Raw genomic sequence first — 60948 nt, 5'->3', positions numbered from 1 at the left:
CCAGAAAAAAAGGCCAACTTAGGGATTGCAAACATGTTTGATCTAATAAGCCCATAATTTAAGTTCTATTTAGAAACCGTAGATGCTATATCAGGTGAAATACGTTGAATAATTAAATTGAATGATGAAAAAAATTCCCTTTTAATATTCTTCACTTAACGGAATCAGTAACAACATAAATCATTTAATTTCTAGGAATATTCTTTCAAACAATTTGCGAGATTTTATTTATTTATTAATTTAATATGAGGTTACATGTAAAATTCTGATATAAAAAAAAGAATAAAATGAACAAATTTAAGAGTTATGGGACAAGACCAACATGCTAGGTGAAAGAGTTATGGGTGGGATTTAATTAATAATTAATAATAATAATAAAAAGACAACAATGTTTCCTATGTATACAGCAACTTTGTCTCTTTATACTGTCCCACACATTGCCCATTTGTTCCCATCCAATCATCATTTTTTTTTTAATTTATTTACTGACAGATTTTTTTAAAAAAATTACCCACCATAATTCCTTAATATTACATGCCCATACAGTCACACAGTTTGGTAAATTACGTTTTAATCCCTGCCCATGTTACACTGTCCATTTTATAAATTACTAATTGTCTTTTTTTATTTTCTTACCAGGGTGGTGAAAAGGTGCTAATCTTTTGAAGTTGCAGGTCATAAAGTGCAAATATGAACAAATTTTGTGATAATCCCAATGCTTTGTTTATTTATTCTATTAAAATTAATTCATTTTTGGTAATTTTATTTGGTTAATTTATCATTAAATATGTTTTTTTAGTTGGATGTTGCTGACATTATTGTAATTGCACTGGGAAAATTTTCTGACATGTGTTCTTTTTTCTTTTTTTTTTTTTTCTTTTTTTTTTTACCATTTTAGGCTTTTCTGGCAGTACCATATTGTCATGAAAAATTGTTTTGATTTGGTATAGCACGTGAATATATTTATATGTATTGAATTTTATAGAAAATTGTAATATGCAAGTAAAAATAAAAAATAGATCAAAAAAAAATTGTATAAAAGTAGGGAGAAGAAAAAAATATTGAGAGGCCAAAACCTGTATTTATTTATATAATACAATTAAAATTGTAGCTAAGAAATTACGAAAAAGACTCGTGGACGAGCAACCCCGGCCGCAAGTGGGATTAAATTTTAGTTCTTTTTTTTTTTTTAACATTTATTACAACATAAATATTTTACGACGCTTTTTGTATTAGAAACTCTAATGGGTCCGTAAGATTAAATGAATGTGATTAATCCGTTAACTTAATTATTTGATGGATTATATATCTTATCTTTTATCTTGACCTTAATAAAAGGCTTTTAGTTATTATTATTTATACAATATGTAAGTCTTGGAGGAATCGGAATTATTTTTTTCCTTTCGAAAGTAAAATTATATATTCTTAAAAAATAATCGGAATTTCGGAAATTGGAAATGGTCGTAAAATATAAAGGAAAACAAAAAAAAGAGATAAAATAAAAAATAAAATGAAGTGGTCCACACGTGACAGTCACGCACGTCAGTGTGGCAGCTGTACTTTTACCACGTGCGAAAGGCATTATAAATGGAAGCCCCCCCTAGCACTGTTTATTGGTGAAGAACCAAGATTGGCCAGGCAAGTTTCTCCAGTTTAATGGGGGTTAATTAACCCTTTTCTCTACTCTCTCTCTCTCTCTCTCTCTACTTTCTCTCTCTAACATTCAAATTTATACACATTTTTATGATATGTAGGCGCACTGTGTCCGCATAATATACAGACAGGGGCAGATATACATACACACACACACACACAAATACATACATACAGGGCAAGGCAGGGGGAGACTGTAATAAGAATCAAGATTCTTCTTTTATTACAAGTTGTCACCTACAATTGGAGATAAAAGACAAATATATATATATATATATATATATAAACACCAAAGCTCTGGGCAGAGAAGAGGGCCGGAAAATAAAAAAAAGAAAAAAGAAAAAATGGAGAGAGAAAGTAGTGAAGGAAAGGCATCATCAAAATTCAAGAGGATTTGTGTTTTTTGCGGCAGCAGCCATGGCAAGAAGGCCAGCTATCAAGATGCCGCCATTGAACTCGGCAAAGTCTTGGTACTACTTTCTCCTCTCTTTTCAACTTATTCTTTGCATGTGGTCAAAATCAAATACCCTTCTCTCTCTCTAGCTTTCTCTCTCTAGAAGTTTCAGGCAAAACCCATGGAGATGAGATGATAAAGTTTTGATTTTTATTACATCTCTTATCCCACAAGTCATGTTACTTTCATCTACAGTTCTCTCTCTCTCTCTCTCTAAGTTTTTTTGTGATGAATTATTTCTCTTCTTTAAATGGATAAGAAGATAATAATATGTGAATGTACTGTCACAATTCCTCTTTCCACTGATTTATTTATCTGCATTTCATTTGACTACTGTCCCAATTAAAAAAAAAAAGGTAAAAAACCAATCTTTTTATTTTAATATTTATATATGTATATTAAAAATTGTGTGTAATAATCTGAAGAACATAGTTTTGTTTGATTGTGTGAATTGAATCAAAGGTTTCAAGGAACATTGATTTGGTCTATGGAGGAGGTAGCATAGGCTTGATGGGTTTGGTTTCTCAAGCTGTTCATGATGGCGGTCGGCATGTTATGGGGTAATTAATAACACCTTTTTTTTATTATTATTATTATTATCTCTTCTTTAAAAAAAAAATTAAAAAATGATTACTTGAGGGTTAGGTTAATTAATCTATTGTTTAATTTTTCAAGATTTAATTTTAATTATTTGACTAAACACTAATTATTGTTATTTTGTCATGTTACTGTCTCCCCTCTATGCAGAGTGATTCCCAAGACACTCATGCCTCAAGAGGTAATTTTTATTTATTTATTTATTATTAATATATTCCTTAAAAAAACTATTGCAATTTCTCTAATAATTATGTTTGTGTTTTTTTTTTCCTTGCACTTTAATGATATTTTCTTGAACAAAATGATGGTTCTTTGTTCTTTGTACCATGTTTGGTTCATTGCAAAACCTTATCCACACAGGGGGCTAAATTATTGAATTCAGTACACAAATTATAATTCTGAATTTTGGTGTAAAAATGTTTGTTCTGATGTATTTCCTTTTCTGTATCACACACACACACATTACTTTGCTCTGTGGTGCCTCTGTTATGGGCATTCATTAATTTTCTTGTATTTTTGTCTACTGCCCTTTTTCTGTGATTGACATAATTTTTATTTATTTAAATGCTAATCTGATTGTAGAATCCACCACTTGCTCTGAATCTTGACTTTCAAGATATTTTTTTTGCATCAAAAAAATTCAATCTTTATTTATTTATTTTTAAATACAAAATATACCATCATTACTTGACTGCTGCTGATGCTGCATAACTGCACAGTGGGACTATACAATTAAACTATACTTTTAATTATCCCTTTCCTATTTCAGCTTTATTATTTATTTTAATTAATTAATTTATATTTATTTATTGGGTTGTTTTGGTGGTGCAGTTAACTGGACAAACAGTAGGGGAAGTGAAAGCAGTAGCAGGTATGCACCAAAGGAAAGCAGAGATGGCTAAGCATTCTGATGCATTTATTGCCTTACCAGGTTTGTGTAATAATAATAAACTGATTTTTATTTTATTTTTATTTTTTATTTTTTATTTGTAGCTAAAAATTAATGATGATGATGATTAGGTAGTGTGTGTTAAGCAACATCCATGATTCTCTTTTTAATTTTTTTATTTTTAATTTACCGATTATCTTGCGGTAAAAAATGGTGGTCGTTCGCGAGCTGCTCGGTGCTCCCTCCGTTTCTTTATAAGCTTCGTTTTAGCAAGAAAAAAGAATTATGCTTCGTATTAAGTGCCGTTTTACGGTTTCGACGAAAGCAAGCTTTTTCTTAACCCCGGCGTTAATAACGGATTAAATGAGTAATTTTTTGAAGAAAGTAAATAATAGCTTTCTTGAGATGGTATGCTTCTAGCTTAATTATAGCCATGCTAATGTTTTTATTGCTTCAAAATGAGTCAACCATTAGGAGTGTGAAATAAGTATTGCATCCTATTTGCCATTGCTATCTATTCTCTAGTGTAAGAATAATCAATGCTTGTAGAGGCTTTTGTAGATGAGCAATAGATACATACTTTCACCGTATAACAATGTGGTTTAAATGTCGAAAAAAAAACCCGAAGGTGTGGTTAATATGTTGGGTTTTTTTTTTTAAATGTGTATAGGTGGTTATGGAACTTTGGAGGAGTTGCTTGAAGTGATAACTTGGGCTCAACTCGGCATCCATGATAAGCCGGTATTTTTCCTCACTTGCAACTTGAATAGATCTTATGTTTCGCTTTCCGAATATTTTAAAAGAAAATTGGAAAAAAAAAATCGAAGACGAGAAATTTTAATCAGTTCGAATCTTGAAAAAGGTTTTTTTTTTTTTTTTAATATTGGCAACTTTGCAGGTTGGATTGTTGAATGTGGATGACTACTACAACTCGTTATTGTCCTTCATCGACAAAGCTGTGGAGGAAGGATTCATTAGTCCGAACGCTCGCCACATCATCGTATCTGCACCAACTGCAAAGGAGCTCGTCAAGAAACTCGAGGTAATTTTCTGAAAATAAATAAATAAATTGGCATTTCGAATTTCGATTTCCTTTTAGAGCATAGCGTGACGGTTAATTTCCATTTGTAGGAATACACACCACGTCACGAAAGAGTTGCTTCGAAACTGAGCTGGGAGACTGAGCAGTTGGATTACTCTCAAGAATACGATATATCCAGGTGAAAGATCCGATTTCACTCCATAGAAGAAGAGGAAGAAAACGAAGAAGGGTTCATTAGGGTTTATGGAAATTATTGAGCAATGAAGAAAGCTAACTTGGAATATTTTTAGATTATTATTATTGTTGCAGAGGGAAAATCTTTTTGTAAATCTTTTATCTGGGATTCACTCTTAATACCTACCTTCTTATTTTTTTCCCCTGCACATTTAAAAATCTAATCTTTTCTTCAAAAAAGGTTGTACCAACAATTATATTCAGTCATAGAATTTCGAAAAAATCTTATCTTTTCTTGAAAAATCTAAAATCCACTATGCTATTCAGTCATAAATTAAAAAAAGAAAAAGAAAAAAAGTATATCCAACAATTGTACCTAGTTGTGAAACTTATCATGTAAGAAACCAAGAAGTGAGTGCAATGTGACCATCTTGTTTTTTAAGACAAAATGATAGCTATTACCTAAGTTATGGTCCCAACATCATTTTCACTCTGCACATATATGTGGGTGTTTTGTGCTTTCTTGGCATCCAATCACAAACCAGAGTTGTGACATCATCTATTTTACACAAGCAATTAAAAAAAAAAAAAACCCAACTTGCAATAACATCCTGTATTTTATTATTATAATGACCAAAAGAATTCTAAAAAAAAAAAAAAAAAAAAAAAAAAAAAAACAGAGTAAATTGAACTAGTGATTCTTAACATTGGAATTTTTGGGTGACTTAGGATTAGAGACATGTGATTTCCTCCTGCAGAAAATATTCCAACTCCTTTTAGCCTTAACAATTTTCTGAAACTCTTCTCTCATACTCTGACACTCCTTTTCGAGCTCGAAAACGCGTTCCCTCATGTCGTCCACACCGGGGCCCGTTTCGAGGGAGGCTTCCCTTTGGTGGTGGTGGTGTTGGTTTTTGGTGAGCGAAAGAACCGAGTTGGGGTTCTGTGAGCTGTCGAGGTTGTCCGAAACAAAGAACCAACCGGAAATCGAGGTTCTTAATCGGAGCTGCTCGAAGAACAAGACTTGGACGACTACTCGGAGTGGGAGCCTCTCGTTTTGTGCTGCGTGAGTGCTTGCTTCTAACGACAGCTTCTGGAAATTCATCAGTCTGCATATTTGCTCCCTCTCTGAGTCTGTCAGCCACGGATGCGCCTGTTTCGTAGTGAAATCGATCGCTATTAGTATTAGGTGGTGTTCGAGATATAAATATTAAACGATTCAACTCGTTAAAACCTTAAGCTTTCCCTCCAAAAAAAACAAACGAAAAACGTAAGCTTTTAGATGAGGTGATCATTCAACGTTATTTCCAATTTCCTCATATTACGCTCCGTAATTTTCCGATTTTTGAACAATATTTTTCGTTCCGAATTTCAAAATCCCGGTTTCCGATTTTTGTTCAATTTCTAAAAAAAAAAATTCAGATTTTTTTTTTCCAAAAATAATACACCTCTATATCGATATTTTTTGTTTTAGGTGACTAAAAAATATGAATTTTCCAAATTCGACGATTTCGGAAAGAAGTCGTTTCATTCCAATTGAAGAATTTTCAAATTTCTGATTTTTTTCCGAATCTTTTTTTGGAACGGAGTTGGAATTAGTTTTTCACTTCCAAAAAAATCAGAACTTTTATCGAAAGTTCTAGTTTGGATCCAATATGTTCGATTTTTACCCCTATTCAGCATTGTATTAGAGCGACTCCAAATGACAGGTATTACGTTCGAATCTTCCAATTTCAAAAATTCGACATGCAAACGAAAAGATTAATGAAAAAAGGTTGATTATATTACCTTGAGATAAATATCGATTGCGCGATAAATCCCATCGGAGAGAGGCCGAGCATAATCGGGAACCGTGGCAGCAAGAGACTGAAACTTAGGGAACTTGAGATTAACATCCGGCGCCACCTCAGCAAGGTACACATCGACAAGATTAGCCACCATTGTCAACGACGTAAGCGAATGCGTCCCTTCAACGAGCTGGCTCTCCTCGACAATCACGCACGGCGAAGCCGCGGTGGAGGCCTGATCCATCGCCATGAAATGTTCTAGAATCCTCTGGAAACAGTCGATATCGTACAACGTCTCGACGGAATATCCCATATTCGGCACCAACAGATCCTCCAGCGCCGCTTGATCCAACTGCATCCCAACCCGCCGCTCGAGATTCTCCCTGCACGAAGGGCTCGTCTGGAGAACCATCGCCGTACGGAGCAGCCGGAGGAGAAACCTAGTGTGTATCACCCCCTTTTGTATGGGGAGCAACTCGACGATTTCTTCTAGAAGCCCGCCTTGATCGGCTTCGGAAGGGATCGAAATCGTCGAGCCGGAGCTTAAGTTCTTGAAACTCGACTGCCGGTTCATCTGGGGTATGTACTTCTTGGCGTAGAAGACCAACGCGCCGGCGACGTTCTCCGCCCTCATTCCGCCGGCCTCGACGGCGCGTATCAGGCGCTTGTACAGCGGCAGGCTGAGGAAAGAAACATCCTCGTACCACCAATCGTCGCCGGCGTGGTGGGCCTGCTTCGATTTTGAATTACTAGAGGTACTGGTGCAGATCCCGTTCCAGAAAGCCGGGTTGGTGGTGTTCGGGCCCCGGCCCGAATCGGAAACGGGCCAATTGAAGAGGGTCGGGTCGGCGGAGGCCTTGATTGCGAGGGAGTTGATGCAGCGGGAGACGATGTGGAGCTCCTCGGCGTGGGGGAGGACTTCCTCGCAGGTTTCTAGGGCTTTGATTGTGTCGGTCCAGTTCCCGAAAACCTCGTTCAGGAAAGATTCCGTCTGTGTGACGAGATTGCCCTCGCCGTACTCCTCCGTCATCTGGAGGTACTCGGCGGCGCACCGGAGGCTCACCACGTTCATTGATGTCAGCTCGATTTTCACGCCGTAGCAGAATTTCGCGACGAGCTCGAACGCCTTGGCGCCGCCGGGTAACTGGCTGAGCTGGAGGGTGCATTGGGATCCGTCGGTGGTGGTTAGTTCTCCGATCAGTTTCTCCAGTAGCCCGCTCCTCGACAGCAGTGGAAACTGGCGAATTCAATTTCAGCATTATTTATTATTATATTAATTAATTTATTAATTAATTGCAATTTCAAGAATTAATTAAAAGAAAAAAGAAAAAAAAGATTTACCTTGTGAAGATGGAAGGACATTTCTCCAATCTCGATTGCAACATCACTTTGAAGGCCAGATGTGCATTGCCTACAATAAATCAAACTAATTAAGAATTCTAGTGTACATGCATGCATTATTATTATTATTATTATTATTTTTTATTATTATTATTAAACGAAACTAATCGATACTATTTGATTCGGTATCGTTCGTTCGTTAGAAGATTATTTTAGCAAAACTTTCACGTGTTTTCATTCGATAAGCTATCAAAATCAGCTCGAGCTCGATCAGAAACCCGATTCATGATCATTTGACGTCGACTGAATTAATGTAAAAATTGAAACAAGATTGAATAAAAAATAACAAAATCAAATCTACGTTTTCGTTCGTACCAAGTTTGTCCGTCGCGGTGAAATGCTTCAGATTTAGAGCCAAGCTTCATGTAAGCCATGTATGAACCTTTTTTTTTTTCTTCCCCTTGTATTTTTTTCAAGAAACAGAAAAAAAGGAGAGAGTTAAAACAAAGATAGAAAAAAATAAAAATTAATTTTTTTTTGTGAAGAAAAAGGGGTTTATTTAGTAATGAGTATAGTCTGTTTGTGTTGAATAATTCCAAAGGGAGTGAGTGAGTGTGGGGGGGCGAGTCAAATGGAGGAGGGAAGAGATAAAATATGGCGCGGTTATCCCAACTGTCTTCCCTCTCCTTCTCTTTCTCCCCGCCTTATTTTTAGATTCATTCTTCTTAACTTAAGGCCACGTTTGGATCTTCTTAATGGGCTTTTTCACTTGGGTTGGATCTGCCCGTGTATAATCGGGCTTTATTTGGGCCTTTATATGAAACCATTGCATTTAATTATATTTTTTTTTGTTGGAAAATTAGCCTCCAACCATTATTATTATTTTTTTATTTTTTTTAAATTTGTATTCGGATTATAGTCGCAATCAGATGTGTAACTATCTGATTAAGAAACTTCGAGCTGATTTATTATTTTATTTAAAAAATCATGGGTCCATACTATTTTGTCGAATTTTTTTCTATTCATTGTCTTGTAATTATTTAATCTCCTCTGGGCTTGATGAGTTACATCACTCTTATTAATTTAGATTAGATTGGAATTTAATATAATTCTAAGATTAGATTGTTTAATTTCTAATCTTATTGCCTATCTTAATTTGTTCAATATGATAAACATCTAAATAGTAATTAAAACTCTAAATAATTTGTAAAATGACGGAATTACCCCTGGATTGATCTAATCTCTTCCAAAAACTAAAAGATGACCCCAAGGACTAACTAAACGACATGCATTCAGTGGTTGAGCGCGCACGGGGAACAAACGTCCACGTCATCACCACCCGTGGCCGGACACGTGTTATGTATTTTAGTCAACTACCCAGACCAACTGGGCCCAAGCCCATTTCTTGTCTTGTAGCTGTCAATATTTTCCCATTTTACCCTGTTGGGCTTTTTATCCATAGCCCACTATATTTCTTTAGTTTTTTATTAAACATTTATTAAATGTTGTTTATTTAAATTTAATAAAGGTTATATTGAATATGCAAATTGTAATTATGAGGTTATAATTTATGGAAGAAAAAAAAAACAACAATAATCTGGTAATAGTGACGGGGGGTGGTGACCCCCTCCACGTGGGCAGCTCGCGAGCTGTGTAACAGTAGTTGAGATACAAAAATGGTCGTATTATACATCAAGCACTTCTACGACAAAACCCACCAACATTTGACCTGGCCCAATTTTATTTTCTTGCATTTCTCCATTTATATATATATATATATAAATAAATAATGGATAAATAAATATGGTTCAAGAGTCATTTTCATAGTGTGCAGCAGACATGCATATATCACTAGTATAGTACTCTGTGTCAGTGTTGTGTTGGTATATTGTTATTTTAGTTTAATTTTATGACAACATAATATTAATATTTAATAATTAATATTAATGTCAAGACTCAGCAGCCTCTTTATATATGCCCTTTGCTCACGTCCCTTTCTTCTCCTTATATAAGAATATTTTTTTATTTTTATTTTTAATTTCATTATTTTGTCTCATTTAATTCTTGTATCAAATTACATTAATTAAATTAAGTAAATAATTAGAGTAGCATGCTCGATGCTGCTAAACACCCTCTCTAAAGACTTTTTTTTCTTTAATTAATTAATTCCGAATTCTCAAACCAACAATATAATGTTTTATTTGGCTATTAAATATTTTAGTTGCAACAACCGGAATTATTTTAGGGTAGGGTGATGTTCCTAACCTAATTTTGTCACTATATATGTATAATATCTATTTTCTTTAATTATTATTTCTACGCCAAACAATTCCGAAAGTGTTTTCGATTTTTTACGAGGCATTTATAACCAAAAAATATATATATATTTATTTAAAGTGTCTCAGTAAATGAACTAGTTATTTATACGATTTATTTATTTATTTTCGTTATGAATAGAATAAAATAAAATCACGTGAATTAACTACGAAGATGAAAAAAGAAGAAATAACTAAAAGAAATAAATTATAGTTAATTAAAGTTACAACTTTATAAATTAATACGATTGAGACTAGAAAAATTCAATTAATTTAGCGAAGTATTAAATTATCGAGTTATTAAATTAGCATATTTTCACTGAGTCGAAATCGAGAAAAGATATTATCAAACGAGGTTATTAATTTATCCAGGTTCTACTGTATATATAGATGCATTTATTATCATTCGATGTGCACAGTATTTTTGTTTTTTCAGCCTACATCATCAAAGTAAAAAATATTTGTTTTTATTTATATTTTATTTTTTTATTTTTTTGAATTTGAATCAGAATTGATTGGTGATTTATTTAGTTGGAAGTGGAAGAATTCTTATTGGGTCCAAAAATATTGAAAAACATACAGAAGAATGCTTGTTGGTAGTTTTGTTAGTTAATTGTCAAATTACTAGAAAAAATAAAATAAAGTAAATATCGAATTGACTAATACTATGATTACTCTTGCCTCTTGCACTTTTAATTGAAATGAAATCATGTAAGTTTATACTATTCTAACTACTAGGGATTATTTTTTTTTATAGAGTTTATAGAGAGTTGTTTTTTTTTTTTTTTTAAATCTATTTCTTAACAAAATTGAATTGAATTAATAAACTATTAATTCTGATAATATCAACATAAACAATATCTAAATGTGTAATTTTTTTTAGGGTCTATTAGATATAACCCCCTTAAACATTCAAATAATAGGGGTAGACCCAAATTTATATTTGCCATTTTGATAACAACCCAAACTTTTCATAATTACATAATTACCCTCAATCAAATCCCATAAAACCCGTTACTTTACCTTTTGAAATAAAATCAAATCCCTTCCTATTTTCCCGTTAAATCACTATCATCCCAAACCCACTATCGAATAAACTGCAAAACCTCCCAGAACAACTTCCCGGTACGGCCGATTGAAAGGGGAAGACGTCTGCACTGCCGTGAAACGACGATTTTCGTGCACTTCGAGCAAGCTGTCGTAGGTACATCGTCGCCACTCGCTGAATCGCTATCATCCATCGATTTGTTGATATATTTTGGCTAAATCGACTATCACGTTTGTGTAATTGCAGATCTGTTATAATCGCATACCGAATTCGAGCACTAAATCAGTGATATTGCAACAATCGATGGGCAGGACATCCACCAGAAGTGATATCGTCGTTGGCCGCCGCCGTTGCCGTCGCCGTCGCCGTCACTGCTCCAATCTAGGGTTACTCAAATCTAGGATTACTCAAATCTAGGGTTTTGATAATTCTTCGGCCCATAGTTGATTAACGAGATGCATAGTCGAATTACATCTGTATTAATATACTATCCCATATCATTTAATAGACTATCCCACTGGTATAATTTTACTATGGATCTCGTTAATCGACTATGGGCCGAAGAATCATCAAAACCCTAGATTTGAGAAGTGACGGCGGCGGATTTGTGTTTTAAAATTAATAGACTATCTCATATCTTTTAATAGACTATCCCATGTATCTAATTCGACTATGGGTTTAGTTAATTGACTATTGGAAAAATAATAATATATATGGAAACTGAATAATATGTTTGTTTGAAATACTAATCAATTAGGGTAATTTTCCTTATTATATGAAAACGATTAAGGTAAATAATAATATATATGAAAAATAATAATATATATGGAAACTGAATAATATGTTTGTTTGAAATACTAATCAATTAGGGTAATTTTCCTTATATCATGTAATAGACTATCTTATTGATCTAATTCGACTATGGATCTCGTTAATCGACTATGGATCCCGTATTATTCAACCACATAGTATATTAATAATTTCAATATAGTACATTAATCTGCTATGATAGTATATTACGGTTATAGTAGTGATATGAAATTGTGTTACAAACAATATACCACTGAAATTACAAGAACATTGAGAACAACACCAACGTAAAGTATTCCAACATAACCAATAGGGTAAATTACACCCACACCCCTAGGTATGCTTAAATAACTGTAAGGTCCCTGTGGTATCCATAATTACACTCACCCCCCTCAAAGGTACTTAGAAACTCTAACGGGATAATGTATTGGATACATTATTCCGATAGGGTTCTAATGGACTATTGGTTTCAGGAAGTGGTGAAGACAACAAAAATTTATGGGTGATTTAAGAAATATTGGGGGAGCCATGTCACCCCATAACTCCCTATAACTCTATGTTATCTCCACAACTAGCTAAAAGTAATAGTTCATTAGAACCCTATCGGAATAATGTATCCAATACATTATCCCTTTAGAGTTTTTAAGTACCTTTCAGGGGGGGTGAGTGTAATTATCGATACCACAGGGACCTTACAGTTATTTAAGCATACCTCAGGGGTGTGGGTGTAATTTACCCTAACCAATAAAATAGTACATTAATAATCTCATAATTTCAATCTAGGGTTTTGATAAAATACATAAAACACATCATAACACAATCAAACCAATATGTCGAGTTAAAACTCTAGTACATTAATAATCTCATAATAGTATAATAAAATGACACTGGTAGTATCATACGGTATTCATAATAGTATACTACTGTATTACAACGGTTTAAAACTTAACCGAAGTTACCGAGCCATTACATCGTAAACACCTCTTTATAGCAACCAACCCACCAAACCTCAACAAAATCCGTACGAAATTCGCCATCGAAAAAACCTAAAATCATGAAACAAAATTAAAAATGCATAATACTAAAAAATGATTAAATAGAATGCAAATACATTTGAATGATTAATGTACTACCCAGCGTCCTAAAATCCGCTGTTATAAACAAATAAACTAACTATCGACCGGGATCAGACTCATGAACTCCACGACAGCGGACAGTTATTTCAATTAATGCGTAAACCAACTACGATGTTCATATAAAACAACTCTGGTCCGATATGCGTGAACCATCCTCATCTAACTCTGTCAATCATCTTCCAAACAAACATCATCCGCAAAAAATAACGATGTATATATGACGGAATAATTTTGTTAAAAAACGTTCTACTTAATAGAATCAAGTATCAACACAACTCTTAAAAATTTCTAACCACCGTAATCGACAATCCTAGACATTGAGCGAAAAATAAAAATGAATAACGCATTCATACCCGGTTAACAACGTCCAACAACGAACGCTCAAATTCGATCCTATTTCAACGACGGTGCAGAAATCTTCAAAGACGATAAAAAACCGCTGGAACGCTGAAGAGAACCTTCGAAAAATATTGTACACGATTTGATATAACGGCCAATGATCTCACGTAATTTTATTCCGTGATTTTAGGCAACGTATCAGCAAATCTCAAATCACGTAGTAAAGGAAATAAATGCCGTTTAAAAATAAAAAGGGGTATTAAAGGAAAATTATATAATATATTTTGCTAAGTTGGCAAAATTGGGTCTATCTCAAAAAGGAGAAAAAAAATGGATCTACCTCATTAGAAAATATGAACAAGGGGGTTATCCCTAATAAACCATTTTTTTTAATTAATTGTGATAGAGACAGTTATCAGTGGACTATGTAATAAATTGACAGGAAATATGAAAGCTTGACAGCAGTATACATTAATTATTCGTCTATTTTTAACTCTTTGATAAATAAAGGAAGAATCTACAGTTTCCAAATTTATGTTTCTTTTTATGCCAATAACCAAAACGGCGTCGTATTATGAATGTGTATGGTTGTTCCAAAACAAAAGTTTTCAATTAATTAACCACCAAACAGTGAGAGTAGAGTGAAGTTGAGCAGTAAATTTCTCAAATATATCAAAAGTGCACAAAATTGTGTTTCAGCACGAATCGAATTGAATCGGAATTATCACTTTCGGATATATCCAATTTTGTTAGAAGTGAAAAACTCGTTCCAGATAATTTTTGAAAAAAAATTGAAAAATCGGAATTCAAAATTTGGAATAAAAAATCTTGTTTCGAAATCGATATTTTTTTAAGATTGGAATATGGAATTGGAAATTCCATACTTGTTAACCTATAGTACAACTACATTAATAAAATTGTTTTATAAGTACATTTTTTAAGAAAAAAGAGGAATCTTTGGAATTATGTTTATAAATTAAAATCGGATTAAAAATTAAAACCTCATATGTATTTCAATTTCGATAAAAATACCGGACATCGAAATTTTCGAGGTGAAAACCATTGTTTCAAAATTAGAAAATTTCGTAACGGAACCTCGAATTGGCAAAATTTGGAATTTTCAATCCAATTTATGTCCTAATTATGCGGAAAAAACTTAGCGAACTATTAAATTATCGAGTTCAAAATCTAACACGCTGTCACCGAGTCAGGACCGAAAAAAATGCATCGCGTATTAATTTATCGAATTTCTAATATATATACATAATTAATAGAATTAGGAGTAGATGGTAGTGTATCCAAACTCTAGTGAAATTAATCAATGATGTCTTAACCATAGTTAAATTAATAAATAGGCACACCTCTTTGTCTACTTAAGACTGCATTGCTTTTAGAGCAACAACTATTGACTTGCCTCAATTAAAGTAAAATAATATTAGACTGATCAAACTTTCAAGACTTTTTCACTCACTACAATACCTTGGTCCTTTCAGATAACCTCACAATTAAAAATAAAATTAATTAAATCAACTACCGTAATCAAGAAACAATATCGAATTCAATCCGACACCATAAGCAATAGAATAAATATATTAATATTATAGTAATCAAATCAAATTAAACAAATAAAAAAAACATCGTAACCACCATGAATAATTTATTGCAAGAGGGTTGTTATTAAATAAAAAAAAAATAATGATGAGAAATTGTAAAAGTAATGTAATGGGTTATTAGGCTTTGGTTTCAAGATCGTTGTTTTTATGCTTGGCGCCTCAGAAAGTACATCAGAAGTTTCTTCAGATCCGAAGAAAATGGTAATAATAATAATTATTTTATTTAGTTATTTATTTATCTCTCTATTTTAACAGTAATAAAATAGAAATTCATCAGGTGAAAAAGAATAGAAGAAAGAAAGACGCTTTCTGTATACGTGTGAAGACTTTGGATAAATATATATTTAGAGAGAGAAACTAGAGAGAGAAAGTAAAGAGAGAGAGAGAGAGAGTGCTTTATATGTGTGAATGGATTTGAGCCTGAAAATGGAGGAATGAAAGGAGTTCCAAGTATAAAGAAAAGAAACATCAAGGGGTTTTTAATCTGTTTCTGCCTTGTAATAATCACTTCTAGTTTTTAGCTTTTAAGCTTTCTTGATTCTTCTAAAACAATGTGCTTTGGCTTTTGATTGTTTCTTTAAGTTTGTATGTACAATCTTTGTTGATTTGAGTGCCTTTTGGGATGTGGGTTTTCAATTTTGTGGAGAAAAAAGTTGTAAAGATTTGAACTTTTTTGTTTTTAGTTTCGATTAATTTCTTGTGTCCGAAAGTAAGTCAATTTTTTACCTTAAAAAAGATGTCTATCTTGTCTGAGTCATGTGTTTCTTGTGCTGGTATGAGGAGTTTTATGGATGATTAAACGGTCAAACCGAAGAAAGTGTGATATTGGATTAGAAAGAAAGAAACTTTTTTGACTTGAATTTGATTTCTTGAAGTTGATTATATGTATCTTGTGCTGTTTCTTCATATGGGTTTTATCGACCTACTGGCAATTTAGATAGAAGGTAAGAAATTCAAACTCATCAACCTTAATTTTAGGTTATCCTCTTCTGTTTGATTCTTGTTTATTTTGTGACATCAATTGCTGGTTTTTTTTTATGTCTGCAAAAAAACAGGGCTTGTAAAAATCCAATCTTGAAATAAAAATCCAATCTTGAAATGATTACCTTTATGGAATCGAAAGAGAAGATGAAAGAAACAGAGAAGTGTTTGGATTCACAGTTATGGCACGCCTGTGCCGGTAGCATGGTGCAAATGCCCTCCGTAAATTCGAAGGTGTTTTACTTCCCACAAGGTCACTCGGAGCACGCTTCTGGAATCGTCGATTTAAGGACGTGCCCCAAGATTCCTTCGTACATTCCTTCAAGAGTGACCGCGGTTAAGTTCATGGCCGATCCGGAAACAGACGAGGTTTTTGCAAAGATCCATTTAGTCCCGATAACCGGAAACGAGGTTGTCTTCGATGATCATGACGCGGCGGCGGTTGGTGGTGGTGTTGGTGGCGGTTCCGAGAATCAAGAAAAGCCCACATCGTTTGCGAAGACACTAACTCAGTCAGATGCGAACAACGGTGGAGGGTTTTCTGTGCCTAGGTACTGCGCGGAGACTATATTTCCTCGATTGGACTACTCGTCGGACCCACCGGTTCAGACAATTCTAGCGAAGGATGTTCATGGCGAGACGTGGAAGTTCAGACATATTTACAGAGGTACCCCGAGGAGGCATCTTTTAACGACGGGGTGGAGTACTTTCGTCAATCATAAAAAGCTTGTAGCTGGCGATTCGATTGTGTTCATGAGAGCGGAAAACGGCGATCTCTGCGTCGGAATCAGAAGGGCGAAACGGGGGATCGGCGGCAGCGAGGCGGCGACGGGGTGGAATCCGGCGGGGGGCAACCCCGCGGTGCCTTACGGTGGGCTGTCGGCGTTTTTGAGGGAGGACGAGGGGAAGTTGAGTAGGAACTCGAACGGCGATTCGATTAGTAGTGGGAGAGTTAAACCTGAGGCGGTTATTGAAGCTGCTACGCTTGGTGCGAGTGGGCGGCCGTTTGAGGTGGTTTATTATCCGCGCGCTAGCACACCGGAGTTTTGTGTGAGGGCTAGTTTGGTGAAGGCGGCACTGCAAATTAGGTGGTGCTCCGGTATGAGGTTTAAGATGCCGTTCGAGACGGAAGATTCTTCTCGTATAAGTTGGTTTATGGGGACTATATCTGCTGTTCATGTTGCTGATCCGATTCGTTGGCCCGATTCTCCTTGGAGGCTTCTCCAGGTATATTAATCGTATTTTGATTCATCCATGTTAATTATAGTTGCTATTGTAGTATCTCGATTATGGGTGGAAATTGGAACGGAATTTCTAAAATTCCGCTGATTCAAGATCCGAAAATTTTCCGATTTTGGAACAACTTTTTCGTTCCAAGTTCCGATTTTTCCATTTTCTTTGGAACGGCATTGGAATTGTTCCGAAAGTACCAATTCCGATCTGACCGTCCGATAATTCTGATACTTTGATTTAATAAGGTATAAATATGCAATTGAAGTGAAAAATCATTGCCAGGTGGCATGGGACGAGCCGGATTTGCTACAAAACGTGAAACGAGTGAGCCCATGGTTGGTGGAGTTGGTATCGAGCATGCCGCCCATCCACCACCACAACCTCTCCCCGTTTTCGCCCCCACGTAAAAAGATGAGATTACCCTTCGATGGCCAAATTCCCTTGCCGGCATTTTCCGGCAACCCGTTTGGCTGTCTCCCGAACAACAACAACAACAACAACAACACTCCTGCTGGCATGCAGGGAGCCAGGCACGGTCTATCACTGTCGGATCTTTTTCCGGCCGGTTTTATGCCTCTCAATAGAGTCCCTTTACCTAGTACAACCGCAAATAACGAGAATGTTTCATGTCAGCTAACTATGGGTAATTCGAATCGAGGGTCGAAAGTTTCCGATAATTGCAAAACGGCCCCTTTTGTCCTCTTCGGTAGGCCGATACTCACGGAGAAGCAGATTTCACTGAGTGGCTGCTCGAGCGACACGCGGACGGGGAATAGTTCCTCAGATGGGAATGAGGGTAAACTGGGAAATAATTCCGACGAAGGTTTTCAGTCGGAGCTCGATTTGGAGACAGGTCACTGTAAGGTTTTTATGGAGTCTGAGGATGTGGGAAGGACTTTGGATCTATCTCTGCTCGGTTCTTACGAAGAACTGTACGAGAAGTTGGGAAGTATGTTCGGTGTTGAAATTTCGGAAATTATGAATCGTGTAATTTACCGGGATGCCACTGGGGCTGTTAGGCAAATCGGAGACGAATCGTTTAGGTGAGATTTCATGGTTTAATTTTTTGTTGTGATTCTATAAAATCTTCGTCGACATATAATTTTATTTTTATTCGGTTCGTATTGTTTTGCAGTGATTTCTTGAAAACGGCGAGAAGGTTGAGAATTGTAGCTGATACGAACAAATGTAAGAGTGTAGATTTTTGACCAAATAAATTAGGCTTCTAATTTTATTTTTTTTCTGGACTTGTAATAAGGAGATTCTTTAATTGTGAAATGCAATCTGGGATGAAAAAGAATGCAACAGATTCTGTTTCTTTGCAGACGGGGTTTTCGTTTTTTCGTTTTTTCATTTTTTCGTTTTTCGTTTGTTTGTACAGTGAAAAAAGTTTGATGTAAATGAGTTATGTCTTTTGTTTAGCATAAATCATGCCATTTTCTTGATTTGATTCTTGGAATCTTTTCAGACAATTTTTTTGTTTGGTGAATGAAGGTTGTACAAACAAATATATTATTAATAATGGAAAATGGCTTCTTTTTTCAAATGAATAAAAAATAAAAAATTAAAAAGAGAAATTGAAGAGACAACAAGAGTTAAGGCAGGAACACAAGTCACATGGTTGGACCAAACACAGCCTTAAAACCTCAAAAAATTGACCTTCATTTGCAATTCAATTGCCGCAATTGCTGGTAACTCGTGAACAATATTAATAATTCTCTATTAAAAAAAACAATAATATTAATTTTAAGTATTAGTGGGCAATAAAAGTCAATACCCCAATTAATTAGTCCTTATTGGGATTAGCAAAAAGTAATTAAGAATTAGTCCTCAAAATGAGAGAGAGAGAGAGAGAGAAAGCAGCAAACACAAAGTAGTAAACCGCACGTGAGAGTTGGATCCCGATACGTAATAATAATTATATGTTCACGTGTGGGAGAGTCGGCAAAATACGATGTATTTTGCACGCTTTGCGGCGTTTAAAATACCACCCTGTTCCTTCTTTACAATTATTGAGATGTTACGCAGACATCGGTGATTATGTGCAGATCAACGGCTAATAATCACCGATTGTATTTGACCAGTGTAGTTGAATAAACCCTTCTTGACGCAAAAAAAATAAATTCTCTTTCTAATTTGAGTTTTAGTTTTTGGATAAATCATTTTGAAGTCCTAATTTTTAGGGATAAAATTTAGGGGAAATTGGCTAGACACCCCTAATTTTGGACTTATATAGGTGGAAATCCAAATTGTCAGATGAATATAGGTGTAGGTCCTTTGGCAAATATAATTAATATTAATTAAATTAAAATATTATTATATAGACACAAATACCCTTAATTAATATTTATATGCAATACTATTTGAAAATTATGGAGCAAATCCCACATATCACTCTCCTCACTCTCTCCTCTCCCCCCTCTTTCACTCTCCTCTCTCTCATCTCTCATGTCTATTTCTCTCTCTCTCTTTCCCAACTTTTTCATTTTTCTTATTTTTTATTCTACTTTTTAATTTTTTTCTGCATTTTTCTAATTGACTTGGATCAATAAACATTTACATTTATTATTTTTTATTCTACTTTTTAATATTTTTATGCATTTTTCTAATTGACTTGGATCAATAAACATAAATGTAAAATAACAAAAATAATTTCAAACACATATTTAATGACAAACACCCAAAACGACCTGGTACCCAAAACGACCTGGTACCCAAAACGACCTGGTAAAACGACCAAGAACCCAAAAATTGAACAGCAAATCGAAAACTGCAAACGACCAAATCGAAAACTGCAAACGATCAAGAACCCAAAAATCGAAAACTGCAAACTGCAGCAAATCGAAAACTGCAAACGACCAAATCGAAAAATTGAACAGCAAATTGAACAGCAAATCGAAAACTGCAAACGACCAAATCGAAAACTGCAAACGATCAAGAACCCAAAAATCGAAAACTGCAAACTGCAGCAAATCGAAAACTGCAAACGATCAAGAACCCAAAAATCGAAAACTGCAAACTGCAGCAAATCGAAAACTGCAAACAACCAAATTAAAACACCCAAAACTGCAAACGACCAAGAACCAAAAAATTGAACAACAAATCGAAAACGAAGACAAAATGCAAACGACCTGGTAAAACTGCAAACGACCAAACACCCAAAACCTCTTGAAGGAATCAAAATTCGTGGTGAGATTTTCGATTTGAAGAATAAGAGGAGAAATCGAATTCAAGATTTTTGCAATTGGAATTTCGGATTTGCAGTATAATAGGGAGAGAAATGGGGGATTTGATTTTGAAGATATATTTTACCGTATATTACTAGAGATATTGATAGGGGTACTTTTGACAAATTATAAATACAAAAATTTGCTGAAAATTAGAGTTTATTAGATGGATTTTAACACATATAATCTCTTATAGGAGGACATATAGCAAATTGCCCCTAAAATTTATGGGGATAATATCTTCAATTTAACAAACTACTATAGTTTAGGACGGTTAAGATGTGATTAGTGTTGTTGATCTATAAATTGAACACCAGTTAATTACTAGATTCTCATAATATAATATAATTGATGTAGTATGAAATTATGAAAATAAAACGTACAACAAACGTCATCCATCCACCGACACAGAAAACACAGACCCGAAAGCCCAGTAACAGATCACAAGTTGGATCACGTGATGCCCCAAACAGACGACGTTGGATTAACGGACCTCTGTTTTTTTTTTTTTTCTTTCTTTTTTTGTTATTACCATATAGTATATATAAAATCATAAAAAAAAAAACTATATAGTATACATACTTACTAACAAGTAAATCGATATTTAACAAAAGATATACTTTGTACGATGCTTTTTGATGATCCATGTGGATGAACTGGCCGATTACTCCACAAAAATAGAGGATAAACGTCGATTATAGCTCAAAATTCGGAGTGTGCTTTTCGATTTCAAGGGCTAGAGAGAATATTATTGGGCCGAAAATGTAAATATTTTGTTTATTTGGGCAAATAATAAAATATTTCCGCCTGCACTATTAGTAATGAAGACTCCACGTAGGATTATAAAACTTGTGCATGTATAAATATCGTAGTTGTAATCTAACCCCTCTTGTGCTAATCAATCTGCACCATTAATCAACAAATACATATACATACCATTGTTTTTAGCCAACGTCGTCAAATAAATGTACGGATGGCCGGAGAAACATCTAATTAGGATATTTATTAGCTAGTGCAATTGAGAGATCCAAGGTCTATGGTTTATACATCCTTTTAATTTACGAGCTGTTGTACGAGATATAAGTTCATCCGGTATACGTATGTGATTGCGGGTTCCTTCTTAAAAAGAAAAAAGAAAAATTCAATTGTACATATGTTGGAAACTATGTAGTTTTTTATTGAATTTGAAACTAGTGCTTAATTGACAAAATTTCAGGTTAGTGTGAAACGAAATATGCAAAATAAGGGCCGTATCAAAAAGCCCACATAAGAGTGGGCTCATTTGAGCATATCGGCAACTTTGGACCCAAAAGTGAAAAGTGATTTGGTGTCATAGACACGGCCATGGCCCGGTTTTGGGCCCGGAACCAGCCCGTTGACGAACCGGCCCGAACCGTTGACCGGTGAACCGGCCTGGAACCTGTGAACCGGTCCGTCGTCTCCGGGACGGGCCCGGTTCTATGAATTGGTGAACCGCCGGGCCGGCCCGGCGGTTCACCCGGATTTAAAAAAGAAAATCAAAAAAAAAAAAAGCAAATAACTGCCAGTGAACCGGCCATTATTTGCTATTTTTTGAATCCCCCCCCCCCCCCCCCCCCCCCCCCCCCCCAATTTTTCTTTTATATACCCTCACACCCCATTTTTTCCTATAAAATTAAGTTAAATTCCTTTTATTTAATTCCTTTTGTTTTTTCCTATTTAAAAGTAATTATTTTAACTTATTTATTCATTAAGTATTATATATATGGGCAAATGGCAAAAAGGCCCATCACATGGGACTTAAATGCATTATAGTCCACAAAAAAACAGTCTCTCAATTAAGCCCATCCCCATGTCTTTAGTCTAAAATACCCTAAATAATATAATTCTTATCAATTCCACCCAATATGATCTAACTTCCTTAATATTACACATTGACCCCGGATTTAAACAAATATATCACATTAACCCCCAAAACTTTTTTTTTTCAGAAAATAATTTTTTTTCTGAAATGTTTTTTTCCGGCCAGATTCCGGCGTTGACTTTTTTTTTTTTTTTTTTTCTTAGAAAAAAAATATTTTAATTAATATTACTGTTTTGACTACTAAATTACTGTCTCAGACAGTAATATTACTGTTTGGGACAGTAATATTATGAATATTATTTTTTCGAACAGTAATATTATTAATATTATTGTCTAAGACAGTTAAATTACTGTTGGAGACAGTAATTTAACATCCAAGACAGTAATATTAATTAAAATATTTTTTTTAAGGAAAAAAATAAAAAAAAGTCAATTAACAGTTAAATTACTGTCTCCGACAGTTAAATAACTGCTGGAGACAGTAATTTAGCAACGAATACAGTAATATTAATTAAAAATATTTTTTTTAAGAATAAAAAAGTCAATTAACAGTTAAATTACTGTCTCCGACAGTTAAATAACTGCTGGAGACAGTAATTTAGCAACGAATACAGTAATATTAATTAAAAATATTTTATTTAAGAATAAAAAAGTCAATTAACAGTTAAATTACTGTCTCCGACAGTTAAATAACTGCTGGAGACAGTAATTTAGCAACGAATACAGTAATATTAATTAAAATATTTTTGAAGAAAAAAAAAAAACAGTCAATTAACAGTTAAATTACTGTCTCCGACAGTTAAATAGCTGCCGGAGACAGTAATTTAGCAGCCAAGACAGTAAAATTAATTTAAATATTATTTTTAAGAAAAAAAAAAAAAAAGTCAACGCCGGAGACCCGGCGGTCAACCGGAAAATTTTTTCAGGAAAACAAAATTCAATAAAAAAAAATAAAAAAAAAAGTCAATGCCGGAGACCGGCGGTCAACGCCGGAATCTGGCCGGAAAAAAAATATTTCAGAAAAAAAATTATTTTCAGAAAAAAAAAAGTTTTGGGGGTTAATGTGATATATTTGTTAAAATCCGGGGTCGATGTGTAATATTAAGGAAGTTAGAGCATAATCGGTGGAATTGATAAGAATTAGGGTTAAAATTGGGCTCAAAATTGAAATTAGGGTTAAAATTAGTTAATTGATGAAATTGGGCTAAATTGGGGTGTAAATCATGAAATTGGAGTTGAATTGGGTTTCAATGAATTAGGGGGTGGATTTATTTGGAAGACAAAAAAGTTGGATGTCCCTATTTGAATTAAGTGCCCTTGTCATGGGTTTTTTTGTGATTACCCCTATATATATATAAATATTTCCGGGCCGACCCGGAACCGGCCTGGATAGGCCCGGAACCGGAGTGAACTGGCGGGCCGACCCGACCCACCGAACTGTGCGTAGTACGAGCCGATTTCGATTCCGGAAAAAGTGAACCGCGAACCGAAGTGAACCGGCCCGAAACCGGCCCAAACCGGTCCATGGCTGGAGATGCTGGTGAAATCAGATTAAGCTTATTTTTTTGGCTTAATTTTTTCGATATTAATTCTTTATTTAATTAATTTTAATTCATTTATATCTTCACTAATTTTATCTTGTCAATTAAAAAATCGCATTAACTAATTATATTTATTTTTGTATAGGGGACATAAATGTTTAATAAAATATCCAGAAATTCATTTTTTTTTTAATTTCTCGTCAGTAATGATTTAATCTTTTTTTGGGTTAAATAAATAAAATATGGGAAAATTACAATTATTCCTGTAATTTCACATTTGATCTTAATGTTCAAAAAAAATACATTTGGTCCCTTATGTTTCAATAATTTAACGATTTTGGTCATTTTCATCAATTTACCGTTAGTATGTTGGTTAAGGCAGTGATGGACACATTGCTTGATTCCATTAGTTTTAACGGAAAATTGACGGAAATGACTAAAATTATTGAATTTTTAAACATAAGAGACCAAATGTGGAATATATGCAAACATGAGGGACGAAAACTATATTTTTCCTAATAAAATATAGATACTCTTTTGGTGACAAGTTAGTTGTTCCAGAAGAATACTATAGTGGGATTCGTTGTATAAATTGCTAAAGCAGTAGCACGCTTTCAATAAATTGCTAAATTATTTATACTGGATTCGTTGAATAAATTGCTAAAGCAGAAGCACGCTTTCAAGCAAAAACAATCAATACTAATTAATACATATAAGCAAGAACGCTTCTTCTACACCGTACTCTGCACTCACTCAGCTTTCCCTTCCTCCATTCTTTAAACAAAAGCGAAAAAGCATCCAAATTTTGGTTTCTAGTGAAAAAAGGGGTTTGAATCATTTCACAGCTAATTTAATTTCGAGATTTCGTAGTTTTATTTGATGGGTGAGTATTGAACAAATCAGCAATGAGCGGGCCGGCGGTGCATCCGGTGGAGGCCCCTCCCCCGACGACTGAGGCGGCGCCGCCGAGGGTTAGGATGAAAGACATTCAGGGAATGGCCGGAACCACCGGCGCACTCTTCCTCCGCCTCTGCCAGTTCATCTTCGCCGCCGTTTCACTCTGCGTCATGGCCACCACCTCCGATTTCCCCTCCGTCACTGCCTTCCGGTTAGTTTGAACAATCTATTTTTTGCGTCTAATTAGGGTTTTGGTTTGGGTAAAGTTATAAATAATAACTGATACATACATTCCACGATTATGCTAAAAGATGAAGAAAATGGAGAACTGCGATTCGATTTTATAATAATTGGAAGATTTCGAAATCGCCTTAACCAGGAAAATAGGACCTGAAATTATTGCAATGTCGATTGTTCTTACCATTGAAATTTTATTCGTTTTAAGAAAGTCGTAGGAGTTGGTAAGTTCCGATTCCACCTTCGTTATATGATTCACATTTAGTTCTTTAAGGTTTTAATGTGTGCATATGATATCATAAACATATTAAATACGTTTACTCGTGTATATAATTCGTTTTGTTGAAATGACAAAGAAGAAAAACAGTGAATGTTCGTTTCTTTTGTACGCTTTTCATAATTTAACGAGATGTTGTGACAGTTGTCGTCCCATTTAAGAGCACCTGTCTCTTTTAATCACTTAAACCTGTCTTACGACAACTGATTATGACTGAAGAAACAATTTTGTTCGGTTCGTTAGCTACCTAGTTGCTGCAGTGAGTTTGCAAAGTTTGTGGAGCCTGTCTCTTGCTCTTGCCGACGTATACGCTCTTTTGGTCAGACGAAGGTTCAGAAATTCTGGTGCTGTCAGTTTGTTTGCTATCGGCGATGGGGTAAGAAAAAAAAAACTTGTTCCAATTGAATTTTTTTATTGTTCCGAATGTTATAGTCGATGTGATTGTTATACACATTTATCTACATTTTAGCCGTTATTACAAGAATCCATATAAACAGATAATACTGTTGTGGTGCAGATTACTTCGACACTAACTTTTGCTGCTGCCTGTGCATCGGCTGGTATCACAGTTCTCATTGGAAACGATCTTGATAAATGTGATTTGAACCACTGTACTAGGTTTATGTCAGCTACAGCCATGGCTTTCCTTAGCTGGTTTGCTGTGTCCCCGTCATTTCTGCTGAACTTCTGGTCTCTGGCTTCCCGATAACTAAATTTGCGACTCGTACATCTGTTTCTTTTTTTTTTTTTTTGCATCGACAGATAAAAGTGGAAAATCTGGATGCTTCTCGTATGTGTATCATTCAATTCTGTGGTGAATGGAATTTGGTAATGTAAAACTTTTGTTCGCCAAGAGGTGGAAGAAAGAATGTTTTTGTTTTTTATTTGTCGTGTCGAACATTGGCTTCACTGGCAGGTTATTGTTTGTAAATGGGATCATCTCGAATTCCCTTTTTGGTCGAGATTGAAGGATTATTATTAATTTTGTGTTCATACGAATTGAGCTTCATTAAGCTTACTATCTAACAGGCAAAGTATAAACATTAAAGTAACGATTTTTTCGTCAATGTAAAACAGATTGCACATGAATTTGTATTGATCCTCATCAAGTAATAAAGTTCGGCACAGAAACAGCTAGAGAAATTAAATATTTCGTGTACTACATTTTAATTTCTTTGTTTCGAGCTCTTGTTTCAAAGACTCGACTCTTTCAAGCAAATCCATGTTTTCCTGGTAGTGAAAGGCATTTTACAGATTAGAGACATCCAATTTAAAGACACACGTAATATAACATAATAACATACGAAGATTTGTGCATCGAAGTTCAACAAAACGCACCTTTTGCAACATTTCGATTTTCCGATTCTGGCCAGTAGAAATTTCAACCTCTGCTGTTTCTCCATGAGACTTAGACTTCTTAACCTACGTAAAACAAAGAAGATTGGAATTAGTGGCGCTGGAACGAAGAAAAATCCATCATGTGATAGAAAGCCGAAAAAAAGCTAGATTCGATTAGATATTTCAAGTAGCCAGTCTCCTCTAAAGATGTGTCTAGTTTATCTCTTCTCGTATAGAATATGAAAAACGAATGCTCGAAAATGCACCACAATTTTAAGAGCAATACTAATGATCATTTAATGTCATCTATTTCTTGATGTGCACTCGAATGTCTTTCCTTATATATATACACAATACGTATAGTTCACATACCAATAGCAACTTTATAGTGGTTTAAACTACTAAGAATTTCATACATTCTTGTGGCTAATGGAGAAATATCATCTTCCATGGAAACCTACTGTGACTAATATGTATATATTTCCACTAATTTGTTCTTTCCTTTATCATAAACTTCTAATACGTTTCATCTTCGTGCTTTTTTCCATTTCACCGCAATTTTGTTATACCTTGCATCCGACCATCCTAAATCGTAACCAAATGATATAAAAAAGAAATGGCACATGATGCATCTTCGAAAAATAGTGCACAAAACTCGAGAAATTGTGAAAATAGTTGATTGAAATTAGTTAATAAGCAAAGAACATACTTCCTCGAGTTCCGTATAGCACTTGGCAGCCTTGTCCGACTCGAAATCGTATCTCATTCTCCACTCTGCAGATTCATCCATTGCTTCTCTGCTAGCAAGATCAAATTGTTTCCTACAAGGAAGTAAAATGCACAAAAAATCAAAAAAAAAAAAAGACATTCACATTGCAGCTACACGATATAATGTCAGTCGCGCAATTCAACAAACACCTAAGGCGCAAGAGTAATTTCTACTATTTTGCAGAAACAAGCAATTACAGTAAACACAAAAATAAATTCAATTTACAAAGAACAAACCAGCACACGTATTTCAGCAGAAAAACACGCGATCAAGTCTAGATCGAATCATTAAAAAAAAAAGGATGGAGAAGAGAAATTAGGAAGGAAATTAGGGGAAACCTCAATAATTCGGAATCAGAAGAAGAAATGCGATAATCAATAGTCCAAAGACGCAAGTAAACGCCGATTCCCATAAGCATTACGAGCCCTAGTAGAAATAGGAATATTTGTCGCCTCTTCCTTCTCCCCATTTTTTCAGCTTTTTACGAGCTTCATATCAATGTTTTTCTTTTTTCGCCATTTTTCTACCTTATTATTATTATAATTACTTTTCATTAATTTAATATATTCTTTTTCCTGAAAATCTTGCACCAATTGCACTTCTAAATTTTATATTTACCAATATTTTTTATTTAGTTTTTTATATTTTAGTATTTGTGGTATTATAATCTTAATTATCATTAATCTTAATGCTAATATTAAAAAGAGATGTTACAATACAAAAATTTCAATATAAGTATACAATTTGATAAATGTGATAAAAATATTGAGATGATATAATTATTTAAATAAATAGATAAGGGGTTTTATACAAAATTAATGTAATTAAATACAAAATTCGAAACTTCATAAAAATATTTTATTATTGTTTAAGATATGTGGACCAAAATTCTGGTAAGGACTGAAATTAAAATTTTGAAATGGAGGGGGACTAACTATGAAAGATATAGTACCATTAACCTATCATAGCAGGTCACTTGACTAACACTCTGAATTTTATGGACTAAAATACAATTTTTGAAATGGAGTGGACTGTAGACTAATTACTATGAAAGTCTTTTTTGCAGGAAAGGACAGATAATATTTGATCCGTATCACTCTGCAAAAAGACAGAAATGTAACTAAAAATAGCATGGTACTGTACATGCATAAATAAATTAATAATTTATGTACTAAGTTAGTGGCTAAGCTAAATGCTAAAAATAATTTATAGGCAAATATATAAGAATATATTGTAGACATATAATAATTTCAATTTTCACTCTTTTATAAAATATAAATTTAAAGTATATTAGTATTCTATTATAAACACAATAAACACAATATATATATATATATATATATATATATATATATATATATATATATATATATATATATATATATATATATATATATATATATATATATATATATATATATATATATATATATATATATATGTATAGATAGATAGATATATATGCACTGCATGACAATAAACTATTTATCTAATAGTCAAGAATTGGTTTGGAATAAACACCAAACAGACAATTGGAAGTAATAGTAATTCAAGATTAGGAAAATATAGAAATTCAAATAGTAATAGTAATTCAATAACTGCAGAGGTTTTCGAGACACTAATTACTGAAAATATAGGAATTCAAATAGTGATAACATTTTTTGATTCCAAAACACTTGGAAAAATTGAACCATTATTTATGCATAATAAAGGGTCTTGTTTCCTAATCCCATGCATGCACCATAGTCTGCATCAACACCTCAAAAGCTTAATTTGTTCACCTGCACACATTAATTAGTTAAAACCATGTTAGCTAAAATCTTTAAATTAAACATAAAACACATTCTAGATATACCTAATTAATTACCTTCGAATGTAAAGTATATAACACGTACGTTTGGTAATCCCCAGTTAAGAAAATCGAAAGAAAGAAGCCGCCTATGAACTAACGATTTAATTTATACCCGATTATTAATGTTATAAAACCGCTAATGAATGGCAAAATTTTGCATTATGGAACTTCAAATCGACGTCTAAGAAACATAAAAAAAAAAGCACACACGAAACCACCATACGAAAACACAACATACTGCAGGATCGAAAAAAAATCAGAAGAAATAAAAGGCATTTTTATGAAACAATTAAGGGTAAATTACACACACCCCCCTGAGGTATGCTTAAATAACTGTAAGGTCCCTGTGGTATCGATAATTACACTCAGCCCCCTGAAACGTAGTCAGAAACTGTAATGGGATAATGAATTGGATACGTTATTCCGATAGGGTTCTAACGGACTATTGGTTTCAGAAAGTGGTGGAGACAACAAAGAGCTATGGGTGATTTAAGAAATGTTCGGGAATGTTCGGGGAGCCATGTCACCCCATAGCTCTTTGTTGTCTCCACCACTTTCTGAAACCAATAGTCCGTTAGAACCCTATCGGAATAACGTATCCAATTCATTATCCCATTAGAGTTTCTGACTACGTTTCAGGGGGCTGAGTGTAATTATCGATACCACAGGGACCTTACAGTTATTTAAGCATACCTCAGGGGGGTGTGTGTAATTTACCCAACAATTAATTAGGATCAATATCCTAGATTCCCATCTGCATCCTATCACAGAAACTTATACAGCAAACTGTATATAAATATATATAATATATTAACTCAAGATCCAATTAATTAATAGAAGTTAATCATATTAAAAAATAACACAATAATAACCAAACAAATTAAATCCAACATTCGTCAAAAAATAATTTAACCAAAACAAAATATTCATTGCCATTAATACGAACAAGACGCACGTATACGTACAGCAAAAATATATATCACCATCTCTAAACTATGCATGCATGCAGGCCAGCTAAAAAACAGACGCAATTAAAAAATAATTAATTAATCATCCATATAAATATAAATCATCACTTAATAATTACGACTTACAGTAATTACTTGATCCAAGCATCCATAGCAATCGGGTCCTCGGGTTTCTTGGTCTTTGCATATTTCACCACCTCCCTGACTGCCGAGATCGGCGCTGCAAAAGCCACCGGATAAGGAGCACCCTTCTCCCTAAACTCCCACGCCGCAACTCCGATGAGCTCGCCGTCATTGTTGAACAAAGGGCTGCCGGTAATCATCGTCATGGATCCACTAACCTCCAGATCATTCATCATGTTGTAGTAGTTACGCGACGGAGTCGGATGGCCGGCGTTGAATCTCTGCCCGGTCAAGTCGAATTCGATCCACCACAGATCGTTCTTCAATGGCCACGGCGCCCTCACTTTGAACGTCCTCTCTCCGTGCGCCGCCCTAACGTGTCCGGCCAAGTATCCGAAGTGCATGCTGCGCAGATCCATCATAACCATTATGCAATCGCCCCTCTTCGGAGGGAAATTCGCCGTCGTGTAGTGAGGGAATGGCAGCGGCGGAAACGGCTTGAATTTCGGCGTCAGGTGGTGCTGGCATGGGGTGGTTGTCTCAGTCGGCGGCGGCTGCGGCGCCTCCGCCGCCACCGCCACCACCTTCAGTACGGCGACGTTGCTTGAGTAGTTCACCGCCACGGGGGTTGTGCGCAGGGTTCTGAGATCATGAGTGATGGCCACCGTCGTCTCGGCGAAGAGAGATCTGTGAACGACGCAGTCGTGGTTGAACACGAACGGGTCCCGTTCGTTGGGCGATTTGGGCTCGTAGGAGACGGTGACGCGTCCGGCGAGGTGGGCGGAGGTGAGGATTAGGGTTGGTTCAAGGAAGACGCCGGCGCCGGCGTAGTAGGACTCGGCTTTCTCGGCGAAGGTACTCCTGATTCTGACTAGGGATGGGGATAAGTATTCGTACATTTTGTCTGCGTGCCTTTTGAACTCTGAGAATGAGCAGCAGCGCGTGGTCATCGGCTGAGAGAAGCGGCGCGTCTTCGGTTTGACATCACCGCCGCCGCCGGAGAAGTGAGGGAGGAGTGACTTGTTGAAGGTGAAGGTGGGTACTGCTACTAGTGCCATAACTTGTAGAGAGAGAAAGCTGATTTTAGAGAGATGCTAGGGTTTAAGCTGATTGCAGAAGAACGATTGATGATTGATATATATATATATATATATATAGGCAAAAGCAAATGCAGCCAGAGGAGAGAGTGTGGCCAGTCGTACGTAACTGCCGCTGGCTGCAGTTTTGGCATTATTATTATTTTAATTTATTTTTTCAAATTTGTTATTAATCTGTTATGGATATATAAGACAAAACAGACATGTAAATTATTAATTATTAATTAACTTATTAATAATAATTGTTAAAATTAATTTTTAATTATTTATCTGTTTTAGTACTCAAGAAATGTAAATTTCCAATATTTAATTATATGTTCATTTTGGGTATTTCTATAATGGTTAAGGTCACTCGTTCCACAACGATCGACCGATTTCGTTAATTACTAGTTATACGACACCGTTAGTAAAAATTAAACAATTTTTTTTATAGTAAATATATTATTTAACAGTGGGGAGATTAGCCAAATTTATTTATTTTTTTAAATTATTAAAAAAAATTAATCGATGAAGGTTTACGTGGCGCATGAAAGAGGGGATTGAAGAGAAACAAATCGAGCTGTGATTGTCGAACAAAGCTAGTCATTCATGCACTGTGAGCACAAACAGAAATTCTGCAAGTTTTCCGTTGACGACACTCAGTACGTTGTTCTTTACAAGGTTGTCGAACTTGTAATCCATGGCGAGATTATATCCGTGGAGGTTGAATAACTCGAAATTGATTCATCTGAAACGCGCAATGTATCGATCGTAATTTTTTTTATTTAATTTGGTAACTTTTCTGGTTTGACTAGACATAAATCACAAGGCCCAATTTTATTAGTGTTGTTAAGTACATTTTACTAACTATTGTGCTCGAAATTCATTTTGTTTCATACTCATTAATTAATAAAAAATAATCTAAGGGTTACATTTAATTTATTTCCTAAAAAGAAAGAACAACCCAACAGTGAAAAGTGAAAACATAACGAAACGGGCCCCACATTCCCCTCCAAAACAATATAACAAATTAAAACTTGAACAGTAACAACCACGGGGTGACGCCAGCGCGTCACGCGGAGGTGGGGGACCACACAGATTGTCCAACGTGGCATAAACATACGCTGCCAAGAGTTGAGCATAAACTGATGGTACAATTCGCGCGCAGCACTCTCTGCAGGCATTTGCAGCAGAGCAGAGCAAACGATTGGCCACTCCTATAGATACATAATTTTGTGTGTGTATATATTACAGACTGGAAATTACATTTAATGATTCACCACTTCTTTTTGTTTTAGTGTTGAACCGAACCGACTCACCCCCTCTCTCCTTTTCTTCTTCACCTCTGTTTTGCCCATGGAATCTCTCTCTCTCTCTCTCTCTCGATAATGTCGATGAACTTCAAATATATACAATATGATAATTGAGAATCTCATTGTTCGGACTCTAAGAAAAACATTTCAAAAATTAAATTGTGGATAACGTGCGCACAAGGTATATGCCGTTGTTCTTACCATAATATTTATTGTCTATATATATATATGTATGTATGTATACACACACACACACACATGTGTGTGTGTGTGTGTGTGTGTACAGTCATGCGCTTCTATGGTGGGGATTAGTTTTATGGTGTCCTATTTGGTGGAAGTTGATACTTGTTAATGGTGTGGTTAAGCGAGAAAATTTCATTGTGAGAAGAAATATTTAAGAAGAGATATATTCAGGGGTTTATTGATGTTATTTTTGCTACATGGTGGTGCAGTGTTGATTTTCTGCTTTAGTGTCTGAGGCAAATCGAATAGGAAGTCGAATAGTCGAATATCTCGTATTATAAGCGATTTCTGGTGTTCCAATGTTGTGTCTAGAACTGCCATGATTTTTTTTTATTCTATTTCCTTTCTCGACCGATATGCCATAAACTTGAAGGTCTGTTCATGGTGGGTGATTAATAAGAAGAGGCGATTGAAATACATTTTGAATACTTACTGTATAAGGGGCAAGTTTTTTTTACTATTGCATATTTGGCTTTTAATTTTCTACTTAGTTTACGGTATGTGATATTTATGTTCATGTTCGGAAAGTAAGATTTGATTCGAAATTATGCATTTGCTGTTTGTTTGAATGCATTTGCCTTTTTCTTAAAAAAATCTAGAACAGAGAACTCGCAGTTTCTTCATCTTTACTGGGAATGATGGAATGTCGTATATGTGAAGTGCGATTCGGAGAAGCTGCTCTTCTTCTCTTCGTGTTTTTCTTTCATTACGAGTGATGAGTGTTGTTTTTGCTGCTTTGACGTTGCATTATTTTGTTATTTTTGTTATCTTCATTTTGCCGTCATTATTCGCGATTGTGATCAAGTATATCATGTATATGTATTGTTCCAGATCAGTGCACAGTGGAAATTAAGTTGCTGAGAGAGAGGGAAATACGAGTATCGTTCAAAGTTGTGGTATGGCTAACTGTAACAAAAATCGGAAGCAAGGTACTCGGGCAGTCCAAACTTCAAAACCGAAGAAGCTAAATGGCCACATGTATAAGCAGTTTCTGAAATCGAAGGTGAAAAAAGCCAAGGAATCAGGTGAATTAGTTTTTATAGATTATTTTAATACTGTGGTGGAGACAAGTTTGTTTTTGTTTTTTAAATGGCTTTCTTCATCCCTCGATTATCCGGAAATTCGCTGGGCTGTGCACTTTCTGGTTAAACCATGGTTATATATTTGAAGCTTACATCCTTATAGTAAATTGTAATGTAATAAAGTTGGATTTGCTCGGGATAATGGGCACTATTTTGACTCGTCTCTCGTTTATATCCGATTTAAATGCATTTATCATCAATGAAGCCTGTAATGTTGCAAGTTAAAGTATGTTTACTGCAAATGAACATAGTTTGAATCTTTTCATTAGATTAGTCCTTTTTTTCTCCAGGCTAGTAAGCAGTTATTGGTTAACTAACTATCTTGGGTTTCTCCTAATATTCAGATATTCCATATTTGGCAGATCTAACAGTTCAGAAAAAGGAAAATCTGCCTCAGAGCCAGGCAAATACTGAACCAAATGGTTTCAATGATTGTAAGACAACCGTTACAAATATCTCCTATTCGCATTCACAACAGGAAAAGGAAAAGCTGAATCAAATTGAAGGAAAAACTGAAGCAAATGGTTCCGATAATGGCGAGACGACCAACACAAATATCTCCCTTTCTCATCCACAACTGAAAACTGAAAAGCTGTCTCAAAGTGAAACAAATAGTTCCGATGATGACAGGACAACAGACACAAATGTTTCGTTTTCACATTCACAACAGAAAAGGTAGTATTTGTGTCGTTGAACTTTTCTAATAATTTATGTTTAGAGTCTGATGATTGTTGAATCTAAATAGAAGGATAGGTTTGGTTTCTTTTGATATGTAGTATGGCAATCATATTAAACTAAAGTATGTCGTACGACCTAGCAACTTTACTCTAGGATATATATAAGTAAATACCTGATACCTCTTTTTTTGAATTTAATATCCCTTTCCTATTCCGTTTCTCCCTGCTTTATAGCAACTTTACTCTAGGATATTGCTTTGCAGGGTGGAACTTCTGCTGAGGCGGGTACGATGTTCTGATCACGAGGAAATAATTAAGAGTTCTGAGAATGACACTCAAACTAAGGTGAGTTTCCCTATGTTGGACTTTCATGCCATCTAAATTTGTTTTAGCTGAGATTAATTTCCTATTTTTTTCATGATTTTGTCCCACGGTTATTTTTATTTCATGATTTTATTGGCAAATGATTCAATATATGATGAACTTGCAGAAAAGAAATAGCAGCAGTTTGGAGAGACAGTGTAATCTGGATATTTCTAAGCTTAAAGAGAAATTGGCACGTCACGCCACAACTACATTTGTGGAGTATTGGGTTCCTGTCAGGCTCTCCGACGTGCAAATGGAGCAGTATTGTGGCTCTCTGTTTTCAAATGCAAGCGTATTATGCTCTCCTTTAAAGCTTGATTCCGTAGAACTCCTCCTTGATATACTCGTCTCAAACAGAAAGGTTTGTACTTTCTCATAAAGTTGAATTTCTATTTGTTTCAGATTTTGCTCGTTTGGCTTAGCTGTCTTCTGACTTGTGTAATTTTTTTCTTGCAGTGTTGTGATCATCCTTATCTTGGTGACTGGTCTTTGCGCACCTCTTTCGTACAAGGTTTTCCACAGCCCCAAAAATTGGATGCAGAAATTAAACTGAGTAACAAATTGCTTCTTCTTCATAAGATCCTTCTGGAGATTAGAAAACGAGGATTACGAGTACTTATCCTTTATCAGGTAGTTAGGACACTTCAAATTAAATATAGTCTTCACTGTAATTGTTCTATTAGTGATGTTGACGAAAACTTCGCATAAAGTTCAATATCTAATTGTGATATTCATTTAGGTAAACGTTTCTTTGATTCCACAGCATCTTTGAATAATATTCATTTTAGCTTGTCCTCTGTTTTCTGATGCTCACTTGCTTATGATGTAATAATGCATGACTTAATACTTCACTTTAAATTCCTTACAACCAAGCAGTCACTTGGCGGCTCTGGATCGGTTTCTACTGGAGATATTTTGGACGACATTATTCACGAAAAATTCGGCGAAGATTCATTTGTACGAATTGGTGGAGGCGGAGGATTATCCCCCGAGAAAAGGCGAGCTGTCTTAAATACCTTCAACTGTAAAGGGAGCGATAAATTTGCTTGTCTGATGGAAACACGTGCCTGTATTCCGAGCATTAGACTTGAATCTATAGACACCGTTATTTTCTTCAACAGTGATTGGAACCCAATGAACGACTTGAGATCTCTACAGAGGATCAATCTGCATTCCCAATTCGAGCAGGTGAAGGTTTTCCGTTTATATTCATCTCACACAGTGGAAGAAAAATTTCTTATTTTAGCCAAGCAAGGAATTGCTCCAGAAGGTAATATACTTAACATAAAGAAAAGCACGTGTTATGAGATGTTAACATGGGACGCCACGCACTTATTCGAAAGGTTAAAAAAGTTGCATGATTTCGCTACTCCTGATATAGATTCGATTATTTCCGATGAAGACTCTTTTGTGGAAGATGTGTTTCTTGAGCTATCAGGTATATTGCCTAATAATGACACGAGCAATGTCTGTAAGGACAAGTCATTAATATTGGAAGTAGAGCAAATCGAAGGTGGTTATCCTAGAAATGTATCTTTACTTGGTGAAGTGGATAGATCTTCGTTAGTGGAAGAGGGGATAGTCAAAGAACCACCGCACGTTTTCTGGATCAAACTATTTGAAGGGAGGAAGTTTAGGTGGAAATATTTCTCCAGTCAATCGTCTAGGATTAGAAAAAGCGTGCAGCGTTTTGAGGATTTGATTGGAGTATCCGTCGGGGCAGAAACAGAAACAGCTTCCAAGAAATGCAGGACAGAGCCCAGAAACGCTGTTTGTCAAATTCCCCCGGTCATCAGAAGGAGAACTAGAAGGAAACTTCAAAGTCGAGATAACAAACGACAACTGACAGGTTTGTCCGGTCTTCTGAAATGAACTCCATTGATTTACTTAAAATTGCAAAAATATTGTCGGAAATCGGCGAGGAATTCTGATTATTTCCTTCTACAAATGATGTATCCAGGTTGTAAAAGACGTCGGAGATTGTGGACTACACCTATGCTGGAAAAGCTATCCTCAATGGATTTCTCTTCTCCGGTAAAGGATGTTTTATTTATCTTATATTAAAGCTGGCACTTTATTTTTTACATCTGCTGTCTTAAAAAACCCATTGTTACTATATTTTCTATTGTGTGATCAGTTCTTTTGGTAAAATGTTTGCTAGGTTCATTGAGAAAATATTATATATATTATATGATATTTTGCTCTACTTTTGCAGCTGGCTCCTAACGAACAGGAACATGCGCCTTCATCCACTATCGTGCAAAATGATCACACTCATGTTACTGTTGGCCCTAGTTTCGAAGCTCTGTCTGATATATACTCACTCATTGAGAATTCAGTCAGGCCATTGGAATCTTCCATGGAATATTCTATCGGGGAGGTGCCTTTGGAAGCTGCTGCATCACATATGTTTGGTGATAGGAGACAGAAAAATCTACAAGTTGGTTATAATTCGCTCCAGATAGAGTTGGAAAGCCTACAAAAGCAGAAAACCAAAATTTCCGAACGGCGTGAAGAAATGGTTAGTCTTTTTTCCACTTCAATTTTTTTTTTTTTGTTTCTCAGCCATTTGATATGTTACACTCCGAATAATTTATGGCGCTTGATATAATCAAACCTGTAGAAACTGCAAATGAAATTGGCGTGCGAGAAAGAGATTGAGGAGATACGCAAAAAGTACGATACGCAGCTTCAGAATGATGAGATGGCTTTTGTGGAAGAGGAATCAGCTATCGAGACTCGATACAAGAAAGTCTATATGAACAAACTATTAGCTGAGGCTCTGATGCGGAGAGATATCCCCCAAGATGCAACTCCTTCGCTAGGTTTGTGAATTTTGCAGTTGAGGAACTTAAATTTTGCATGATTTGTCCGATTTTCTTGATTTGCCCTCAACTTTTGACACATTCCTCTATTGGGCAGTGGTTACTAAAGATTCTACAGAGGAGTTATATCAGCTAATTTCTCAGTGGCCTCAATCGATAACAGAGAGAAGATCGCCTGAAGAAGTTTCCGGAAACTTACAAACTTCAAACGAGATGACGCAGTGGTTAGCTACGTATCCAACTAACACGGAGACCAGTGCGACCGATTCACACATGGATTTGTTAGTCTCATTTGGACCACTTCTTCAACCTCCAGTGGCTCTTACAACTAGCCAACTAAGCAATCCAACTGCCCCTCTTGCAAGAAACCCTCAAACGAACTACGTAGTAAGGGCGCCGGCTCCACACCTTAGGCATACGTGGAATCCTATGCACACTTTAACTCCCAAAATTTCGTCTCCTAGTGCTGGAATAGTTTATTCACCGGTTAGTCTTCGGCCAGTGGCATCTAATGTAATGATGCCTCGACTAGCTTCTAGAGCGATTTCGTGCTCGTTGCCTTCTCCGTTCGGGTTGCCACTATTAAAATATTGACCAACATTTTTGTAGTAATTTTGCTTTTGTAATCCCTTTTTGTTTATAGAACTTGGGTGGAGATTTTTTTGTTTAGATGGTAACTGAATATAGTTATGGAGATAGGTTTTTTTGTTGAAATCGAAATAGTTGAAATTCAGAAATCCAAAATTTATGGTCATCTATAATACAAGATTCAAAATAATATTAGTATTATAAATTTACTAGCATTTTTTCCCCGTGCGATGCACTGGATATTATTTAAAAAGTGAAAAAAAAAAAAAATCAATTTAATACATAATAAGAAAATATAGTAAATTAACATAGTAAATTTTAATAATGTAGTATTGCTCATATTTTATATAACATTAGTTTTTTAAATCTTACATATTAAAATTTATAATCCAAATATATAGGTTTAGATTTAACAAATCGAATATCTTTATATATTAAGATTTGAGATATATTGATGAAAAATAGGAGATTGATAATTGTTGAAAATTAGGACAGGAAAAATATTAAAAATAAATAATTGCAGAAATATCATTAGGGTTTTTCTAGGGTTGCAATTAGGAAAATATAATCAAATTAGAAGAGAGGATCCCTCAACATCTTCGGTAGTGTCCACGAAGTCGAGCATAACTTTCTCATCCAGACTCCTAATCAACTGGTTCCGGCGGCATTAGAAATCTATTTCAGCTGGCTACAATTCCTGTCTAATGTGAAATTTCCAAATTCGGACTCGAACATGGTCAAAATTGGATTCCAAATGCGATCATGAAAATACCCGCTACTGTTCGAGGACACGAATGCGCATCAAGAAACGTGCACAAAAACACTCGCTACAAAAGATACGCACAGCAGTAAAAGTACAAAATCATGCACAAAAGTACTCACGCAAAAGTGCATTCGCAAAAAGTTTCATGAAAACACAAACTACAATCCTAGGACATTAATACAAATCAACAAACATGCACAAACACACTCGTTTTTTTCTTTTGTATATAAGATATATAAGATGGGGATCACTATTTCAAATCCCAATTTTTGCTTACTTGAATACCAAAAAAATAAAAAATAAATAATTAATTGTAAATTACTTTAATACCCTTAATGAAATTAAAACCAATAAAAATATTACAAATACTATTTTCTTTCTTAAATACCAAATAATCAAAAACTCAAAAAAACCATTTCCCTCCTTACTCACTAACCCCTCACATCCTCCACCTCCTTCTTCTCCCTCCCCAAAAACCCTTTTAAAAAATCTTCCTCACAACAAACCCTTCTAAAAAATCTCACAACAAACCCTTCTAAAAAATCTCAAAACTAAAGAAATTAAAACATCACAAAACGTATAAAATTGAGTTATAAGACAATAATATGGTAGTATATATGAAAGGAGAACACATTAATGTAAGTATCGATGTCTTTTTTGAGCTTCAAAGTCGATTTTGAAGTTTTTTTTTTTGAAACCCGCCGGCAATTTTCGACACATACAGGTCGATTTTTTGGTCAATTTTCGACACCAACGTGTCGAAAAAAAAAAAAAAAAAAAAAAAAAATTCAACACCTACATGTCGAAAATTCTCCAAATTTCGACAGGTATGTGTCGAAAAAATACTGTTGGTAAAAAAAAAAAAAAAAAAAAAAAAAAATTTTTTTTTTTTTTTTTTTTTACCAATAGTGTTTTTCGACACATACCTGTCGAAATTTGGAGAAGTTTCGACAGGTAGGTGTCGAATTTTGTTTTTTTTTTTTTTCGACACGTTGGTGTCGAAAATTGACCAAAAAATCGACCTGTATGTGTCGAAAATTGCCGACGGGTTTCAAAAAAAAAACTTCAAAATCGACTTCGAAGCTCAAAAAAGACATCGATACTTACCTTAATGGCTTCTCTTTTCACATATACTACCATATTATTGTCTTATAACTCCATTTTATAAGTTTTGTGAGGTTTTGATTTTTTGAATTTGGAGATGTTTTGGAGGATTTAAGAAGATGAAAAAGATAGGGTTTAATTGGGTTGTCGCGGCAGTTACGAGCACGTACGGTGGCGTTCGGCGGCGGCGGTGGCGGCGTCGGCGGCGGTGAGGGTTGGAGAGGAGAAGAAATGGTGGAGGTTTTTTTTTTTTTTTTACAACAATGGGTTTTTTTTCTTTTTTTTTAATTTGGTTTTTGAATAGGTAATTTCTAAAAAAATTTGATATAATTGATATTTTGTATGAAAGGGTGTTTTTGTACTTTTCTTTTTATTTTGGTATTAAAGTAAGAAAAAATTAATAAATATGTACTCAATTTTGGTTTTAAACTTGGTAGTATTCAAGTAAGCAAAAGTTGGGATTTAAAATAGTTGCCCCCATATAAGATAAGTGTAGTTTTCACCAACCCCCTCATTAGGAGAGTTGGTACCTATAGGATAAAAAGATCTAGGGTTCGAGTCCGCCTCCCCTACTTCCCCTTATAATGACTTGAATTACTCAACGTACAACACCTTAAAGCGCAGCAACAAAATCTGAGTCGCAGAGAATAAATACCCACTCCCACTCCTACTCCTGCACCTATATATTAAATCACTCACCTCAGGTTCCAAACTCATCCCTTCATTCAATCGGCTCTTAGTTGCAAAAAAATTTCATTCATCGCCGAAAGCTGAAAATGGAGTACGAAGGAATTCTTCTGGGAATGGGAAATCCTCTTTTGGATATTTCCGCCGTCGTTGATGAAGCATTTTTAGACAAGTAATTATCTCGCTGCCCCTTCTTCACTCACAGCTCTGCATTTCGATTTGTATGTGTGTTTCAGCTTGAGATCTGGCGATTTATCGCATGTTATGATGTTTGCGCGCTCGTATTTTTCCGATCTGTATCTAAATTTGATAAGAAATTTATCTTGTTTGACGCTGTGCGTGTGTTTATATATGCGCTTATATAATTTTATGCCTTTTTTTGGTTTGTTTGATGGCTCGTTTTCAGCTCGTTTTGTAGATCTCGGTTCGTAATTTCGTATCCATATTTTTAGTGCTGGCAATTTATAATATTATTCGATTCTTTGCATTACAGATACGATCTTAAGTCGAACAATGCGATTCTCGCAGAGGAGAAACACTTGCCCATGTAAGTAATGCGATGATAGTTACCCATTTTGATCTGTGTTTTCGGTAATTAGATTTATGATTTCTAGTGCTTCGGATGCGAATGGTTTTTCATTGAGTTGCTAGTAATTGTAGAGTCCTTATGAATGACGATTTGATGTCTGATTGTTTGTTTGTATCAATGTATTTCATAGGTACGATGAAATGGCATCTAAATACAAAGTGGAGTACATTGCCGGAGGTAAGATTAAGGCTAAATTTTTTCGAATTCGGTCCTGTGTTACACTTTTCTATATGGGATCAACACTTGTAACCGATTTGCGCGATTTTCTAATGCAGGTGCTACTCAAAATTCAATCAGAGTTGCACAGGTACTTGTCTTTCTTATTTGTGGCTTGATAACGTGGTCGGCATATTACTTTTTTGTTCTTACCGAATAACGACTCTCAAATTGCAATTTTCAGTGGATGCTTCAAATTCCTGGTGCAACTGCTTACATGGGCTCGATTGGCAAGGATAAATATGGGGAGGAAATGAAGAAAAATGCAAAAGAAGCTGGTGTGAATGTAAGCGTTTTGTCTTAGTTTTGGACATTTTTAGCTACAATTATCATCTGTTTGATAACTAACATTATCATCAAAATGACGTCTCCTATTAAGGGAAACATAAGCATGAGTTTCATTATAATTTCTTTGTTTACTTATGTTCGACTTGGTTAAACCTTGAAACTTATTTGTTATAGCGTCAAACTAAATTTTCTATCATGTTTTTATCTCAAAATTTTTTTCACTTGACATTCATATAGAGCTATAATGGTAATATATTTTGTGTCGTTCCTATTCTTGTGATTGCATTAGGTTCATTACCATGAAGACGAATCTCCAACTGGAACCTGTGGTGTATGTTTGGTTGGTGATGAAAGGTCGGTCTCGTTTTTAACATCTACATACCCTCTCTTTCATGTTTTGATTTGCTAAATTGGATTTTTCACTTGATGAATAAATTGTACAAGTTTATAGATATAACTTGAACACTTATTTGTGCTAATTGTTAAGAAGAGTTGAAGCATTATATGTTTTTTTCGTATTAAGTATTTCTCCTTCATCCTTATATATTATTATAGAAGTTGTTTACTGGTTGTACTACCAGAGTACTGGAAAAAGGTTATAAATGGAATACAAGAAAATAGTATTTTCACTTTCTTCTTGTTCCTATTTTATCAAACATTCCTGCTTTTTCAAATTTTTTTTTTTTTTTAAAAGATCGGATTTTTTTTATTCTAATTCCTTCTTTTGGCATGGAATCTACTTTCTGAATCCGGAAATGTAATGAGTATCTTTGATTTAAGTCTCTCTCAGAGTGTCCGAACATCCCTTTCATTTGTGCCAATAACCTTGTTTAATTTTGTTTCAAGATGTATGGTCAATATAAAATAATAGACATCATTGACTTTCATATTACAGATCACTTGTTGCCAATTTGTCAGCTGCAAATTGCTATAAAATTGATCATTTGAAGAAACCAGAAAACTGGGCATTGGGTATGTTCGACATGTTTGATTGCAATTCTATCTTATGAATTCCGTAAAATTTACTCGTTTATCTTTTGACAGTTGAAAAGGCCAAGTACTACTATATTGCCGGGTTCTTTCTCACAGTTTCGCCAGAGTCCATCATGCTTGTTGCTGAGCATGCAGCTGCTAAAAACAAGGTCTTAAATCGACCAATTAATTTGTTTAATATCTCAATGAAATTATTTCTTCTCCTAAAAGTTCATTTCTATGTATAGGTTTTTACAATGAACCTTTCTGCCCCGTTTATCTGCGAGTTCTTCAAGGATGTACAAGACAAAGCATTCCCGTAAGTACACTTTCTTGATTATCTTTATTACATAGATATGATGATAGCGAAGCAATATATTAATTGAGGGCATATTACCGTTTCGAGTTCAGGTACATCGACTATGTTTTTGGAAATGAAACCGAAGCAAGAACTTACTCCAAAGTTCATGGCTGGGAGGTAATAATTTCGTTCAACCTAATTACTTTTTTTTTTTAACTCACTACTAAACTGAAAGCATTTATGTTTGAACAGACTGAGAATGTGGAAGAAATAGCATTGAAAATTTCCCAGTTGCCTTTGGCAACTGGGAAACACAAACGAACAGCCGTTATTACACAGGGTGCAGATCCAGTTGTGGTTGCTGAGGATGGTAAGGTGAAGACCTTCCCTGTTATTCTCTTGCCAAAAGAGAAACTCGTCGATACGAATGGTGCAGGTGTGTGAATTTTATCTTGCACTACGAACCTTCAAATTACCAAAACTAATATTATTTAATTTCAACAATTATTTCCACGCCAACAACTACATAATGCAAATGTGGAAAATTAGGCATTAACTTTCCGTTATCTACTTACGTTGCAGGAGATGCATTTGTCGGCGGGTTTTTGTCTCAATTGGTTCTGGAGAAACCCATCGAAGATTGCGTAAAAGCAGGGTGTTATGCAGCTAATGTCATTATCCAGAGGTCCGGCTGCACTTACCCAGAGAAGCCCGATTTCTAAATAACACGCTTTTAATTTGCCATGAAGTTAAATTTTGATTGTTGAGAAACTTATTGCAATTATTTCACATTATAGCATTTCTAAGTTATTTTTTTTACAAGGGATTTTGATGCTCACCCGTATTATTATTAGTCGTATTTATCGTCCCTTGTCAGCTTCATTATTTTAGATCTAAATATTTTTAATTTTCATTATCATATTAAGTAATCTTATTATATTATGTTAAACCATGTTGCTGAGATTCAATTTTAAATTCATGGGTAATAGTTTGTTTGAGCTCAATTATTCACATGATGAACAACTAAATTTGAACATAATTTTCGTTCTATAAGACACGAAATTAGACTCGAGCTTAAAAGGGTAAATTAAGGCCATTCTCCTAATGTAAGGTCAAATTACGAACCCCTTTATAGTTAGGTAATTATAACTAGTCCTAAACCATGAATCTTTTTACGCATCAATTTTTATCGCGTCAAATTCAACATAATCTTCTAAATTACGTGAAATGTTATCTAATTTATTCTCGTTTTATGCAAAAAGACAATTTACAAGCCAAAAGCAGCATTTTACGATTATCTTGCTTCAAAATGTTAAGCTCGAATGAGATAAAACAAGTACAAACTCGAAGATATTCCATATAATTTAGAAGTATCTAATTTACCCTTGAAAAAAATAATAAAAAGTATATATAAATTCAAATTTGTATATTTGGTTCAATTAAAGTTTAAGATAATTAAGTTTTAGTTCAGCCAAATAAATACAAAAAGAAATTTGGAAAAAAGCCAAAATGACAGTGCAAGAAGTCAAGAACACAACTACTGTTAATACAATTTCCCCTTTCCCCTAAAAGCAAAATTAGATATTAGATAAACAAAAAAAAAAATTAAATCTTTTTTCCAGATTAATTTCTTTCTTTAATTTCCTTTTCCATGTCCAAGATCCAAGATTCGTACACACAAATCATTGCGAACTTTCCCGATCTCAAATATCTCTCACCACATTCCTCACCTCCTCCGCCATGGACCACCACCACCACCACCATCCCCCACCTCCGCCGCCGCTCATCCGCCACACAACCACCACCCAAATCCTCAACCACGCGGCGTCGCTGTTCTACTCCCACCTCCTCACCTTTCTGTTCCTCTCATTCCTCCTCCTCACCTTCCACTCCAACGTCAACATCGCCGTCAACTACATCTCTTCTCTCATCGACACCGACCCTTCTCTGAAATCTCTCCTCTCCCGCATTGATTTGTCCGACTCCCCACGTCTCCACCCCCACCACCACCACCACCACCACCGCCACCGCCGCCGCCGCCCCTTCCTCCAGCTCTCCCGCGTCGGAACCCTCGACGACGAGTTCTTCTCCGGAGGCTCCGATTTCGACCGCTCCCTCTTCCACCCCTCCTCCAGAAAATCCACCCCCAATGCCACTCTCCTAATTCTCTCACACTTCAATTCCAATTGCGATTTCGATTTCCCCAAAATTGTCAAGCCCGGGGTTTTCACTCTTAAGCCCGAATTCGACAAGAGAATCTCACTCTCGGAACAAGACGAAATCAAATTGGTGGAAACCAGCTTAGAAGACAATGAATCAGTCGTGGGTTTGAATTTCTTGATTAAGGGCTTCGAATTAGGGCACCCAGAGGCTACTTCTCTGTTCTTCTTGGTTGGGGTTTTCTCCTTAGCCTATGCATATGCTGTGTTTGCATTCATCTTCACTTACACTTGGGTCAGTGGGGTTATTTTCCTCAAAGTTGTCGACAATTTGCTAGGAAACTACCGATCTTTTCTCCGCACGTTTTGGAAAGGTTCGAACATCGGGCTGAGGAGGCTATCGGGCTTTATTCTGCTGAAATGGGCTGTGAGGGACGCTCTTGCCGAGCTATTGGGAATATACTTCTTGGGTGAATTCGATGATCAACATGATCTGTTTAAAGTTTTCTTGAAAATGAAATTCATCCCGTTTTCCAATTTGTCGCCGTGGATGAAAGGGCACGAGTGGGAGAGTGCGGGCTTCGTCGCAATCTGGCTGTTGAGTGATTTGATCGTAGGGTTAGTATTCGCTGTCGGGTCTTGCGTTGCGGTTGTGGATTCGAGGAGAGGCGGGAGAGAGATTGTTAGAGAAGGTTACGATATGCTGGTTGCTCTGTTTTCCCCTGCTTTCACAATTAGGTTTCTGGAAGCCCTCGTTTGCGGCTGTGTTGGCAGGTTAATGTTACGGAGGGCGTTTGGGGACGGTTTTACGATGTTCTTGCAGTCTTTGATGGAGGTTTATTTCATGGTGGCTTGGCTGATTTTTTACTTTGCAGCGAGGCAGAAACACGGTGGTTCGCTCGGAAGGACATTTGGTCGGAGAGAATTCGAAGGTCTTCTTAATGTCGCTCGATGACACTCGATTTTATAGTAAGTGAAAGTTAGTGGTAAGTTCGAACTGTTGAATAGAGTGTAACGATAATTTGGTGCCTTTTTTTGTTGCTTATATTTCGAGATAAAATGTGAATTAGCACCGCCATTCTTTGGTGACGTCACCATTTATGCCGTTCGGTAGTGTATATAGAATGTAAAAATCTACGCTCAATTTCTTCGTAAGGGCATCTTCATTCGTATACTGCATATAAGCGAACACTAGCGATGCTACATTGCGTTTTTTTTTCTTTTCGTATTGACGTTTACGTCCTTGTGCAATCGCATGGAGGAAGTTTGTGTTTACTATTTCCAAAGTTTACTTGTTTGGATTAGGAAAAAAAGAATAACGATTGATTGTAAGCTTTAAAACGATGCGGAGTGCACGTATTTTATGGCAGTTCGTTACCAAGTAAAACTCGTTTACGAACCTTAATGACAAGTAAACGGAATTGCGTCTTTCTTTAGATGAATTATCAAACCGTTTGTACGAAGTGCCGTTGGCTTCTGGTAAAACAGGTTTTGGAGAAAACACTGATGTTGAACAGTAAGTTCTGCTCTAGGCTTGCCAATGGTTTTTCAATCCTGTTTGTTGATTACAAGTAGAATTGTTTTTCTTAATTGATTCTGAAATGCTAATCGAAAAAAAAAAGTGTTAAAGAGCTTATAAGCTGTTTTCAAAAAAAATACATACACCCACACCCACCTTCTTTTCTTTAAATAACTAATTAGCTCATTTAGACATTTAGTATCAAATTACAAAACAACACTATAAGCTTCTTAAAATTTAATCTTTAAAAATAAGATCTAACAACCAGCTTACCAACTCTAAAAATATCATATAGGACATTAAGATGTATGCACTTATAAAATATTTAAATAAGTTTAGCCAAACGGACCTGGAAACCAATTAATAAAAAACGAGCACCGAAATCCCTGAAAGAGAAGTCTACGAAAATGGGCAATCGAGCCCATTATCAGTATCAAATTTAAAGTAAAAAAAATAAAATCATGTCGTCTACAAAATTGAAATGCTAAATTCCGCACTAAATTAGTAAATGTTACTGAATTATATACTCAATTTAACTTTTTTGAAGTGATCTTAAATTCATGCAATAACTTATTTAGAAGGGTTTTTTTTTTAATCTAATTATTTGCAAAATTACATTACATTATAATAATATTTTAGTTATTTAACCGAATCACCCGACCCGAACCCGAGAGAATCCAAGGTTCGAAAAATGGGCCGATACAAACAATGGAGAATGATTCTCTTACTCTTCCGAATATCAATAATGAATATACATTTCCCTCTTCCCACATACACATAATACAATTTCAATTTCTTCACCGGAAAAAAAAAAAATTACACACAGTCATCCTAATTAATTCAAATCGGTAGTTAATTTTTTGAATCAGAACGAATAATCAATCTCACACCCGCAAGTTTTTTTCAGAATCGAGCGTACACGTCAAACGCAGCACCAGACATCGGAGAGCCGCCGGTCGGGCGGAGATCTGGCGCACTGAACAACGCTGAGGAAGATATTCTCGTCGCAGGGGATGCGCAGCCGTGAATCAGCGGCGGCGAAGTCGTAAACCTCCTGCGCTTGATCCAGCAGCGCCTGGAAAAGCGGGTGCTTCAGCAAGTTAACCTTGATCACAAACCGTTTGTGAAATTGCCCCACATAAACCACCAGGTGCCCCTTCGGCACATCGTTCGGCACGACCTTCTCCTTGTGCAGCGCGTACCGCCACACGCAGCACTTGTCGCAATCAGACGCGCTACAAGGTATGATTCTTCTCCACTTTCTCATGCATGCTTTCAGATTGAACTTTCCCTTCGTACAAGTGTTCATCTTCTTCCAATTACCTTTCCCCCCTTTGTAGGTGTGTTGTGTGTGTGTGTGTTTATTTAGCTAGGTTATGGGAGTGATGTTTGAAATATAAATGTGAGGAAATCTTTATATATATATATAAGAGTGGGAAAGAACTAATCTTTCTTGGATCATTAAATGTGTGAGTGTGATTTTTTAAAGTGCACTTGTAGTGCAGGTTGCTCTGCTGTACGTACTTTATTATTATTATTATTTTCTCTCTTATTTTATTTAATTTAGTATTTTATCTCCATACGAAATTGTACGAACAGTCATTGCATGATTGGGAGTAATATTTAATTTATCCTATCATAATACAATAATCTCTCTCTCTCTCTCTCTCTCTCTCTCTCTCTCTCTCTCTCTCTCTAAAGGTGAGATCTTTAGAAAATTTGGAAGGTAAGACCCACAGGGGGGTGGGGGTGAGGAGTAATTGAGGAAGGGAAGGAATAGATAAGATATGAAAGAGGGATGGGAGAGATAAGCTTCTTGGGCAAAGTGCAATATCCACTTATAACTCTCTCTTCACCTTACTTAAGATAATATAAATAAAAAGAAAGAAAGAAAAAAAAACTAGCGCATCTCTGTGCGTGCGTTCGTGCGAGTGAGATTCAGATGCTAATAAATGTACGATTATGTAGAAGGGGTTTGTTGGGATTTAGAGTGTTGAGTGGACGATTACGTCCCGTTTTAGTGAGGGATCTACCGTTTACGGTTACTTGTTCTTGACTTGTGAAATCTTGGTATCGGTTCTGATAGGTTGTGATTATGATCTAATTGTCCTTGTAATTAGGGGGTAATTAGTTAGTTAGTTAGTTAATTAGTTGATGGGCAGTGCATGAAGTGAAGGGAGTACTACTGACCGTACTGAAATTAGAATTCTTTATGCAGACAAAATTATCAAAATCTTTTTCAATTTCTGATTTCTGACCAAATCACATTGGGATTGCGGAAAATAATTTATCCATGAGCCAGAAAATAAATACTACAAGAAAGGGAAGTCTTAGGTTAAATATATACATATATTTACTACATCATTATATAAATACTCTATCCCCAAGGTACTTTCCCATGTATATTTGTCTTATTCGTTCGATTTTTGCTTGTACTAATCTGTTCATATTCGTTCTTGTTTGAATTTGTTCATTTGGTGGGACACTAAATATAGATTGATTTTGCGTATTATAATCCCCATAATTTTGGCTTTCGTACCAAAGTAGCCTGTCTCTAATACTATGTTTAGAATTTGAAAATATGGGAGGCATGCAATAGTGAAATTACGACGAGGCTAATAATGGTCTTCCGGATCTTACATGGTTACACATATCTTATGGATTTGTGTAGAATATATATCGATCTATGCATATATTTATTATATGATAACATATAATTGGTTGAAGTTCACCGGCCGATCTAGCATACGACACAGATCACTGCATTTGGACTCTATTAGAAGTCAATATTGTTTTAGTTTGACTACGTTCGTATTTATATCGTCTGAAATTCAGATATTGGAAAAAAAAAGGAAGGTAAATCTATACTGAGTTGTATGGTTAGAAAAACACCCTCAGAATCGCCATTCTCATTAAATTCCACGTGAGAAAGGGCAGCTCTTTGAAACTGTATGAGCTGTGAAGTATGTATGTGTATGTATATATGTATGTTGTGCATGTATATATGTATGTATGTATGTATGGATGGATGTATGAAATAGGTTGATGTGATATATCATTCATCTGAGCAGAGAAACATAATTGAAAGGCCAGCAAACTGATTCATCCCCCAAAGTACAAATCTACATTTCGGCATTTCCTCGATTTTTCGAGACGACACCAATTATTTCCGCATCTTACATTTGTTTACCGTTTACGAATGATTAAAATTTGGTGACGTGTTTGAACATGATCAGTAATTATGTCTCGGGGAATTTGAAGATTTTTGTGAGTGTATAGAGATGTTCTCTTCAAAACTCTCACAAGACTATGATTTTAAAGATTTGCTGCTAAATATGATATATTTAATGAGGAAACTATATTAGTTATTTTAAATGTGAATTTTGAATTTACACCTAATGGGTTTGAATTTGGTTTCGGGTTTCGGGTTTCGGGTTTGGGCTTATTTGATTGGGTAAATGAAGAGCACATGAGGTGTGGGCCCATTATGGGGAACATGCATGTTGTTGACACCTCAATGCACACATAGGCATCTCTGCTCACCGGCCACACTCCCATTACCTTACACTCGACTCACCCCCATTTTATATTCATATTTTTTTTACTATTATATATTTTACTCTATAAATATATATATTTTTAATAATTTAATATTATTCCAATTACTCAAATTAGTAAGTTATATATACGAATAATAATCGGCATCGCATGGATTGAGCTAAATTGTAGTATATTTTGTGTGGGTGTTGAAATAATATCTAGTTGATGATTGAAACGGGGGGGAGTATTGTATTTGTAATAAAACGACAATGATTTGATTTGATACGACTAGTGAATTAATTAAATAAAAAATATGACGTGTATTTCTCAGTTTTTGTAGAGGGTTGGTTATATATGTATATTAGCTGGCAGAGGTGCCCCTATTTGATTTATGCCAACTATAAAATGATTGACTCCCCCGTAGATCAGATTAAGAGTACCTTCAACAATTCTTCAAATGAGGGAACAAACTTGACCCCCAATATATTTAATGACATCATGCCTTTACGCGTGGCACAGGAACAAATATTTTTTTATTTTAATATTATATATATATATGGATATTTTCAACATTATTTATCTATTAATTAATCCTCGAAAAAGTGCTTACAAGATCGAATGGGGTTGGTTATCTTGGGGTAGGTTTGTCTCTAAAACCACATATTTGTTGTGAATCATATTTAAGTATTTCTCACAATAAACCCCCGCAAATAATTACAGAAAAGCTTGTATAATTAAAAATGGGGAATAGAAAAAAATAATTTGATATATGTGTGGCTGCTGGGATTCGAGCCCAGGTCTCCACGGCCACAACGTGGAATTCTTACCACTAAACTACAGCCACTGTTGTTGATTCGTTTTATTTGTTTCCTAACTTCACATTTGTTCCTGAAAAATAAGAAAACAGACAAAACGGGAAAATCAAAGAAAATGTGTGGCTGCTGGGATTCGAGCCCAGGTCTCCACGGCCACAACGTGGAATTCTCACCACTAAACTACAGCCACATTTACAGTCTTAGTTGCTATTTTTAATCTTTTGTTCTACGAATAAGAGGACAGAAAAAAGGGGAAAATAAAAAAGTTCGTGTGGCTGCTGGGATTCGAGCCCAGGTCTCCACGGCCACAACGTGGAATTCTCACCACTAAACTACAGCCACATCTGTTTTCAACAGTAAACAATTATATAAATATTACAATTAACATCATTAGAATTTTCTGGTATAATTATTACGTAGCACTTTATCTTATTAATTTTTGAGGTGAACTTGACACTTGAGATTATATTATATATAAATGCTACACATTAATCGTTAAACACACAACAACATTCATGATGGTGTATAGGTGAAGTACGTTAGACATATACTCTTCAAATGTTGTGAGTTGTGACTGGGGGTGGAAAACATATATAGTGGAATTTTCGAATTCTGCCAATTCAGATCCGAAAATATTCGACTTTGATACCCGTATTTTTCATACTAATTTCTGAAGTTCCCATTTCCGAAGTAATTATGGGACATGCATCTCGACTGTTTGTACCATTGGGGTTAACAAGTGGACGACTTCAATCATGATGAAAAAGAATAACCTATATTCCCATAATTTGATTTCATCTTTAAATATTTAAAAGGAAAAGTGGAAACTTGAATAATTCAATTAGATGGATTAATACGTTTGAAAAAGGCTTCTCCACATCCAGATTAATTTCCACTAATTAGCTATTTGATATCACAAAGGTCCTAAAACAGTAACTCCACAAGTTGACTTGTTCAATCATAATCCCCACTAATTAGCTTTACAAAGTGGAATTTTCCTATTTAGGCAACTAATTATTTGGACAACAAATTATTTCTCCTACCCCTTTCGTATCACCTACGGGAAGTTAGATGTCACACTTGGTTATTTACACTGGGTATTTGTCATCCGCGGATGAAATGAAATAACTATCCACTAAGCACACATACATATAAGTGTGTGTACGCGTGTGATTATGTGTAAATCTACTGTTTAGAGCAACTCCAATGGGGTTATCAAACATGGTATTCAAACCATTAACCACCATTTACATACTAAAAAATAGATATTTTTAACTCCAATGGGGTTATCAAATGAGGGTTCTATTTTGATAATTAATTCCCCTCTTTGTATGTAAATTTACTTGCTGGAAATTGAGTTATCAAAAATGTAACTATCTAAAGATCCAATCAGAAGTTGACATGTGGCGATTACAGATAAAATCACCCTTAAACTTTCAATTGATAATTGATTTTGATAACCATGGTTGGATTTGATAAATTTTAATCAATATTTAAATATTATCTCAGATATCAAATGAATATTTGATAATTCATTTTTGATATTTTGCGTTGGAGTTGCTCTTACAGTCACCTAATGTAAATAACGAGGTGTAACATCTAATTTCCCCGTAATCACTCATTTAATAAATATAATACAAGAAAGGTAAAAATATTGCTCACCCACTCACCCCTGTCTAGTTATTGGGGGGTACCCCATAATAATAAAATTTAATTAATTTCATCATGACCAAACTAATAACAACACACACACACACACACACACACACACACACACACATATATATATATATATATATATATATATACTACATATTGGTGAAACTCAACTTGTCAATCCAGATTATTTCTGCTTATATATACCCAAGGTGAGTAATTAACTCAAAATATATATAAGCAATATTCTCTTTAATTACTGTCCTTACTAGCTAGGGTTTGGTTTTTCTTCCAGAAGCTTCTTTCAACTTTGCTACTTTCGCTCATGCATGTTCTATATATTACCCTAGCTACTAATTATATATATATATATGTATATATATATATATAGCTTTTGACACGATGTTTAAATTGGCAGTTGCAGCTGGAAAATAAAGAAAATGAAGGTGGCGGTTTTTGTGTTGATTGCTTTGACGGCTTCGGTATGCTTGGCATCTCCTCGGAGAGCTCTGGTGGCAGATGTGATCAGCTCGAACAAGGACAAAATCAGCGGCACTGGCGGCGGAAGCGGCCACTTGGATGGGACAACGGAGAACCACCACAATATACCAAGGCAGTACTATAATCAGTGGGGTACCACCCCCACTGGAGGAGATGATAATGGTGATAATGGAAGTGGCAATTGAATGAATAATATGTGTGTGTGTGTGTGTGTGTGTAATAATATTGCGCGAATATGCTTTTGTTTTCCCTTCATCTCTCCTTCTTAGTTCTTAACTAATAGCTTGTGTGTTTTGAGGGTTTAGACGTACTATGTAACAACGTTATATCATGTCTGGCACGGTAATTGATATATGGATTTTTGTTTAATTTCATATAAAGATCCAAATTAATCCAATTAATAACAAGCTGGTCATATCATCTATAACTGTTAGCTATAAGTTATTAGTGTTCTTGGGTTGCCCAATGATCACTAACTCTTACTCTCGGCATTCTCTACTTTGTTGGGCTCAACGACTCTTTGATTGTCCAATCAACATTTGCAAGCAGCATCAACTAACATAAAAGAAAAGAGGGCAAAAACATACCATTTGATATGAATTTTCTAGAAATATGTAGAAATTGTAACTAAATTATAGAGATTATTTAGTAACTCCTCATAAACCTCTTGATCATATCAATCACTACAATCCATATATGATCCATTAATAGGGTGGGTAGTATAAATATTAGTAGACTTTCGTTTATAAATTAAGCAAGCAAACATTAGAGTAATAAAATCTAGATCTAGGAATCTCACAACTGGTCTTGGTTTTGGCTGCCATGTCTGGATGTTTGGTGTTTTTTTCCCAAATAAAAAACACACAACAACAGACTAAAGAACGTAAAGGAAGACGAGTCGACTCCACTATCTTCTTGTAGACACCAAAATTTGTCGTCTTTTGCATCCATTGAACTCCAGCCCAAATTAACCGTCACCGATTCAATCTTGCACTCCACTGATTTTTGAATCAAGAATTTTACATGTTCAAGAAAATTCGTGAATAATAGATCATTCTCGAGTCTACATTAAAGGAATTGAAGGTTGGCAGCATAACGTTCACCATGCCATCAAATACCTATGTCTTCATGACCATGGCATGCCATCAAGCCTGAAAAATTATCAAGAAAAGAACTCAAAAAGTGAAGTAAGTTCAGAAATTATAAAATTACAATAATCTAATTAAATTAAATACCTCTTGATGTAATGTAATAGAGTTAATGCCAGAGATAAGCTCCACTTCAAGATCATTACTCTGCAAAATATAATTTAATTTAAAGAACTTAAATAAACGAGGACAGAAAAACTTACAATAGGTTACTTAAGTTACTTTTGAGATACCATATTGGATTGTTCTGTCTGAACTTACAATATGTTAACAGTGAAAAAAGGAAAGTTATTTTCACTGTTAACAGGTTTAACAGGTTTCAAACAGAACAATCCAATTTTCAATGCAAGATCAGACAACAATCGAAACCCAATGCAAGAATTCCTGTTAACTTTGTTCGATTCAAAAGTGAACTTTGTTTTAACAGCCTCGTTTTTTTCAAAAGTGAACTTTGTTTTAACAACCTTGTTTTTTTCCGAATTCATGAACATGTATTTCATTACCCCGTAATCATCCTCATCATGTACATAGGAAAAGAAAAAAATTACTTGATATCCATTCAAGTCAAAATTGATGGTTGTTTGTTTCGAAGTTTGCAAGTAAAAACAGTTCTCACAAATTGAGGATTTAAAATTGATAAAATTGATCTTATCGTACGCAGTAAATTGAAATGGGATTTTCGATTTCCGTCGATTCGATTAAAAAAAATTCAATCCGAATTTTGTAATTCCGACTTCCGATTTCCGAAATTATTTTGATCGGAATTGGAATATATAAGAGATTCCGATTTTCGATCCGATTTAAGTTCCGAAAATAATTATGGAAATTCCGATTTTTTTTTTTTGTAGAATATTACAATTAAGATACCAATATTATTATGTATTTCCTATTTAAGGTGACCAAAAATTGAAAATATATATATCCGAGAATTCCGCTGATTCTGATACGAATTTCTCCGATTTCGGAACAAGTTTTTTCGTTCCAACTTCCAAAAATCTAATTTCTAATTTTCTTTGGAACAAAATTGGAACTAGTTTTTCTAAAGGCTAATTTTGGTCCGATCTATCCAATTTACATCCCTAATCTTATGTTTGTTAGGAAATTATATGAAGGTTATAACTAATAATCGCTATAAATTAAAAAGGATATTGTGATAGATTTAAATAGTAAGCGAGATAATTATCTTTATAACTTTTGAAAACTATTCTTTTATTATGTTTCCAAAAACAATTACGTTTTACATTTTTAAAACTGAACTTTTAATTTTTTTTATTTTTTTTTAAGATCGGCATAAATTTGTAAAATGATGCACCACATTTTGTGTGTAAGCCTGAGTTTATCATGTTAAGACTGCAATGATAGCACAATTCCATTGTTTCACAACACCTAACTGTAGAAAAATCAGACAATCGAAACCCCAACTCCAGAGCTGTTTAGGACAGAGAGCCACATCATTCATCCAAACCTAGCTAGGACAGTTGAACAAGAAAAAGAAAATTCTATAAAATTGCCCTAGAAGAATCAATCGCCATTAATACTTCGTAAGATCCTTCTATAATCACTCAACGTAATATCCGTACTTATATCCGGAGAATCCCGATTAATACGCGCACCAATCTTGTGTTTCCGACCTTTCGGATAAGGATACACGTTCGCCAGCTCACGCACACGCCGTAAAATCGACTTCGGTAGAGGCCGCCACGCCAGATTCCTCCTCCTCTCCCCCACCTGCACCATTTTTCAGACATTTAAAAAACCAGATTAATTAATTAATGTTATACAGTCAATACAAATTCTAACATCAAAATGTTCCTTAACAGAAGAAGTGAATATTGAAAAGAAACCTGTAGACTCCCTTGCCCTTGAGATCCACTTGCTTTCAAAAGATTCCGCCATTTGTCCTATTATGTAATAAAAACACGAGCAACAAATGATGTCAGCGAAATCGCCTGTAAGAAAAAAAAATACCAAAACAAGAGTTAATTAATATCACCTTGAGGTCTACAGAAGTACGATGAGCAGAAGAAGAAAATAGAAGCTTCTTTATTCGACTCCATCTTCCGACACCATGTTCGGAAACACCATCGATTAATTTTCTAACTTCTGCAGTAGTCCATAATATATGGTGTTTCCTCCGACCACTAACTTCTTCTTCAGGACAATCAAAACTAGGATCATATTCATCTCGTTTTTTCTGACTCGGGATTGTCCGTCTTTCCCCCTTCCTTAAATGAGCTGCGATAGCATCACCTTCCCTCTTCTTCGGGCTTGCCGACGTGGCAGCACTTTCATCCCGTTTCTTTAGATTGACAGCTGTCATCTGTCTGTCACCCTTCCTTAAATGAGCTGCGATAACATCATCTTCCCTTTTCTTCGGACATGCTGATGTGGCAGCACTTTCATCCCGTTTCTTTAAATCGAGAGCTGTCATACAATCATCCCTCTTCTTTTGATTCTCTTTTGGCTTAATCGTAGGGTTTCCCCTATCTGAACCATGCACCTGTTTTATATTATCAAGTACCAACTGTGGTTCAGACAATATCAAGTGAATTTTACAGACAACATAGGATTTCGCAAAAACTTACCGCATCACATGAAGGAAGATTTGGACATTCTTTATGCGCTAAAGAACCAAACGGCACTTGAATAGCTATGATCGAAGACTCCTCTTCAGAAGGTAATATCATTGCTCGAGATCCCATTTGACATTTCTTATGATCTTTAACTACTAAAGTCTTGTCCTTAACTGTCGAAGAAGAAGAAAACTCCCGTCTTTTTTTAGAATGTCTTGAAATAGGATCTGCTAGTTCGTCAATGTACCTCTGCGTGGGCTTACGCGATCTCTTTTGCGTAGGAAGAGTTTCAGCCGACATTTTCAGTAATGTATTATCCAGCTTATTAAATTTGGTGGGGCCCACCTGACCAAATTCGTCATTTGATGGGGAGGGGCTTGTATATTTCTCGTCGGATAATACAACATCTCCAAAAGAACAGCTTGAAATATCGTGAAATTTGTCGATAATATCCTCGTTTAAAGGCTTCTTCTCCTCCTCCACCAGTGTTTCGGGCATGTTATGGCATATAGTGGGTTCCATTATGCTGAATAGATTCGATTTCCAAGGAGTGCTGTCGATATTCAGACAAGATCCGAGAGGTGGACCGTACGAGACTGAGGTTTGCAAGGCTTCTTCCCTTGAAATATAATCCAGGTTTGTAATACTTTCGGGAAATTCAAAACCTGTAACGAATGCAGGTGACTTTAGGTATGTGAAAATATAATCTTGACAAAAATCGAAGACGAAACAAGAAAGAATGCCCACCTAGAAGATATTCTTCTCCCATGCTACAGAAATCGTTTTGCAACCTAAAATACCCGTCTTCGACTTCACTACAAATCGAATCAAGTACCTAGAAAACGACAATGTCATGACATAAATTTCGAAAGAAACCAAAAAGTTACAAACCCATTATTACATACATCTCTATCGAGAATTTCATCCCCTCCCTGGGCAATACCAGTGTTGGTCAAACCTGCATAGAGACAAAAAGTTATGAGCAACGGCAGGTGATATTCAGACAAACAATCGAACAGACAGGATATTTAAGGATCAGAGCAGATTCACCGACACATCAACTACGAAAACAATGAATTGCACAAGAGCCAACCGAATTCAAAGAAGAGCTCAGAAAGGAACTTTTTTTAATTGGATTATTTGGAAAGAACGGATTGAGAAACGAGAAGGATAACTTTCTTAATTTAGTCGACAAGAGAAAATATAGAATCAGCGAAAACACGTGCACTATAACAACGTAAAAATTCCATATAATTAAGAAAAATATTTCAATTATCAATTCTCGAACACTGATCAGTTAAGACTGTTTGAACATTAAGCTATACCGAAACTGCAGGAGACATCTTCCATGTCTATGGAATTATCCGGAATCTTCTCGTTAAAACACATGGCACTGTCCATCGAGACATGCCCATTTTGAGGTTCTACAAGCAGACAATCAACATCAATTGTCCCGTCTTCAAATCCAATTGTCGGAGATCCATTCTCCATGACCTGGTAAAATATTATTGATAATAGGACAAGTATTCTATTTAAGCGTTTACGAGTAGGACAAAGAAATTACAATTAAGATAATTCGACAAACGTGAATATGCAACATAAATACGGCAACGTGGGAGAAAGAAAAACTAAAAATCGTAACTATAACTCACTAAATGATGCAACTAAATTCGATTGACGAATCATTTGAACGACACAGGTATCAGATTCAAATTCGCATCTTTAGCTCCATCAGAAGGCACTAACAATTCCTATTGATTTCTAACCTTTACGTCACGTTTCACATAAATTCATCGACACTACACACACACTCAACACATGAATTCATCGACACTACACACACACTCAACTTAAAACTAATTAATACAGAAACACTTTGTGCTAACTAAAAAATCAACGGTAAAAAGGTCGATCACCACACTGAACCAAATCTGCACAACGACACATATTCCAATCACTCCTCAGTCTACATTGAAGATTTTTTTTCTTCTCGTTGTTGCCTTATTACATCGAACCGTTCATCCCAAATTCATGAATATTCTAACACGGCCAATATTCAGAGATTAGGGATTTTAATTTCACAATCGTTACCCCCAATTTAGGTCTTCAATGCATTGGCGTATTACCCTGTGCTCATGCATTATTGCTGATTTTAATTCAATTTTTTTCTCACAAGTGTCTCATAAATAATCTACTTCAAAACATAAGAACAAATATCACACAGTGGCTCACCATTTCTCATCCCACAAATTTAACCTCCCCCACAAAAAAAATAAAATAAATAAACCGTAGCGAAAAACAAAAATCTATTTAGCAAACCGAAAATTAGAGCAATGCCCCAAAAAAAACATTAAAAAAATGTAGAAATTGATGAATTAGAAAACGCAAGCGCATGATAGCTGACCTTGATGCTTCACCGGCCCGAGTTGTCTTTTCACTCTGTGACTGTGTGCGTCTGTGTGAGAGAGAGTGAGAAAAAAAGAAGGTTCGTGGGAGAATGAGAAAGAAGGTACGAACAGTGACGCAATTTATTCGACGGAATCGAAACAGATTATTATTACAAAAGTTGAAATGGGAATATGTGTGGTTTGGCGTCCGCGCGCAGTTATTGTGTGCGATGTAATAATGACACCTGGTTCGGGGGTCCTGTCTTAATCTTACTTAATTAACTATGTTGTCTTAATTAGATTTCCAACAAATCTATTCATTAAAACTTTTTAGAATATTTAATTAATTACCCAATCTAATTCAAACCATAGACTTTTTTTTTTTTTAAACTTAATGTAGTTTAAATTAGCTTGATAAAAAGAAAAATCAATATTTAAGCAAGTAATTAATCCATGAAAACTAGCATAATATAAAATAGTTTGGGTGTTTTTCGTAATTATTAACAAACTGTAGGGCTAAAAACAAATGCAAGTGATATTAGTACACACTCAATAGTAACAATATCAAATTATGTGGTCTTGTAATGAAAATAAGTAAACAAAGAATGGCAACAAAACCAAAGCTCCCAAAACTGGGTGATCCCATATGATACAACAACTATATATACTGCTACAAATCTCTGCTGCTATTCCTCTTTCTATTTTTTTTTTCTTTTTTTTTTGGTGGGGGTGGGGGGCGGGGGGCGGGGGTACAAGCAGAGCACATGGACAAGAAGTAAAGAAGAAAGAAAACAAGGAAACTATACTTATTTCTTTCCATTAAGCAAACAAAAGAAAGCTAGAAACCTAAAACATATACCACTGACTACAAGTCTAAGTAGACAATAATTCCAACGGTGCACATCGTACCCGAAGTCGTTTAACGCTGCACATCGAGTTATCAACCATACTCCGGAATATCTGATTATATATACATACACATTTTCAACAAATATCATAACCAATTGAATGAATGATAAATATATTATATATATGTGTGTATACATAAAGTAAATACTTTGAATTGTACTGACCTT

At 35.2% G+C, this 60948-nt stretch overlaps 12 protein-coding genes, 1 long non-coding RNA gene and 3 other non-coding genes across 21 annotated transcripts in view; 7 read left to right on the top strand and 9 right to left on the bottom strand.

The window, feature by feature from the left end:
* The first annotated feature begins 1617 nt into the window (after window positions 1-1617).
* Window positions 1618-5112, top strand: LOC105961237 (cytokinin riboside 5'-monophosphate phosphoribohydrolase LOG3). Of its 3 annotated transcripts, XM_088823848.1 has the most exons (8): window positions 1618-1638; window positions 1755-2123; window positions 2570-2667; window positions 2855-2885; window positions 3536-3635; window positions 4264-4334; window positions 4492-4635; window positions 4725-5112. In XM_088823848.1, exons 2-8 carry the CDS (start codon window positions 1998-2000, stop codon window positions 4815-4817), a joined length of 663 nt encoding a protein of 220 aa, XP_088679974.1. In that variant the 5' UTR covers window positions 1618-1638; window positions 1755-1997; the 3' UTR covers window positions 4818-5112. The 3 variants fall into 3 exon arrangements, with proteins under 3 accessions (XP_088679974.1, XP_012840929.2, XP_088679975.1); XM_012985475.2 differs by lacking the exon at window positions 1618-1638 and having other exon boundaries at window positions 1651-2123; XM_088823849.1 differs by lacking the exons at window positions 1618-1638; window positions 2570-2667; window positions 2855-2885 and having other exon boundaries at window positions 1922-2123.
* A 295-nt stretch (window positions 5113-5407) lies between these two features.
* Window positions 5408-8655, bottom strand: LOC105961238 (Phototropic-responsive NPH3 family protein). The gene is made up of 4 exons (XM_012985476.2): window positions 8313-8655; window positions 7938-8007; window positions 6598-7833; window positions 5408-5962 (listed from the first exon to the last, which is right to left on the bottom strand). The coding sequence occupies exons 1-4, from the start codon at window positions 8369-8371 to the stop codon at window positions 5501-5503; spliced, it is 1827 nt and encodes a 608-aa protein (XP_012840930.2). The 5' UTR covers window positions 8372-8655; the 3' UTR covers window positions 5408-5500.
* A 6644-nt stretch (window positions 8656-15299) lies between these two features.
* On the top strand, window positions 15300-18840 carry LOC105961239 (auxin response factor 18). 3 transcript variants are annotated; one of them, XM_088823760.1, is made up of 4 exons: window positions 15300-15399; window positions 16254-17406; window positions 17695-18455; window positions 18548-18840. In XM_088823760.1, exons 2-4 carry the CDS (start codon window positions 16297-16299, stop codon window positions 18618-18620), a joined length of 1944 nt encoding a protein of 647 aa, XP_088679886.1. In that variant the 5' UTR covers window positions 15300-15399; window positions 16254-16296; the 3' UTR covers window positions 18621-18840. The 3 variants fall into 3 exon arrangements, with proteins under 3 accessions (XP_088679886.1, XP_088679885.1, XP_088679887.1); XM_088823759.1 differs by having other exon boundaries at window positions 15346-16142; XM_088823761.1 differs by lacking the exons at window positions 15300-15399; window positions 18548-18840 and adding an exon at window positions 15511-16142 and having other exon boundaries at window positions 17695-18459.
* Window positions 18841-24673: 5833 nt separating this feature from the next.
* On the top strand, window positions 24674-26414 carry LOC105961240 (CASP-like protein 5A1). The gene is made up of 3 exons (XM_012985478.2): window positions 24674-25131; window positions 25678-25810; window positions 25952-26414. The coding sequence occupies exons 1-3, from the start codon at window positions 24929-24931 to the stop codon at window positions 26141-26143; spliced, it is 528 nt and encodes a 175-aa protein (XP_012840932.1). The 5' UTR covers window positions 24674-24928; the 3' UTR covers window positions 26144-26414.
* Window positions 26168-28064, bottom strand: LOC105961241 (acyl-CoA-binding domain protein). Its single transcript, XM_012985479.2, has 4 exons — window positions 27880-28064; window positions 27482-27593; window positions 26773-26856; window positions 26168-26664 (listed from the first exon to the last, which is right to left on the bottom strand). The coding sequence occupies exons 1-4, from the start codon at window positions 28008-28010 to the stop codon at window positions 26578-26580; spliced, it is 414 nt and encodes a 137-aa protein (XP_012840933.2). The 5' UTR covers window positions 28011-28064; the 3' UTR covers window positions 26168-26577.
* Window positions 28065-29107: 1043 nt separating this feature from the next.
* Window positions 29108-31617, bottom strand: LOC105961213 (uncharacterized). Its single transcript, XM_012985453.2, has 2 exons — window positions 30488-31617; window positions 29108-29322 (listed from the first exon to the last, which is right to left on the bottom strand). The coding sequence occupies exon 1, from the start codon at window positions 31540-31542 to the stop codon at window positions 30493-30495; it is 1050 nt and encodes a 349-aa protein (XP_012840907.1). The 5' UTR covers window positions 31543-31617; the 3' UTR covers window positions 29108-29322; window positions 30488-30492.
* Window positions 31618-32707: 1090 nt separating this feature from the next.
* LOC105961242 (uncharacterized) lies at window positions 32708-38844 on the top strand. 2 transcript variants are annotated; one of them, XM_088824417.1, is made up of 11 exons: window positions 32708-33054; window positions 33948-34141; window positions 34561-34873; window positions 35139-35220; window positions 35366-35602; window positions 35698-35871; window positions 36118-37090; window positions 37202-37275; window positions 37457-37762; window positions 37865-38066; window positions 38164-38844. In XM_088824417.1, the coding sequence occupies exons 2-11, from the start codon at window positions 34015-34017 to the stop codon at window positions 38658-38660; spliced, it is 2985 nt and encodes a 994-aa protein (XP_088680543.1). In that variant the 5' UTR covers window positions 32708-33054; window positions 33948-34014; the 3' UTR covers window positions 38661-38844. The 2 variants fall into 2 exon arrangements, with proteins under 2 accessions (XP_088680543.1, XP_012840935.2); XM_012985481.2 differs by lacking the exon at window positions 32708-33054 and having other exon boundaries at window positions 33946-34141.
* A 2294-nt stretch (window positions 38845-41138) lies between these two features.
* LOC105961244 (adenosine kinase 2) lies at window positions 41139-44523 on the top strand. Its single transcript, XM_012985482.2, has 12 exons — window positions 41139-41380; window positions 41702-41755; window positions 41928-41974; window positions 42073-42104; window positions 42198-42299; window positions 42591-42655; window positions 43197-43273; window positions 43346-43443; window positions 43522-43592; window positions 43685-43751; window positions 43827-44010; window positions 44157-44523. The coding sequence occupies exons 1-12, from the start codon at window positions 41298-41300 to the stop codon at window positions 44294-44296; spliced, it is 1020 nt and encodes a 339-aa protein (XP_012840936.1). The 5' UTR covers window positions 41139-41297; the 3' UTR covers window positions 44297-44523.
* A 567-nt stretch (window positions 44524-45090) lies between these two features.
* On the top strand, window positions 45091-46957 carry LOC105961198 (uncharacterized). The gene has a single exon (XM_012985439.2). The coding sequence runs from the start codon at window positions 45315-45317 to the stop codon at window positions 46686-46688; it is 1374 nt and encodes a 457-aa protein (XP_012840893.2). The 5' UTR covers window positions 45091-45314; the 3' UTR covers window positions 46689-46957.
* A 1147-nt stretch (window positions 46958-48104) lies between these two features.
* Window positions 48105-48864, bottom strand: LOC105961215 (SAUR-like auxin-responsive protein family). Its single transcript, XM_012985454.2, has one exon. It carries the CDS (start codon window positions 48559-48561, stop codon window positions 48175-48177), a length of 387 nt encoding a protein of 128 aa, XP_012840908.1. The 5' UTR covers window positions 48562-48864; the 3' UTR covers window positions 48105-48174.
* A 2700-nt stretch (window positions 48865-51564) lies between these two features.
* TRNAH-GUG (transfer RNA histidin (anticodon GUG)) lies at window positions 51565-51636 on the bottom strand. Its single transcript has one exon. It is a non-coding gene; the product is annotated as a tRNA-His (tRNA).
* Window positions 51637-51725: 89 nt separating this feature from the next.
* On the bottom strand, window positions 51726-51797 carry TRNAH-GUG (transfer RNA histidin (anticodon GUG)). Its single transcript has one exon. It is a non-coding gene; the product is annotated as a tRNA-His (tRNA).
* Window positions 51798-51877: 80 nt separating this feature from the next.
* On the bottom strand, window positions 51878-51949 carry TRNAH-GUG (transfer RNA histidin (anticodon GUG)). Its single transcript has one exon. It is a non-coding gene; the product is annotated as a tRNA-His (tRNA).
* A 1399-nt stretch (window positions 51950-53348) lies between these two features.
* LOC148767374 (uncharacterized) lies at window positions 53349-54138 on the top strand. Its single transcript, XR_016033804.1, has 2 exons — window positions 53349-53475; window positions 53682-54138. It is a non-coding gene; the product is annotated as an uncharacterized LOC148767374 (long non-coding RNA).
* A 2090-nt stretch (window positions 54139-56228) lies between these two features.
* LOC105961245 (hypothetical protein) lies at window positions 56229-60023 on the bottom strand. Its single transcript, XM_012985483.2, has 8 exons — window positions 59890-60023; window positions 58811-58979; window positions 58391-58443; window positions 58233-58320; window positions 57498-58150; window positions 56906-57412; window positions 56757-56813; window positions 56229-56640 (listed from the first exon to the last, which is right to left on the bottom strand). The coding sequence occupies exons 2-8, from the start codon at window positions 58974-58976 to the stop codon at window positions 56434-56436; spliced, it is 1731 nt and encodes a 576-aa protein (XP_012840937.1). The 5' UTR covers window positions 58977-58979; window positions 59890-60023; the 3' UTR covers window positions 56229-56433.
* A 366-nt stretch (window positions 60024-60389) lies between these two features.
* NAP12 (non-intrinsic ABC protein 12) overlaps window positions 60390-60948 on the bottom strand; it is a 6189-nt gene continuing 5630 nt past the window's right edge. Inside the window, exons 13-14 of the mRNA XM_012985485.2 lie at window positions 60946-60948; window positions 60390-60832 (exon numbers count right to left, since the gene is read on the bottom strand). The exon at window positions 60946-60948 is cut by the window's right edge and continues 131 nt beyond it. Of these exons, the coding sequence (XP_012840939.2) occupies window positions 60679-60832; window positions 60946-60948 (157 nt within the window). The 3' untranslated portion in view covers window positions 60390-60678. The remainder of the gene's footprint in view (window positions 60833-60945) is intronic.

Source organism: Erythranthe guttata, chromosome 10 (assembly GCF_056151865.1).
Source record: "Erythranthe guttata isolate IM_541 chromosome 10, IM_541, whole genome shotgun sequence".
NCBI lineage: Eukaryota > Viridiplantae > Streptophyta > Magnoliopsida > Lamiales > Phrymaceae > Erythranthe > Erythranthe guttata.
The sequence above is the reverse complement of the archived record's forward strand: the minus strand, read 5'-3'. Positions and strand labels throughout refer to the sequence as shown.

What these genes read in the sequence shown, in the direction of transcription:
- LOC105961238 (XM_012985476.2), bottom strand. Translation starts at nt 8,371, where the DNA reads ATGGCTTACATGAAGCTTGGCTCTAAATCTGAAGCATTTCACCGCGAC. An exon ending in TGTCCTTCCATCTTCACAAG is followed by an intron (nt 7,834 to 7,937) that starts GTAAATCTTTTT and finishes TGAATTCGCCAG; the next exon opens with TTTCCACTGCTGTCGAGGAG. An exon ending in CAATCGATATTTATCTCAAG is followed by an intron (nt 5,963 to 6,597) that starts GTAATATAATCA and finishes ACTACGAAACAG; the next exon opens with GCGCATCCGTGGCTGACAGA.
- LOC105961237 (XM_088823848.1), top strand. Translation starts at nt 1,998, where the DNA reads ATGGAGAGAGAAAGTAGTGAAGGAAAGGCATCATCAAAATTCAAGAGG. An exon ending in TGCATTTATTGCCTTACCAG is followed by an intron (nt 3,636 to 4,263) that starts GTTTGTGTAATA and finishes AAATGTGTATAG; the next exon opens with GTGGTTATGGAACTTTGGAG. An exon ending in TCGGCATCCATGATAAGCCG is followed by an intron (nt 4,335 to 4,491) that starts GTATTTTTCCTC and finishes GCAACTTTGCAG; the next exon opens with GTTGGATTGTTGAATGTGGA.
- LOC105961242 (XM_088824417.1), top strand. Translation starts at nt 34,015, where the DNA reads ATGGCTAACTGTAACAAAAATCGGAAGCAAGGTACTCGGGCAGTCCAA. An exon ending in TACTCGTCTCAAACAGAAAG is followed by an intron (nt 35,603 to 35,697) that starts GTTTGTACTTTC and finishes TTTTTCTTGCAG; the next exon opens with TGTTGTGATCATCCTTATCT. An exon ending in CCGAACGGCGTGAAGAAATG is followed by an intron (nt 37,763 to 37,864) that starts GTTAGTCTTTTT and finishes TCAAACCTGTAG; the next exon opens with AAACTGCAAATGAAATTGGC.
- LOC105961240 (XM_012985478.2), top strand. Translation starts at nt 24,929, where the DNA reads ATGAGCGGGCCGGCGGTGCATCCGGTGGAGGCCCCTCCCCCGACGACT. An exon ending in CCCTCCGTCACTGCCTTCCG is followed by an intron (nt 25,132 to 25,677) that starts GTTAGTTTGAAC and finishes TCGGTTCGTTAG; the next exon opens with CTACCTAGTTGCTGCAGTGA. An exon ending in TGTTTGCTATCGGCGATGGG is followed by an intron (nt 25,811 to 25,951) that starts GTAAGAAAAAAA and finishes GTTGTGGTGCAG; the next exon opens with ATTACTTCGACACTAACTTT.
- LOC105961239 (XM_088823760.1), top strand. Translation starts at nt 16,297, where the DNA reads ATGATTACCTTTATGGAATCGAAAGAGAAGATGAAAGAAACAGAGAAG. An exon ending in CTCCTTGGAGGCTTCTCCAG is followed by an intron (nt 17,407 to 17,694) that starts GTATATTAATCG and finishes AATCATTGCCAG; the next exon opens with GTGGCATGGGACGAGCCGGA. An exon ending in ATCGGAGACGAATCGTTTAG is followed by an intron (nt 18,456 to 18,547) that starts GTGAGATTTCAT and finishes ATTGTTTTGCAG; the next exon opens with TGATTTCTTGAAAACGGCGA.
- LOC105961241 (XM_012985479.2), bottom strand. Translation starts at nt 28,010, where the DNA reads ATGGGGAGAAGGAAGAGGCGACAAATATTCCTATTTCTACTAGGGCTC. An exon ending in TCTGATTCCGAATTATTGAG is followed by an intron (nt 27,594 to 27,879) that starts GTTTCCCCTAAT and finishes ACTTCCTTGTAG; the next exon opens with GAAACAATTTGATCTTGCTA. An exon ending in GCTATACGGAACTCGAGGAA is followed by an intron (nt 26,857 to 27,481) that starts GTATGTTCTTTG and finishes TGTTTTACGTAG; the next exon opens with GTTAAGAAGTCTAAGTCTCA.
- LOC105961198 (XM_012985439.2), top strand. Translation starts at nt 45,315, where the DNA reads ATGGACCACCACCACCACCACCATCCCCCACCTCCGCCGCCGCTCATC.
- LOC105961213 (XM_012985453.2), bottom strand. Translation starts at nt 31,542, where the DNA reads ATGGCACTAGTAGCAGTACCCACCTTCACCTTCAACAAGTCACTCCTC.
- LOC105961215 (XM_012985454.2), bottom strand. Translation starts at nt 48,561, where the DNA reads ATGAACACTTGTACGAAGGGAAAGTTCAATCTGAAAGCATGCATGAGA.
- LOC105961245 (XM_012985483.2), bottom strand. Translation starts at nt 58,976, where the DNA reads ATGGAGAATGGATCTCCGACAATTGGATTTGAAGACGGGACAATTGAT. An exon ending in AGATGTCTCCTGCAGTTTCG is followed by an intron (nt 58,444 to 58,810) that starts GTATAGCTTAAT and finishes GTCTCTATGCAG; the next exon opens with GTTTGACCAACACTGGTATT. An exon ending in ATCTTCCTTCATGTGATGCG is followed by an intron (nt 57,413 to 57,497) that starts GTAAGTTTTTGC and finishes AATATAAAACAG; the next exon opens with GTGCATGGTTCAGATAGGGG.
- LOC105961244 (XM_012985482.2), top strand. Translation starts at nt 41,298, where the DNA reads ATGGAGTACGAAGGAATTCTTCTGGGAATGGGAAATCCTCTTTTGGAT. An exon ending in AGTGGAGTACATTGCCGGAG is followed by an intron (nt 41,975 to 42,072) that starts GTAAGATTAAGG and finishes TTTCTAATGCAG; the next exon opens with GTGCTACTCAAAATTCAATC. An exon ending in ATTCAATCAGAGTTGCACAG is followed by an intron (nt 42,105 to 42,197) that starts GTACTTGTCTTT and finishes TGCAATTTTCAG; the next exon opens with TGGATGCTTCAAATTCCTGG.